Raw genomic sequence first — 68749 nt, 5'->3', positions numbered from 1 at the left:
TTCTCATGTTGGAATTGAAGAGACTAAGCTCATAAGAAAGAGTAAACAATCACTTGGTGATTGAATCTCAGTTTATCCACACAAAGGGAACTCATTCTCAAGAGGAAGAAACCATCAACTTGTGATGGAATCCACACCAATATAGCTTGATAGAACCGAAATCTCTATGGAGAGAATCGATCCTAGCAAGACAACTATCTCTAGTATAAAGCTAGATTCGTGAGAAGTAACACAACACTAAAGGTTTGTGTACTTAGAGAGAAACGAATCTATGAATCATTTAGCTAGAGTAAACAACATAAATAAGAGATTAAGAAGAGTTTAAGGTGTATTTAAGAGTAGTATGACAAGCAATAGGCTGCTTAGAGGCAGCCCTAAATCGTGTAACACTATCTCTCTACATTGTAACACTTTGGTTGAACACAAGTAAAGAAGAGAGAGCTACACGAAATTGATAAGAGCTTGTCTTTTCTTATTGATATGTTAACATTTACAATGAGATTACAAGGCTTTATATAGAAGGAGAACTAGGTTAAGATGTCTCACAATTCCCTTTAATCCTAGCCCTTCTTTTTTCTCTTTAAATCTCCACCATTGAATTCAAAATAGCTTCTAGAAGGTTGTGGTCCTCTTTTGTCTTCTAGAAGGTTGTGGTCCAACTTTGACCAAGACCAAGTTTGAATTTGAGTCTCCTTCCTTTGTCTCCAACGGCTCTTAGGTCTTCTAGAAGGTCTCTCATGGGCTTCTCTTATGTGACACCAATCTTGCACATTATTATCTTCACTAGGTGACACGAGTTTTGCACATTCTTGTATTCATGCATAGACTTCATTTTGCATCCTCGGTCTTGATACTTTTGACACCAATTATGCACATTAGGTCATGATAACTTTGACACTAATTTTGCACATTGGGTCTTGATAACTTTGACACCAATTTTGCACATTGGTGTCTCGTCTTCGGCCTTGCTTGAGATCTTCGGCCTTGACTCGTCTTATGTGTTTACACCAATTTTGCACTTCGGTGTCTTGATGACTTTACACCAATTTTGCACTTCCGACCTTCATACCTTGAAGTGACCCGAGCTTTGCACGGCTATCTTATGGAGATCTTTCTCTTCACTTGGTTCAATATCTCAAACGTAGCAATTGTAAAATAATTTAGTAGAATCTCCAAGATATATATCGAAAAAATATCAAAAAGTCTATCATACATTTTAAGGATTTGTGTATATCTTATTGTGAGATCATTAGTCAGGAATTTACGTTAACTGTCATAAGTATTGTAATTTTTTTTTTTTTAATCAACAAAAGTATTGTAGTTTGTAACCATTGTTTTTTATTATGAAAGTGGTCGAGTGGATATAGCTTTTTTGGGTTTTTTTTTTTTTTTTGGAAAGAAAGTGGATATAGTTCTTTCAAATACAAATCTCTCACCGATCACTCTATCAGCAATATATTTATTGTACTTGAAATCGGTCTCGATATTCCGACAAATTTAAAATACCTATATAATCTCTTGAACTAATTGTGTATTAGTAATATATGATTTTATAAATCTATGTTAGAAATATAGTTTTTTTCTTTATATATGTGGTTTGTATAGAGTCAAGTTCATGCGAAATCAATATCAATTATTAGTATAGATTTAGTTTAACCTAATCATATTAACAAGTAAAACGCAAATCGGATTCGATCTCAAGGAATCCTGATCCTACCTACATCCAAACTAGTAATATGTAGGACAGGAAGGTGCCACAACACACACACGTATTCGTACAATAATTAACGAGTTAGCCTAGCTTGGGCTCCTCCGTCTATAGTCTTATACCTTTTAAACAAAATTAATTAAGAAGATTCTCTGTGTGATCCGAACTCCAAGAACGTTGTTTAGTACTAATAATCTAAAAATCTTTTGGAACATCGTCTGTACACTGTTCCACAAGTAATTGAATATATGAACATATGCTTCCATCAATGTATAAGCATTAAAATAATACTATATGATTATTATTTTGTAAAATGGAAGAAAAAACAGAGATTGCGAGACAACACATGCCATGTTTTAAAATCTCGGGGATGGGTTGGTTTTATCGTTATATGTCTTTGACCGTCAACAATGTTTGGCTCCTCGATCGTTTTTTAACCTTTTAACCCATACTATGAAATGTCCGCAACTACTATTTACTTGTGACGTGATAAGCATCTTCTCATTAAAATCTTGATATTGGTCGGTCTAGGGTTTACCACAAACAGATAACAAATTTTTTAAAAAGCTACACTTGTTTTAAGAAACAATAATGTATAAAAAAACAAGTGTACTCTCTATAGCTGAGTACTAGCTAGCTAGTAGTAGTCAGTTAATTTAACTTCTATCAATTGATATTTATTAGAGGCATATTCTTTTTCGAAATATTATAACCAAAATTTGTGGGAGAAAACGGCATAAATTAAGAGATGGGGGGTTCCTAATTAATAGGAAAGCTACTGATCTCGGACTGCGTGTAAGGGTAGGTCTCATTAATAGCATATGCATGTTGTATTCACTCCGCCGGAATTAACCGCATTATTCTCTCAGCTTCCTATTCAAATTAAACCCTTCCAAGTCTCGTTTGAATTCTGACTTGGACGAATCAAATAGTCTAATTGGATATAGATATCCAATTCCTATAGTGTTTTTGTTGTTTATTGCTTTAAATGTGTGTTCATCAATGTATTTTCATGTTACATGTGTGTATCAAATATCAATGTATATCCGAATCTGAACTATAGTAGTCGCTTCCAATTGGATGATTCTTTTCATAGTAATCTAAGAGGTTGATTTAGTTTTTCGGTACAAGTCATCTGTCCTGTAGCTTTGGTGTTGTTTTCAAACAAAACATGTATACATATATACTAATTTCAAACTTTATTGATACCAAACCATGCAAAATAATATTATGTCTATACAAGTATTATAAAAAGAAATACATATTTTCATTATTTAGCTGAAAAGATTATGTTATGTAAAATTTGTTATTTTTATTTTGTTTTTTATGATAAATAGATCAAGACCTATATATATCTTGTTGACAACGAAAACAAAGAAAGAAGATTAATAGATCAAAACCGAATTAAAGCAAACATCTACCACATAATAAACGCAATGCAAAACCAACGAACTGAATCCAATCGACAATCGAATACCTATCTCTGCATCTAGCCATCTACCACATGATACTCAAAATCAGATTTTTATGGAAGGTATTTTTATAAAAAACCAGAGTTGTCAATTGTAACATCCAAAACATGATCCGTAATTTGGCTTCAACATTTTTTGGTCTTTTCTTGTACTATATGTCCTACACTCTTTTCATGAAATAGACCAGCACACTAAAGAAAACTAAGAAATATGACAGTAATTTTTTTTTCCCGTATTTTATATAAGAATAATTAACTATATATTTATTCTTCAAAGATTTGGATGTTGCATCAAACATGGATATGTGAAGAACTTTTTTATACAATTTCCAAAACCATTGAATGAACTCAATGTAAAAGTTTGAATGATAAAAATAAAAATGGTAAAAAAGAGAGGAGAATAGAAGAGAGAAGTGATTTAAAAAAGGGACAAGGAAGTAATACATATAACGTGGGGATGCAATGGTGAGACTGACAGAGAGAGAAGGCAAAGAGGGACAGTTTAGTTTGGCGATAAACACACATTTTGCCATTTTAAACCCCACTTGATCCCTCTTCTCCTTTCCATGGCCCTAGCTCCCCTCCTTTTCTACGTCACTTTCCCTATTCTTGTTTTAATTCTTTGATTTTTTCTACTTGGATGCGTTGAGCCAAAAATGTTGCAATGAGTTATTTCTACTTGGCCCGATTTTGGAAAGCTCTGTAGCTTTGTGGACTGACTTTGATTTGGTTTTGATTTCAGAGAGTGTGGATCAATCTATGGTTAAACGTTAAATGCAAAGTAAAATAAGGGTTGGATTTTATATTGAGGGTTCGATTATGTTTTTTTGGTCCCATACCTAGCTAGTCACTGGAAAACTCTATCATATCCCTTTAGATAGGTTTTGATCGTCGTATGGAAACGAACACTCTTTTGGTAACGAATATATTATCACAAGACATATATAAGATAAATTATTAGATTGAAAATTTGTAGTTTATTATAGACATACAGTAACACTAGTCGTCTGAAATAGACTTTGCACATTATATGGACTTACAGTTGTAAACTCCATCAACTCTTATCCATCTATTGTGAAGTTGAAGACTTGAAGTTGATACTACACCATGTGAATAGCTCGATAGAAAGAAGGTTAAGTGGAACAGGAATAGAAGAAAAAGAGTAAGAAAAAAAAACTTGACGTGGGTGAGTTTTACACATGTAACAATCAAGAAGTTGTTCTCGTGGGAAAGTAAGTTTAGAAGCTTACCAAAAATAAACAGTATCTTTTTGTACTAAGCGACTATGAAAAAAAACTGAGAACAAATAATAATAAATATTTAAAAGCTAAAGACGCCCTTATTAAAGAAACATAACCCACACCCTCCCTCCATGCACTTGTCTCTTCTCCTTCTTCTTCTTCTTCTTCTTCTCCTTCTTCTTCATCATCTTCTCTCTCTTCATAAATTTGCATTATAAAAACACATCCACTTTGCTCCTCCCTCTTCAACACCTTCTTCTCCACTCTCATTCTCTCTCTGACACATTAACTACTTATCCTTCTTGCATTCTTCTCTCTCTCTTTCTCTCTACACACACAAACAAACTTAATAATATATCAAGTAAGAAGATGTCTAGCAGAAGATCATCACGTTCAAGACAGTCAGGAAGCTCAAGAATCTCTGACGATCAGATTTCCGATCTTGTTTCTAAGCTCCAACACCTCATCCCTGAACTCCGCCGCCGCCGTTCTGACAAGGTATATATACACTTCAAAATAACAAAATTTAATCTATATATCTTTCTTGCATATACATACATACTTATTTTGTATACTTGTATAACTTAGCCTGCACATGGACTTAGAAAGTTACAATGAATTGGAACCATATATGCATGGTGAAATCCAACGGCGTGTAGTTTAAAGACATGTGGCTTACAATTAACTATACGTAGATAAAGTAACATTAATTCACAGCCTCATTTATGCATATATCTTGTTTGTTCTTTGAATGTTTTTTTGCAATTAAATTTTACAAGTTGGTGGTGTGGGACTCAGTTTGTTCCCTTCCTACTTCCACGTACCTTAACTACATGTCTCCTCATTACTCTTCTCTACCTATATTCTCACCATAATTCTATATATAGCTGAGGAATATGATTAATAAATAGTGGCCGTTTATACTGTTGTGCACATTGAAGTGGTAATCATGAGAAAAAAAACTAAAATTCTGTTGAAAAGTTTGAAGATATATGAAATTGTTACAAAGAAAGAAAGAAAGCAGAAGCACATGTTGTCACGTACTCTTTGTAAGGATCTAAATGATCGTTTTCTTGTACTTTAAACTAATGATTAAATGTTTAAATTATTGGACAGGTGTCAGCATCTAAAGTACTACAAGAGACTTGCAACTACATCAGGAACTTACACAGAGAGGTTGATGACCTCAGTGACCGTTTGTCGGAACTCTTGGCTTCGACGGATGACAACAGCGCCGAAGCAGCCATCATTAGGAGCTTGCTTAATTATTAAATCCACATTACTTAATCTGAGAGCTATTAATCATCCATTTCCGGCCACCAAATTTATCTTATTATATATGGGTATCTGTTTACTTCTACATCATATATTATGAGATATAGCTAGGGTTTCGGGTCATTGTTAGGCCAACTCATATATTTATATTTAATATATGGTTATGTATGTATTTATATATGCATGTTAATTGTATGTGAGGGTCCAGACCTGGCGTATAGTAGCCTGTATCATGAGATCCTCTAATATTTATGATTAATGACACAGTTCGTTTCCTTTTTTACCTACTCATCTACTGTTATAAGTTTCGTTTTATCATATTTTGCTATAGTTAAACATGCTGAGGAGATTATCGGTGTATGCCAAAATTTCTTAGTTTAAAGAAACTAAGAATAATATATGTATGCAAATAAATAAGTTCTGTTTGGAAGTATGTCCAATTTAAAAACGTGGAGAAGTTGTGTTTGAATTTAAATTGTTTAAAATATGATAGAAACAGACGAAGACCTCGATGTTTTCGAGGTCCTTTAGTTTGGATTATCTGTTTTTTAATGTTATCTACGGTGTATGGTCTGGTCGTGCCACTTTATTTAAACCCTCTTGCATGTGATCATTAATGTGTGACCTTCGTCGTGTATTATAAGTTTATAACACGTATTGACTCGATAATTACGGTAACAGCGTGGTGTATTTAATGGAGTAGATCATTATTATGTGTTGAAATAAATTAGATGAATTTCATATCTCGTGCAAATACGAAAAGCAGTTTCTCAAATTCATAAGGTAGAGATATTCATACATAAAAGGAAAATATATATAATGGAATGCAAGAAGGTCATATACTTTTTATTTGAACAGACATAAATTATTGCGCCTGAAAGTTAAATATAATCATGTATCAATTCTCTCTCTCTTTTTTTTTTTTTTTTTTTCTTTTGGGTCACTGGTTGTTTTTATTTATGACTATGAGCAGAAAAGACTAAGTGCTGGAGTGCATATTATTTTTTAGACGAATTCAAAAACATGATGAAAAGTTGTATGACTTGAAGACATGTCATAATGTGATACACGTTCAGGAGATGGTAACACGTTTTTAATGATAATCTCTCAATTTATTATTTGTTTATAACATTTTTTCCGACAAATCTAATAGTTTTGAGTTATCACAAATTCTACAAGAAACCCATCTAAATTTAAACATGGAGAATTACTTCGGAACGTCTACCTTTACTATCAACCCTAAAATCATTGACTAAATGAGCCTAGGCCCAATTATGTTAATAAAAGAGCCTTGGCACAATTCCTGGCTAGAGTTCCTTTCCTTTTCTGTTCTTGTAATTTGATTTTTCTTGTCCTCTCAAACATACCAACATTAAACTAATACTCAAGAGTCAAGACCATACAAGTATACAACTTGTTGTTCCCTTTCAACAATTGGCTTTAGCCATATACATTAAGAAGGAATAGGCTTGCAATGTGATTTTTTTTTTTTCCGGCAAATTAATTATATTATATCATAAGAATTTACATGATACACGCGACCATTCAAATAAGCAATGTGATTTTCCTATTAAGCAACAAATGCAAAGATATATATTTTGTCAATGCCTTTTGATATTAAATGAAAAAATTGTGTATCTTATATGTATATGCGTTGTTTGTATGTCGTTAAATTGCACTTCTCATTATCTCATTTCTCATGGTACATAAAAAATTCATAGAAAAAACAGTTTATTCTTTTAGATAAGTACGATTGAGGTTAAAACACACAAAAAAACTCGTGGTAATTTATAAAATAGTTTCAACACAATTTGTAAACTTTTAGAATAAACTGGTTGGTAACAAAATAATTTGGTAGGGGCGACCAATTTGTAAAGTAGTTGGGCCTAGGGCCTATAAAAAGTACATAATCATATAACCGACCAAAATGTATAAGAAATGGGCTTTGTGTCAAAGAAACACAATCTGCAGTGACGAGAACTCTTGTGGCCGTCCCCCGAAAGTATGTTTACCTTCTAAAGAGAAAAAGTCATGTTAAGTTGTAAAAGATTTTTAAAAGAAGAAGTCTAATCATATCATAGACTAGTGAGAATTACCATGTAGGACCTTAAGAGTTTGCTTTCATATCATTGAGACATAGACAAGTGATACCATGTAGGGCCTCTAAGAGTTTGCTTGCATATACTTCTTGACGACCAAATTCACAAGTTCTAATTCAAGATATAAATAAAATTCTATTGACTTGTGGCATTGTTCTTGTTCTTTTTTTTTGTGCAAAGGCATTATTCTTGTTCAACCATCCAAATTTAAACCTTATATAACGTCTGTTATTGAAAGAAAAATTTACTACACATTAATTCTAAAAATAATATAGGGAAAACATCAGTATTTTGACATCTTAAATTCAAATCCAATTTTTTCTAAAAGAGAAATTGGTAACAGTATTTATAAAATTCAAAAGTTATAAGTTTGTTAAAATTCACAAATTACCTGAACAAAATACTCATACGTATATCAACATGGAATATATTTCAAATTATTTAACAATGATGGTCTATGAGTTGAAAGAATTACTATGAGATTGAAGGATCATGATAATAAATTAATAATCATCATCATCTTTCTCTCATCGGCTTCGAGTCTTGTCTCCTATTTTATATACTCATATAATAAACAAAATAAAACCAAAAACCTAGACTAGCCTAGCCTAGCCTATAAGTGGTGTATAATCTAACACGATTCATTTCACCACCATCCTTCTTCTTCTTTATTTAGTTTTCTTTCTGTACTTTGAACCAAGACAAAGGTGGTGGAGAAGAAGAAAACAACTAACAAGAGACATGTCTTGTAATAATAATGGCTTAGCTTTCTTCCCTGAAAATTTCACTCTCCAAAACCATCACCAAGAAGAAGAAGATCATCCTCAACTTCTTCAAGACTTCCATGGTACATCATCGCATTAACAACACCTTTTTCAAAATTTCCAATCCCCCTTTTTATACTTCTGACGATCTTCTCTGTTTTTAGGGTTTCTAGGTAAGAGATCTCCAATGAACAACGTACAAGGGTTTTGTAATCTAGATATGAACGGAGATGAAGAATATTCAGACGATGGATCTAAGATGGGAGAGAAGAAGAGGAGATTGAACATGGAACAACTGAAGGCACTAGAGAAGAACTTTGAGCTTGGTAATAAACTTGAATCAGATCGAAAATTAGAGCTGGCTCGTGCCTTGGGATTGCAACCTAGACAAATTGCTATATGGTTCCAAAACAGAAGAGCTCGATCCAAAACCAAGCAGCTTGAGAAAGACTATGACATGCTTAAGCGTCAATTTGAGAGTCTCAGAAATGAGAACGAAGTTCTTCAAACTCAAAATCAAAAGCTTCAAGCTCAGGTAAAAAAAGAAACTTCATCACACAAAAAATACTCTGTTTTTTTCTTCTAAATACTCTGTTTTTAAAATCTTGAATTTCATAAAATATGAATCTTTTATAAAAAATGAATCTTTCTTTTATAGTTGAATTGAAACAACCTTCACATTGTAACAATGTTTTTTTTTCTTTCTTTTTATTGATCTTGTTCTTGTTCTTTAAGTTTCAAATTTTATTTGTAATCTTTTTTTTTTTTTTGTTCAAAACATAATTCATTTTGCAAATTTTACGTTCTCTCTTAGATGATTTTTGTGTAAATTATGCAGGTAATGGCATTGAAAAGCAGAGAAACAATAGAATCAATCAATCTGAACAAAGAAACAGAAGGATCATGTAGTGACAGAAGTGAGAACATTTCTGGTGACATCATACCACCGGAGATCGATAGCCAATTCGCAGTAGGCCATCCACCGACAACTACAACGATGCAGTTCTTTCATAATTCATCGTCAGAACAGAGAATGGTGAAAGAAGAGAACAGTATCAGTAACATGTTCTGTGGAATTGATGACCAGTCTGGGTTCTGGCCATGGCTTGACCAACAACAACATTACAATTAAATGTGGCCGATCTTTTTTTGTTTGTATTAAAATTTTCGTTTCTTTAAGTGGTCAGATGAACCAATTCATGTTTCAAGAATCTATATTTATTAGTCTAGATGCACCAACTAAGCTAAAAACCACACTAGTAGGGTCTGTTGGTTGATGTAAATAGAAGAAAATAATTGGAAAGAAAACTAAATATTCTCAATTCCTCTATCATTTCTCCAGTCAAGAATAATTTATTCTCCATCAAAATTAAACTTTTTTTTCTCAATTCCTCTACTTTTTAGTAAAACCAACTGAAAATTTCTTCTTATAAATACACGGTAAAAAACATTCTTCTAACTTTCAACATTTCTTTTCTTTTGTTTTCTTCTCTTTTATTTTCTTCCCTTTTCTTCTCTCTCTTTCCGGTCACAACCGTAGTTTTTTTTGGGTAACGTGATGTAAGATAATGGGGGAAATATTCATCATATTATATAATAATTAATCAATCATATGGGCCATATGATTAGACATTAAAATAAGTCTGAACCATGTGGTTTTGTATCGTACAACTAATATCCAGAAACGCTAAGAAATAAAGTTTTAAAAAACCACCCAAAAAGACTTTTCCATGTAACAAATTATGTTTATGTCATAAAGATGAACAAAAATCCACAAAAATAAAGGACACAATCTTAAAATAGATCATTAATTACGATAATTGGTACAATACTTTTTTTAGAAAACGCAGATCATGAATTTCCAATTAACAAATTATGCTTTTGTCATAAATTAGTCTATAAGATGAACAAAAATAAAGGACATAATCTTAAAATAGATCATTATTTACGATAAGTGGTATAGAAAACGCAGATCATGAATTTTCTTTACTTGACAAGTTATAAAATGTAGAAATCATATAGTTAAATTGTACGGTTGAAGTAAAATGTGAAAAGTGTGAAAGAAAGAGCATCAATTTACAGATTCCGAGGATAGGATGCAGACAAATAGGGTTGGAAAGTGGTCATTCTCTTTCTGAAAAAGGACCCAACACTTTTTACCCTTTCATCGACACTGACATTGCCCGACGACTCCAAATTTATTATTCAAATAAGCCATCTATTAGAGAAAGAAAAAAAAAAAACGCCATCTCTTACAAAAGCTTTGAACCACCAATACACCAATTTTGGAGTCGTCGGACAATGTCAGTAACGGTGCTCTTTACCAGGGTCAGCTCAATTAATTTTGAGTCCCGGTACAAATCTTAAAAATTGGCCCTTTTTCATACAAAAAAAAAAAAAATTGGATCTTTTTCATGTTAAAAAAACTTAAAAATTAACCATTTTCATACTAAATAAAATATTTAAGCTTTTTTTATAGTAAAGATATCTTAAAGTTTTCAAAATTACATTTTTTTCTATACGGAAAAAAAAATTTGGGCCCTTAAATTTATCCCAAAAAATTGGATCCGGAACAATTGCTCCACTTGCACACCCCAAACGCCGGCACTGCTCTTTACCTTATATCTTTACCGTTTAACTTAGGCCTTGAATGGAGCGGTGTTTTAGTAAGTGGTACATGTTGCATCGCACCGATACAATGTTAGCCATTACACCTATATAGATTTCTATGATTTTTGTTTTTTTGTTTTCAAATATGTGTAAAAAGACCTAATTGACAAGTAAATTAAAACCTAAAAGAGTATCAACAATGACTAGTCCTATATAAAAATACGAGTTAAATTGGAATTACATGGCATTAGATAAACTTGTGGAAAATGCAAAGGTGATAAAGTTTCCATTAATGATTAGTTAGTTTACGGCGGGATGGGTTAAAAAATTGATTGGGGAACAAGAAAGCGACAGAATCTGAAAGCGAAGAGGATTATCTTCGTATTCTAACGTTGACAACCAAACACCTAGGAATATTAAGCTTGTAAAATGCGCCATTTTGGACTAATTAATCCAAAAATCCTCATGGGATCATGTGCATTTCCTTAATCTAATGTTTTCTAAGGATATTTTCTTATACGCAAATTTAAAATCTTTGGCGGGTGACAGTTCTTCATATGCCAACACGCAATTCCACTCCTCTAAGAACAATTATTTTTAAAACGTATCACAATATATTTAATGACTCTAACCAAATTAATAATACCTGTAAAGAAGAACTAGGTATGTGGCCATGTGCATTGAGGTTTAGTTCCCTAATTAAGTATTCACTTCCAATGGACAAGCCGAACATACATTGACCAACAGGAACGTAATGCGGAAATTATTAATTTACTTCTTCGATGTAATTTTAAATTTCATTTGTTACATAACCTTGGTATTTTTCTCAAAACGGATTTTGAAATTGTATTAATGCCTTGAAAGATATGAACACGGTATATAATTTAGTGGCTCGAGATAGTTGTACACTTATACTCGGGATTTGCTTTATAGTTTATACTCGTATCATAATACTTTTTATTTAATAATCTTGGATTTCAGATTGAAAAATGAAAAAGATTATGTTTAAGATCTGCAATTCTAATAAAACTTTGGTAGTGTTTAAAAATGAGTCTGTGTTAAGTAAAAAGAAACGTAATATTTCACAACGACTAACAATGTTTAAAGAAAACGACTAACAAATTTTTTACCGCTAGATTGTAGTAGCGGATTTTGAAATGTTTAACAGAAAAGACTAGAACAAGATGATTATAGGAAAAATCAGATATGCAAGCAGTAAGTTACAAAATGATTAATATCAAAATTTATTTGAATTTAGTCTCATTTTCTTCCCAACAAGGATTATTTATTGTAAAATTTACCTAGTTTGCTGATAATTAACGTAGCATTTTAAGAAAAGAATTAAACAAGAAAGAGAAAGAAAAGAGAAAAAGAGATTGGGATTGAGATGCATGTGACTGGCAATGACATAAAGATAGCGGTTCGATGTTTTGGAATTTGTTAAAAGAGTTGGCAAAAGATCATTCATTGCCATTTTACCTTGCAACGCACTTTAATAGTATTTTCTTAGTGAACAACAAATTAGTACTTCCTCTGTTTCAAAATATATATAAAAAATTTAAGATAAATACACACATATTTAGATAATTTATTTTTCTTTTAAAAACATTATTTATATATAGTTTAAGAAAAAATTCAACCAATCATAATATGGACTGCAGAATATAAATAGTCACAAATTATCAAATGCATTTAAATTTACATTGAAACTAGCAAAACATCTTATAAAATGAAACAAAACAAAATCTTATATAATGAAACAGAGGAAGTATTTTTCATTTGTCAATGGTCGAAACTATTATAATTTTAGGCTATATATCCTATATATATTTGTCCAAAAAAAAAACCTATATATCAAAAAAATAAAAAAAAATATATGTAGTATACACACATGCCAGAAGTTGGACTTAACTCTTCTCATATAGCAAGTAAATACATAATCAATCCTTATAAAATATTCGTTCTTCACTGAGTAAAAATTGTACGAGAATGATGAAAAGTGAAACATGTAGGCAGAAAAAGCAGCATATCATCATTGAGATGGATCAATCGATATACATCGATCTTCTTCCGAAGGATGTCTAAACATATATGTCCTTTCTTGAAAGATTCCAGGATCTGATAGAAAGATGAAAATTATAAGAGAATGATGAAGAGTAAAACATTTCGCGAGAGAAATCAGCAGATCATCACTCAGATGTATCATTCCGAAAACATCAATCATTTCCCTCAGTATGTCTAAGCAAATGTGACCTTTTTTGTAGGAATCCACTATCTCATAGAAAGAATCAACAAGCTTCTGGTTTTGACCAAGAGAATCAAATTAAACCAAAGGAGGACGTAACTTCTCTCTGTTGCTTTGTCATCCTCCTCCGCCACTCCTTCCAATTGGTTCCAACGAGACCAATGCTTCATTTTGAATCGAGAAATTAGGGTTTAGAGAGAAATCAAGAAATCGAGAATTTAGGGTTTGAGAAATCTGAGAAATTAGGGTTCTTGAGAGAAAGAAAAGAGAAAGTTTTGAGAGCGTATTTTGAGATCTCGGTATACTAAAGGTAAAAATAGCCGTTGCATACGCCTCGTGGAAAATACGATACGAGATTTTACTTGCAAATATGATATCAAGATTCAAATGTATATTTGCTATTGTAAAACAGGTTTATAAAATTTATTTGACTTTATATTCACAAATTTTTATTTATTTTAAAAAGTTGAAATCAAGACATTATATGTGTAGGTGGGGCAGAGCCGATTCCGTGGAAAACAAGGATGAAAGTAGCGATTAGTGCGGCAAGAGGGCTTGCTTTCCTTCATGACGCTCAAGTCATATATCGAGACTTCAAGGCCTCCAATATTTTACTTGATTCGGTAGGATTGAATAACTAAATATACATCTCTTTAGATGTAAGAAAACTTGTCTCTCAAGTTAAGATCATGGAGAGCCTTGCAAATGTTATATCAAGATTCAAATGTATATTTGTTATTGTATAACAGTTTTGTACCGACCAGACCGGTCCGGACTTAAATTGCGGGCTTCGGGCCGGGGCGGACTAGCCCGATTGACATGCCTAACTACGATACATATTTTTGATTGTTTGTATATTATGTATTTTTTGTTTATATAAATTAAATCAGATTTTGTGGACATTTTGATTTGTGTTCTTCTTTATTAGTAAGTTTATCCAATTTTTTTATTTTGAACTAAGATTACAGAAATTTACTATATATATGAACACAAACATGTCTTTAGGGTTTGAGAAAAGAGTGGAAGAGTGGCATATGTATTTATAATGGAGTGAAGGGGGTAATAAGATGTGAGGAGAGTGCAGGGCCGGTCCTATGATTTAGGTGGCCTAAAGCATTTTTTAAATATGTGGCCTTTTATATAAACATTAATTTTAAAAAAAATTATATTTAAATATTAGAAAAGTATTAAAAATCTTTAAATGTTTTTAATAGTCTTCGAAATTATTTACACCATTTGATTTGTCGAGGGTTTTTTTTGTTTGAATAAGAAATAAATGTCTTATTTATAAAACCAAATATTAAAGGTTTTTTGTGAAAGAAAAAAAGAATTAAACTATCAAATAAAATAATAAGTGAACTGAAGAAAAAAAAAAGAGGGGAAAGTGCCCACGAAAAAAACAAAACTGCTCACGGAAAAAGAAAGAAGAAAAACGAGTGCCACAAAAAAAAACACATAAATGGCTAGGGGAGGATTTGAACCAGTACATCTGACATAAAATTGGACTATTTAACCAGCAGACCAAAGAGTTAATTTAGCAAATGTGGCCCTCTCGTTTACTCTTATATTATGTGGCCTAAAGCAAGTGCTTCACTTGCTTTATGGACGGGCCGGGCCTGGGAGAGTGTGGGAACTCTGAACCTGGACGTAAATTGGGGCTTAATTAGGGGGTTGAAGAAATATAGAATTGTATCGAAATGAGTTAAGGAATTTAAACTCTCTTTTTTTCTTCTTATTTTTCGCAAGATATGTACTTCTCGAATATTACGTGATTAAACGTTTTTATGTTATGACTTGCATCTTTGTACATGCTCGTTTACGTTGCTCTAATTAATATTACTTTCTTTTTCCTTATATGTTGGTTCAATTTGAAAGATATAACTTGGAGATTAAGGGGAATAAAAAAACTTGGAGAGTATATTATCAAATATTTTTCTCTGTTTTGATGTATTTTGTAGAACATTTTTGCATATTAACAAAAAGGGAATTAAGGAATTAAGTTGAGTACAGTAAAACCTCTATAAATTAATAATGTTGGGACTAGCAAATTTTATTAATTTAGAGAGGTATTAATTTATCAATAAATTAATAATTATTAATTTATAGAGAGATTTTACTAATTTTATAATTTCTTAAAAATATTTCTATCTAAAATAATTTTTTTTCTTTATAAGTAGTATCTTTTAAAAACTAATTACAAGTAGATAAGCAATTATTAAGTTTAAAAAAACAACACAAACTTTTTTTGAATAATAGAGTCATATTTTATTAAATTTTTTACATAGAATATTTTAAATATATATCATAATAATTCAAATATAATATATATAAATTTATATCATATATATATATATATTGATAAGTTTATACAATTATTAATTTATGATATCGATTGGACCATATGTTTATATGAGATTTTCAAAAAAATTATTCTTATTAATTTTACGATTTATGTTATATTTTACACTTGTCCCAACTTGGGACTGGAATAATTTATTAATTTAGAGAGGTTATTAATTTATAGAGGTTTTACTGTAGTAACATACTATATTTCGGAAATATGATTTTTTTTTAGTCAAAGATATTTTGGATATATGAAAGCAGACCAAATCAGAGAAGAGTATTGAGTGGTGCACACGTTTGTTTCTATTTGACCATCTCATTTGCTTTTCTTTTGTCTTCTATGTTCCTTTTGTTCTCCCCTGTTTCCTTTTACATTGCTATGTCTCTATCCTCTGTTTCTTCTTCCCATCTTCTCTCTGCTTTACTTTTAATCTTTTGTCTTGTATACAGATTCTCATCTTTGCTTCATCGGACATGATACTTTTCATTTCAGTTCTTGCATCCAAGTTTTTTTCTTTTTCTGCTTGTCTCTAATGGGCAATTGCTTTGATTCTTCCGCAAAAGTAGATAGCAGAGAAAGTCCTTGTCGTGGTATGCAACAAAACACCTCTCTTCTCTTAGATTTCTCTAGTTGTTGTTGTTGTCATATCTTACTTTTGATTATAAAGTCTTAAATTGAGTTGAGACATCTTTGATTAGATAAAGTGTTGATTCATCAGGTTTATCAAGAATCTCTGCCAAAAGAAGTCAATCGTCTCGGTTTTCAAGCTTAACCATACAATCACCATCTTACAACGATGACAGTAGTTTGGCGTCTCTTCAAATGCCGAGAAGTGAAGGAGAGCTCTTAGCATCTCCCACGCTAAAGGCGTTTACATTTAACGAGCTAAAGACAGCCACTAGGAATTTCAGACCCGATAGTGTTATTGGTGAAGGCGGTTTTGGTTATGTCTACAAAGGATGGATCGATGAACGCACTTTATCGCCTTCAAAACCGGGGTCAGGCATGGTCGTTGCTGTCAAAAAGCTTAATGAAGACGGGTTTCAAGGACACAGGCAGTGGTTGGTACGCTTATTTAATTATCCCCTCGATATGTATCAACTTTAGGCCTTTGATTAGCAATAGAAACCAAAATGGAAACCTAAAGAGGGAATTGTTGATTTTACAGGCGGAGGTTGATTGTCTTGGGAGGCTTCACCATATCAATCTTGTGAAACTAATTGGATACTGCTCAAAGGGTGATTTTATTCGGCTTTTGGTGTATGAGTACATGCCAAAGGGAAGCTTGGAGAATCATCTCTTTAGACGTAAGAAACTTGTCTCTCAAGTAAAGATCAATGAGATACTTTGCAAATGTTATATCAAGATTCAAATGTATATTTGCTATTGTGTAACAGATTTAGAAAATTAAGTTGGCTTTATATTCACATTTTTTTTTTTTCATTTTAAAATTTTGAAATCAAGACATATTATATGTGTAGGTGGGGCAGAGCCTATTCCGTGGAAAACAAGGATGAAAGTGGCGATTAGTGCGGCGAGAGGGCTTGCTTTTCTTCATGACGCTCAAGTCATATATAGAGACTTCAAGGCCTCCAATATTTTACTTGATTCGGTAAGATTGAATTACTAAATATAAATGTTTTTGTTCGTCAAATTTCAATCTTAAAAATGTTAGAGATTTATTACAAACCAAAACAAAAGTATTTGTTGAAGTTTTGATTGAAAAAATAAAACTTATCGGATCATAAACATATATTGGTTTTCGTTTTGACTCGAGCATTTCCGTTTGATTTATATGTCCATCTTTACGTAGGAATTCAATGCAAAGCTTTCAGATTTTGGATTGGCGAAAGTAGGACCAACCGGAGACAGAACACACGTATCAACCCAAGTGATGGGAACTCAAGGCTATGCAGCACCTGAATACGTTGCCACTGGTCGGATAACGGCCAAAAGCGACGTCTACAGCTTCGGTGTGGTCTTGCTCGAGTTACTGTCGGGACGTCCGTCCATAGACAAATCGAAAGTAGGAGTGGAACGAAATCTGGTTGATTGGTCAAGACCTTACTTAGGAGACAAAAGGAAAGTGTTTAGGATAATGGACACAAAACTTGGGGGACAGTATCCTCACAAAGGAGCTTGTTTGGCCGCTAATACTGCGTTGCAATGTCTTAATCAAGAACCTAAGTTGAGGCCAAAGATGTATGATGTGTTATCTACTCTTGAAGAGTTGGAGATGACGTTGAAGTCGGATTCTACTTCAAACTCGGTCATGACATTGACATCTTCTTCCTCTTCTTTGACGGCGAAACAGAGAGTTAGAGCTCCGGTTGCTGATGCGGTGTTGTCTACTAGAAGATGTCGTCGTGTTCAGTGAAGTAGCAACATAACTAGTTAGGCTTTATGAGTGTATGCATTTTTTGTTTTTGTTTTGGAAAAGGTGCTACTGTGTGCGTTTTTGACTTCCATATACTATTATTACAATACACACTTTTGTATATTATTCTTTTTATTTTATTCAAATCAGATTTTGTGGACATTTTCATGTGTTCTTCTTTATTCCTCTTTAGTTTTGATGATGAACAAGTTTGTTCTATACTTCTATATGAAGAAGGAGGAATGTTTGAAGAATTGTATGGATCCACATATCTAATTTTGACAAAACATTATTTATGAATGGTGAATATTTTGAAGAGCAAAGAAGTATTTCTCTTATTTTTCTAAACCAAAATGGTTACCACTTAAAGTCATTTTCTTATAATGTGTATCATAAATCCGCTCTAAACTCCTCCCCAATTAGGGACGGAATTATCATTGTCACCAAGTTTTAGCTGTTTGATTCTTGCAATGATAATTCTCATCTAATTTTGTTGTGATGCACATTCATCCCGAATAATTTTTGCAAACGAAATTACTAATATTTGCGACAGAAAATCCCATCCTAGAAATACAAATTCTTGTAACAGCCATGGCTATGTGTCAATGTGTGTGTTTTCAAATGACTAAATTCAAATATTGCAAATGACTAAAGTAATTATAACGAATTTGGAAAATAAATAGAATAAAAACGTTAATAACAACAAAAAATGCTAGTAAGTAGTGACAATAGAAAATTACCAGACGATGTTTGAATAGCTTGAAATTACCAAATATCATCTGGAGTTCCTCCAAACACTTCAGTAAAAAAAAATTACGAAAATGGAGAACCTTTTTTCAATGAAGTGTTCGGAGGAACTCTTGAGAATATTTGATCGAGGTGATACTTCATTGTAAGTTATCCAATTTTTCTTTTGGACTAAGATCACAGAAATTTACTATATGTATGAACTCAACAGGGTTTGAGAAAAGAGTGGAAGAGTGGCATATGTATTTATAATGGAGTAAAGTGGGTAATAAGATGTGAGGAGAGTGTGGGAACTCTGAACCTGGACGTAAATTGGGGCTTCGGGAGTTGAAGAAATATAGAATCGTATCGAAATGAGTTAAGGAATTTTAACTCTCTCTTTGTTTCTTCTTTTTCGCAAGATATGTACTTCTCGAATATTACGTGATTAAACGTTTTTATGTTATGACTTTCATCTTTGTACATGCTCGTTTACGTTGCTCTAATTAATATTACTTTCTTTTTCCTTATATGTTGGTTCAATTTGAAAGATATAACTTGGAGATTAAGGGGAATGAAAAAACTTGGAGAGTATATTATCAAATGCAGCCACGTTATCGTTCATATATAACCGTGTTTTACGAAAAATTACCAATGATTTCATCATAACCAATGCAACTAGATTGTGATGGTTTATTTTAATGGTTTCGTTGAAAAGCTTTTACGGTTATGTTTGTATATGTATCAACTTATGGTTTTATAGATATTTATCTAGTTCAAAAGAATATACTACATTTCAAAATATTATTTTTGTTTCATAAAGATGTGATTTTCATTTTCAATTTTAACTTTTACCTTTTGTATTCACTTTACCCTAGTAATTTTAAATCTATTACATAATTAGAGCAAAAGTTGTAGAGTAACTCCCAGTATAGATACTGTATGTTTAAGATTATGAACTTAAAAAGATGCTTAATTTTTTAAAATATAATATTTTTTTCGTAGGTTGAAATAACATGGGCCAACAACAATAACAACAGCAAGTAGAACGAAGCCCAATATACAAACCCAACAATTGGAATAACAGAAACAAAGACACACACGTGAGCTCAATCTCTCAGAAGAGTGTGAGAGAGGAAGAGACAATGAAGAACGTTTATGCAGAAAGAGAAGATCGTTCGTACAAAACTCGATTTTTATCCTCTAGAATCCCAATGTGATGACTGAGAAGGACAGGTGTCCACTGATAATCCTTCCCACTTTGTGTATAAAAGAGAGAGTATCGTGAAGATGGATTGTGTTGAGAAATTTGAGTAAAGGAGTAAACTTTACCTAAAACTTCTCTAGTTCTCGCTCGAAAAGTTGCTGAGATGAGGAATTACAGAGACCCCATGACTGATGAAGACGAAGATTATCCACTTAAGTTAACTAAGAAGCAGATAAATACCACAAGGTCTGTGATTTTCTCTGTAAAGTTTCCTCTTTTATCCATCAATCGTAGGTTAAAATGTGACCTGGTTCAGTAATTTGTATTTGTTTCGCGGATTTGTAGAAAAATGCTGAAACTTTCAAGTCCAAAATGTGCCACCAGTGTCAACGGAACGACAGAGGACGTGTCGTGGAATGTAAGAATTGCAGGAAAAAGCGTTATTGCATCGCATGCTTACGAATTGGGTATGCTCTTCTTTTTGGAATGGTTTAGTTCTTAAAAACTTGGTCTTGTTTTGGAAGAAGAAAGGCAAAGGCTTTAGCTTTTAAGCAGAAATTCTTGTTGATGCTAGTGATCTTAGCTTTAGAGACTCGCTTACTTAATTTTAAGCTGGATAAGTTTTACAGAAGTCTGAGAGATGTTTGTTTGACTGCTATTTATAGTTACCCGCGTATAGCAGAAGAAACTATTGCCAAGAAATGTCCATTCTGCTGTAATACTTGCAATTGCAGCCGATGCTTGGGCATGAATACTACATTAGATGTAAGCTTTCTCGTATCTACCATATCTCTCTCTCTTTGTAGTTTATTTAATGTTAGTCATTATTCCAAATAATATGTAGGGTGACCTCAAGGTCAGCAGGGATGAAAAAAATCAGTATTGTTCGGATGCTTTTTCCCACACGTGAAGGGGATAAATGATGAACAAACTGCTGAGAAGGAAATTGAGGAGGCAAAGATTTTAGGTACTTTCTCTGGTTTTTGTTGTGCTTGAAAGGGTGCAGTTTCTCTTGCTGGTAATTGATGGTTTGATTGGTTTTTGTATCAATCTCTTGCTATTATCTGTAACTAACTATTTTCATTATACTAGCAAAAGGATGTCTTATTGTTGTTTTAATTTCACAGGGATGGAGTTTGAAGAGGTGAAGCCCCAAGCCACTAATTGTTTACCTGATGAAAGACTACACTGGTAAATTACCTTGACAAGAATATGACAAGTTTTTAGATCATTATGTTGTTAGTAACTTGTTTCTTTCTTGTTTTGATTCCTTTGACTTACAGCAACATTTGCAAGACCCCAATCTTTGATATTCATAGGAGTTGCTCTAGCTGTTCATCTGATATTAGTCTTACTTGTTGCCTCGAGATCCGTAATGGAAAGCTTCAGGCATGTCAAGAGGATGTATCTTGGAATTATTATATTAACAGAGGTTTAGAGTATGCACATGGAGAAAAAGGAAAGGTTATTGAAATGACAAATGATAAGCCGAGTAATGAAGACCGTGTGAAGCTCCCATCTATGTGGAAAGCAAAGTAAACTGGAAGCATTAGTTGTTATTGTGGTGCTCGTGATTTGGAGTTAAGAAAATGCTGTTGAATCTAACAAGCTTTTGGATTTACCTGAAACGGTTATGGAGCGATGCCCTTGTTTTAACTCTCATGGTCATATTGATAAAGCCAACTATAAAAGGTTAAAGGCTGCTTGTCGAGAAGGTTCAGAAGACAATTATCTATATTGTCCAAGTGTAAGAGATGTTCAAAAAGATGATTTGAAGCATTTTCAGCATCACTGGGTAAAAGGTGAGCCTGTGGTTGTGAGGAATGCGCTCGAAGTTACACCTGGTTTAAGCTGAGAACCAACTGTAATGTGGCGTGTCCACCGTCAGATAAACTTCACCGAGCATGGAATACGTCCTGATGTTAATGTTGTTGATTGTCTAGACATCTCTGAGGTCAGTATATTCCTCAGTAATTGTATCGCATATAGATAAGGTCCATCTCCTTTCTTATATAAGTTTGTCAATGCCTAAACACTTCATAGCTGTAATTATAGTCTGCTTTTTAACACCTATCAAGAACTTTATTTTGATGATTTCGATACTTGAATAGCTATGTTAATCTAAATTGTATCGACGTCAATATTACACATCTAACCTAGTAAACTGTTTTTTTTTTTTGATACGGGTCATTTCGTTTTCTGGAAGATACATGTAGAATTAGTGGTTGGTTGGAAAGAAACTGCTGAAAACCTCACAAGAATACAAAATGGCACATCTAATGACATATATTTGGTGCAGGGAACAATTCATCCTCGCGAATTCTTTACTAGTTATACAGAAGGCCGTTATGATTGCAAGGATTGGCCACAAGTTCTGACACTGAAAGATCAGCTTCTTTCTAAGTCCTTCAAAGATAACTCGCCACGCCATTGGGAGGAGTTCTTATGCAGTTTGCCTTTGAAGCAGTATACTCACCCAGGTTATGGACCTTTGAATCTCGCTGTAAAATTTCCCGAAAGTTGCTTGGAGCCGGACATGGGGCCAAATACTCACCCAGGTTATGGACCTTATGGATTTGCTGAAGAATTTGGTCGTGGAGATTCTGTCACTAAGCTGCACTGCGACTTCTCTGTTGTGGTTAGTACCCACATGATTTGTCTTTTCTCTTGTTTGTTTTCTTTTTTTTTGTTATAGTTTTGTCAATTCTTCTGAATGTTTTTTCTTGGTATACCATAATGATTCCAGATCCTGTCAAAACAACATGTTCAGAAAGCAGTTCATTATATTTTCTTTATTACATTTAGGATTAGTTTGATCTTACTTCATTTCTGAATCAGTTCATTGACATATCATGATCATGTCTTTCTGTTTTTCGGGAAAATTATCTTTTCGAATTTGAGTTGAGCTATACCCAGCTCCTTTGGAGCTTTCTTTAGATTTGTTGAATCATATCTCCCGTTCTAAGGCTAAGAATCAAGTGAATCTCCACAATCTTCTGTTAGGATTTTGAGATCATGATATCTAACTAGAAGTTTTTGTGTTCCTCATAGGATTGGACCAACCATTGTCAAAGTTCCATTCAATATACTTTGATAAGCTTAGTTTTGTTGGTGGATCATTTCTCAGACCTTTGGAGGATGGTTCTTTTAATAAATCTGGAAGAGATGCAACGGTATGGGCTAGTGGATTCTTAATGCTGCATTTTGAGAAATCTGCTAGTGCTCTATAATTTTCAGAACACAACATGTCTGTTTGTTTTGTTGTCACAGCCGACAACGATGAAACTGAATTCATTTTGCCGTTGCTGGCTTAAATTTTCTAATATATTAATTGCTGTCTGGTTTTTTTCTGGTGAATGTTTTAATGCATATATGTGAAGTGCCCATCAAAAACAGGAACACAATGAAAAGAATAGAAAAACTGAAAGAGCAGCATGCTTAACAAGATCTCAGGGAGCTGTTTTGTTCAGAAGCTAACAATGAGGTTCTTGAACAAACTAGTGAAGAAGTGGAATATATTGAAACTGATGAAGGGGCTCTTTGGGACATTTTCCGTAGAGAAGATGTTCCAAAATTAGAAAAGTACCTCGAGAAACATCACAAGGAGTTCAGACATATGTACTGTTGCCCCGTAACTCAGGTACACATTTTTTTTCATGGGCTGTGTAATGTGTAGGCATTGAACCATGGACCTTTACTCAGAAGCTTTGAAAGTTAACTTTGTTTTACCTTTTTCTGCTTAGGACTCAGTGGATTTGAGCAATTGAGGTCATTGTAGCTCTCTTGTTTCTTGCAGTCTTGCATAAAGGTAGGGCATGACTTTGTCTCACCTGAAAATGTCAGCGAGTGTTTCCGATTATCAAATGAATATCGTCTACTTCCACCAAACCATGATTCAAAAAATGACAAGTTTGAGGTATGTTTTGTTGTTGTTGTACTCTCTCTATTTCTTTTTTTTTTTTTTTGTGAAAAAATCAGTTCATCTCTAAATGTTTATTTTATTTATTTTTGCATTGGTTTTAACAGATAAAGAAGATGATAGTGTTTGCAATGGACCATGCTCTCAAATACTTAAATCAAAGTTAAAAGGAGTGTGTTTGTACTTCCTCTCATTTGGTGTATCACCTCGTCAAAAAATGATCTATTTTGGTTTACAAATTTGTACTTTCTCCGCAACTAACGTTATTTTTAAGTCTATGAAATGCTACTAGTTATCTTTTGCCTAGTCGAAGAAAGTTTATTTCTATCTCATACAAATCAAAATTAAGTGCAATCGAACCATTAAAATTTTTTTAGAAAATAGAGAGAGAGTGGAAAAAAGAAAGTGTTCTTTCAAAACGTTACTTTTAAAACTCTAGCTTGAGACATTGTTGGAAATGACACTACAAAAAAAGGGGTGATTAACGTCAGTTTTATTGTGTCAAAAAATTAACTGACGCAAATTCGAATTAATTAATAATAAGTGACACTAATTTGGCTGTTCAACATCATTTCTAATAAGTGATGTAAATAGCACCTGATTTATGACGTTTGTTTGAAATTGATGCTAAATAATCTAAATTTGCATCACTTTTAACAAGCAACACTAATAATTCGTATTTATAACAGTAATATAACTGATGCTTTTGCAAATTTTTTCGTATTTTTAATAAAAAAAAATTTGCATCAATAACAAGTAATACTAATTTAACCTCAATTATAAAACAGATGCATGTATGTGACTTAATTATTATTGTTTGGTCATGTTAATATAATATAATAAAACATTAACTAAATAAGAATAATGTTCTACCCATGTGAATAGAGTAGACTCAAATTAACAAAAATACAAAATGACTCTTGCAAAGCCCATCTAAGTAAAGCCCATATATGTTCATCTTCTCTTTCGCCGTTGGCCATTACACATCTGCTCTTCTTCGATTTTGCTTCAGTTTTGTTTCCAAAAGAATATTAAAGTAGATGCAAATCAATTTTCTTTGTTTCCTTTGTTTGTAATCCATTGTTGGATTGAGAGTACGGTGATTTCCGATGATTCCAAGCTCCGCCGCTTTTATCACGATGCCTTCGATAGAGCAAGAAGCCGTCTTCGATTTGATTAACTATCTATGGATGATTTTGATTTGTGCTTTGGAAATTTCATGAAGAGCAAAGAGAAGTCTCTTAGAGCATGATTATTGGTAGTATCTTAGAAATAAATCTTAGAAATATTTAAGTAATATATTTGTAAAAGTGATAGTTAAGAGATGGTATTTTTGGGTTAACATTTTTGTGTGATTAATGGTAGGTTCTTAACATGTAGTTCTTAGAAGAAAAAAATATTAATATAAAAATAAAATTTATAATTATAGAAAATTTAATAATTGTTGCAAATTAAAAAAATTAAAACATGAGATACAATTTATAATGAGAAGATGATGCCATTTACAATGTAGAATTGTTTTGGATTTTTTTTTGTGTAAAAATAGAAGCCTTGGCGTAGATAAGAAATTGGAGATTTTAGTTCTAGGAAAGAAAAAGAAGCCTTGGAGATTTTTGTTGCAAGTAACTGTTTTTACTTTTTAGAGTAGAAAAGAAATAGAGGCGTTGGTGTTTTTTTTGTTTGAAGTTTGTAAGAAGAAAAGAGTCTAAAACTTATTGATATTACAAAGCGATATTACATGGTCATATTTATAGTGGACTACACAAAACATATACATGGTTAAGAAGCAAAGTTACTTGTGGTACAAAGCAAAGTGAAACATGTGGTTACAATGAATACTTGTCATGTCCGTGAACAAAGTCTCATGTTCTTATCTTCCCCACCAAAAACAAGCACTCGGGATCCAACCAGTGTAATGGAATGTCCACCACGTGAAGCCTAGAAAACATATAAGGTATATAACTAACTATCCAAAACAGCTACATATGGAGCGAGCAATAACTTAGATAACAGTTTTCTTACCAGAACATTCCCAGACACATCAATGACTCCACATAAATGTGTTTCCAAATCAATGAACCGCACTGTAAGAAAAGAATTAAACAAACAAATAAGAATTTGAAAGAGCATCCAATCAGAAGCAAAGCTGGATATGGCTAACCTGACATGTTATCTGATGACTTCTTGGAGTGTCCCCCAATCAAAAGAAGCTTGTTTCCCCACTTAATCTGCCAAAATGCTTCAAGTTTAAACATTTTTTAAGTATTGATTACAAAATTCTTCTTCATGTAAAGGACTTACCATGCGGTGGTCTGAAATAGCAGGAAAAGCTTCCCGTAAACTGCTACCATCATCCTCTTGAATGTTCTCAGTACTTGATGATTCAGTTTTCAGTTTCAAACTCGACCAAGTCAAACTTCTAAGATCAAACACCTGATGAGTTGAGTTTTTCAAATTACCACAGATTCATGAAAACAAAAGGAAGATACAGACCCAAAGAAGAAAACACAGAATTTACCTGGACATCAGATAAGTATCGGCCATTACGGCTTCCACCAACAATGTAGAGCTTCTCATCAACAACCACTACCGCATGCTGCAAATTCCAGAGAACACACGAAAAGGTTTAGGGAGAAATTATCTCCAATTTAATCAAATGCTTAACCACAGACAAAGATATAATCAGTGACCTTGTAGCGAATTACCCTTTTTCCCCAATTCGACGAACCCTAATTTCCCAAATCCGAGGAACCCTAATTTTAAAACAGAAAATCACATCAATTCACACAATTAGAGAGACATTCCTACCTTTACAAACCGATTGTCACCGATTTCGAATCGAAACTCGAAGATCTGTTGAATTTATCCCCGATTTCGTAAGCCACGATTCACCGATTTGGTGAGCTATTGACGCCCTCGACAACCAGCGTCGGTGGGGATGATAATCTATAGCAGGAACGATCGCTGGAGGTAAATAACGTCGGTTGTTCCTCCGATTTGCTTGAAATCGACTTCAGTTTCCATTTCATCTTTGAAATCGCGAAAGAAACAGAGAGAGAAGAGAGAAATAGAAGAGAGAGAGAAGGGAGAAAAAAAATTAAATTTGCTCTGAAACACAGAGACGTGTATGGTTCTTAACTATTTTCTTGTGTCTTACCTAAGAAACGATCTTAGCATTAAAGCTTGTTTGAGATTTAATTATAATCATTTAATAGCTAAGATTTCCTTAAGAAAACATTAAGCAACTGCCGATAATGGTGGTCTTATTGCTGGCAGATGAGTTACTCTCTCTCTCTCTCACTTATACTAAATATTTATAATCACAGATCTGAACAAACTACGAAGAAAATATATATGTAATTATCTTCTTTTATGTAATTCATGACCTATCTTTGATATATTTGATGTTGGGTTGGTGAATCTACAACTGATTTTATTTTTGATTAAATTGAATATATAATTTTCTGATCGTGGCTAAGAATTCTCCCAGCACCGTTCATGTAACACTTAATAAATATATATATATGTGTGTGAAAACCTAAAATATTCATTTAGATTCCCGCAAATTTCTAACCTTAAGCGGGAGTGGTATCATAATTCTTAGGTATCTCAAGCGTCAGTTACTCGTCCATATATATATTCACCTCAAAATTATTTTGATATAGCGTTTTTAAAGAGCAACAGAGAGGATCACCAAGTTTCAGAAATCTGAGTACAACTCTAAATAAGGTAATTCTAGTATTTCATCTCTTTAATTTTCAGATTTATTGATATTTGATTGTCGTTTTATGATTGATCTCTTAAACAAATCACACCTAGCTTAGTTTTCATTTTCTAATTTGTAATTCAAAAGCATGATTATCTCCTCTTTGTGTTGTTTGACTTGATTGTTTGTGAAACTTTAAATTATCTGTGTACGACTTTAAATTCTCCCGGACCCATTCAAAGATATAAACTAAGAAAATGATAAATTTTCCAAGTCGACTTTAAATTCTCCCGGACCCATTACTGTCTATTAGAGAGAGATAGAGAGAGAAAGAGAGAGATCATGCATAGATGATGACCAAGGAAAGCATTTTGAATATAGACGCAAATTTGGGTTAAAGGAAAGAGTAAAAAAGAATACGAATTTTGATGAAAGTCCATATGGCTTTTCACATGATAGAAAGGATGCAAACACGTAGAGATTCTGTTTTACAATTTATATGCTTTTAGTACCCCATAACGGTTCTTTTTCACAACATTCTCCTGCTCTTCAATCTTTTAGTATTTTTAATTTCTAACTATGGAGAAAAGCTTATTGATGTTGATATCTTTTCATTACAAAAAAATCCATGAGTTTTGATAATATATTTGACATTTTGTCCCGCTCTGATTAAAGAAATTAAATGATGGAAAACGAAAACTAGCTTCCCAAATATGTGGCGCATCGTATGAAATGTTGTACGAAATACATATTGCATGGAAAGTTGAAAGTCAAATAAATAATGATAATACATTAGAAAGAAAAAAGTATTTTACACAATTGTAAACGCAATTTTTATTGTTTATTGTTTTTTTTTTTGATAAAGCAACGCAAATAAAATTTGTAATTTTGATATATCAAATTTCTCTTAAGAAAATAATAATCTTACAACAAATTCAATTCATATGCATTTCGCATTTGCATATTCATATGCATTTCACATTTGCATCTTTTTTTTTATTAGATGCTTAATATACATTTTTTAGCTTTTAGATTTTTTTTTAACATAAACACACAATATTTCAAATACGTGTAAGAGCATCTCCATTGGTGGTTTGTGGGAGAATATCTCATTAAAAAAAAAATAATAATAAGAGCGGGAGTGAAGGAACGGTTCTCGTTTGAAACCAAAATACCCATGTGCACAAGTGTATGTTCTAATTGTTAAATCTTAAATAGAGAAAAAAATTTAATTATAAAATTAAATTACAATAAAATATTACTAATATGTTTATCTTGAGATACTCTTTTTGGGTATGCGACTATGCGAGAATGGAGATACTCTAAGCATACAATCAAGTCTATATATACGTTACAATACCACTTTCTTTAATCTATACAAGATTGTACGTACCATATTTTTTTCAAAGTAAAATTCTAACAATCCCGCATCCTATATATATTGCTTACCTTTGCATGGTAGATTATATTAAATGGTCTGATCATCTTTCATCGGAGAATACGTAGTTGGGAATATGATTAGTGGCAATTAAAAAAAGACATATCAGAGGAAGAGCCCATGTAAAGAATTTTCTGTCGTTTCAAAATATTTCAAACACATCGAAGGACACAAGATAAATATTCGGTCCAATATCTAACTAAGAACGAGGCCCAAAATTTCGACTCGATTCAACTTTCAAATTCCCACACGTTCTTTGATTATGATTCGAATATGTGATTATTGGTCCCATTATGAAAATTCTCATTGGAAAAGAAGGAAGAATTGGAGACCCTTTGCAATGATATATATAAATAGGCGTGCAGTGTTAGTGTTGTTTATAACATGACAGAGCTACAAGAAGAAAGTCAAATGTCTTCATGAGTTCCCTTTAACGCTTCATTGTTAATATTCAAACTACATTTATTTCCATAAATGTTTGATCGATTTGTATATAACACTGAAGTGTTTGGGGGGACTTTTGGTGTCATTCTGGCGTAGTTACGATTATTTGCAGCAGAATTATGCATGGTTTCTTTTAAATTAGTAAGCTCTTAGTATTCTTCTTTTGTTCATGAGTACGTTTAAGTCTCTTTCAGATTGTGTGGTTTTACCATATTGTGTTTTTTTTTTTAATATGTTTTATCTTTTTACCATTCAATTATATTGCTCTACATTTTAGCAAAAATAAATAAATTAATATATTGCTCTACGTTACATTGTTAAAATACAAGCAAGTACACTAGCTCGCATATATCTTGAAGTGTATGTTTATATATATTTTATTTCTTTCCAAAGGTTTTTGTTGATCTCCTACTAGCTGCAACATCTTAACATGAAGTAAGTTGGTCATTTAGTGTGGATATAATTGTAAAGTTTTGAAATCGAAATTTTACTAGAAGACAGACGATGCCAATTGCCCATAATTAACTAGAAGATGTAACAAAAAAGGTCACCATGCATACACATTTTTTAGACTCCGGAGTATCCAAAAGGAGAGAAGAAAATTAGTAAAATATCTAAGGATCTGCATAGCAGCATATGTCATAGGCTCATGGCATATGAGAAACGTAATTAAGAAGATGTAATATGTGATACAATGAAGACACTAATCTAAACCACTTAACTACAAGTTTTGGTCATATATATACATATAATATACGTACTATTCTATTATTATTCAGCTGAAGGTGTTTTTCTGACAAATTGTTGTAACTTTTATTTTTTGCACACGTGGAAATATGAATACAAGAGGTTGACATATATAAAAGGTCGATTTAGAATTGACAAAAAAAAAGAAGGTCGATTTAGTTTCTGTATATAGTTAAAGGCATAGAGGATAATCCCCATATCATTTGAGATAGAGATACAGAGAGCGATCAAAGATAATGGTCACCAAGGAGAGCACTTTGGAGTTTGAATATAGACGGAAATTGGGGTTAAAGGAAAGAGTAAAAGAGAATACGAATTCTGAAGAAAAGTACTAACGGCTTTTCACAAGATAGAAAGGAGATTCTTTTTCTAGTGCCCATACCGGTTCTTGATTGTCCTCACTAAATTCTATTACATTATAGAGAAAAGCTTAGTGATGTTGATATCAATTCTCTACAAAAAAATCCAAGAATTTTCTAACATGCATATTGATATTTTGTTCGTGCGCTGATTAAAGAAATTTTTTGTTTATTTATTAAAGATCGATTGTTCTTTATAAAGTAACTAGCTAACAAACAAAGAAAACTAAGTAAGCCACATATGTGGCGCATCGTATGATATGTATGTACAAATGAATTGCACTGAATAGATAAAAAGTCAAATAGATGATGTCGGAATCGATTAACTGAATTATATATATGCATGACGTAGGAACATAAATTCCATATTATTGTAATTTGTACAGGTTAACAGATTTATTTCTCAAAACTTTTTTCTAAAAGGTTCCCTGATAATGACTAGCGTTATATATATGATTCTTAATATAATTCTTTTGCTTTCAATTATCGAAGGAAAACACAAAATTTTAAGACTATTTTTTTAATCAAAAAACTAAAATTTAATATGTGACTAATAGTTAAAACTGAAAAGAAAATTAATTTTTTTTTCCGAATGATTCTTATCTCATGTTTAAAACGGATTTTTCTTTGTCAAAAGACATATATATATATATATATATATTTATATTTTGCATTTGCATCTACAATTTTCAATGATATTTACAAAGGAAAATATCAAATTTTGCTTACTTTTAGGCATAAAGTATATAATATTTTCACATATATCATATATGTAAACAAAAACAAAAACACAAAAAAAAATCAGACCAATATGATATAATGCCTCTTTTATTATCAATAAATGTGAAATCATCTAATACTCCATCCGTTTCAATTTAGTTGTCGTTTTAGGATTTAAATTTTGTTTCATAATAGTTGTCGTTTTAGGTTTTCAATGCAAATATTTGGTGAAAATTCCAGTTTTATTTCTACTGTTTTAATGTTTTGGCCAATGAAATTTTTTATAAAATATATTAATAAAGGGTAAAACAGAAAATTTAATGCTTTTCTTAATTTGTGTGAAAAAATCTTAAACGACAACTAAAACGAAACGGAAGGAGTATAATTAAAGAGTTTTCTCTCCTCCTAGGTTGGGAACCTAAGCTAAACAAAAACATTTTACATTAAGATCTAATGAAAACAACACTCAATTTACAAATATCTATTTATGTTTATTATTATTTTATTACTTATAATTCACAGAAATTTAAGTTAATAAAAACAAAAACAAGTAAGTAAAATTATGAAAATTAAATTAGTAAATATAATCTTCCTCAAAACTTTTTTTTTTGTTTTTCTTAGTATGATTTACATTCATCCATCACTACAGTAATCCTCCAAAATTTATTACTACTTGCTAAAAGTGAGTACTACACACAAAAAAGTCTTTATTATTTTATTTTTCCAACTATACGTTTCTTTTAAGTTTTAACAATCCCACACTCTATAATTGTTTAACCGCATTGCATGGAAGATTAAAAAGAATGGCGTGATCATCTTTCAATGGAGCTTATGTAATTATGTTACATGGCTTATATATATGTAATTCACTGTTGTGATTGTGGACATGATTGAATGGGGAATGTATGGTAAGAGCATTGATGTGGTGAGTCATGAGTGGCAATTAAAAAATGAAGGAGAAAAGACATTTCGGAGGAAAGAGTCCATGCAGAGAATACTTCTGTCGTTTCAAAACATTTCAAGCAAACTTAGGGACACAAGATAAATATTCGGTCAAATATCTAATTAGAACGAGGCCCAAAATTTCGACTCGATTCAACATTCAAATTCCCACACGTTCTTTGATTGTATGATTCGAATATATGATTTATTGGTCCCAGTATGAAAATTCTCATTGAAAAAGAAGGAAGAATTAGAGACTCCTAGCAAAAATATATAAATAGGCATGCCGTGTTAGTGTTGTTTATATCATGACAGAGCTACAAGAAGAAAGCCAAATGTCCCCATGAGTTCCCTTTAACGCTTCATTGTTAAATACTCAAAGCCACATTGGTTTGTATATAACACTGAAGTGTTTGGGGGGACTCTTGGTGCCATTTTGGCGTTGAACTGACCACTATTGCATTGTATCGGTTTTATATTATTCCTTACATATTTATTAAGTTCTTTTTAGTTACAATTCCAAATGTTTTCATGAATTTTGTATTTCTTATGGTGTCAGTGTGGTTTAACTCAACATTTTGATGATAGATAGATATATCATAGATGTAATGTAGGAGAGGACAAAATAAACTAATCCGAAAATATCAAACCAAACCGTTATGTGATTCGGGTTGATTAGTTTCAGTAACCCATTAAAATTTACTCGGTTACCATTACTAAAATTATTTTGGTTTTGGTTTGGTTAGAAATAGTAAAACTGGTTTAAGTATGGTTAGTTGATTCTGCTTTTAAATTAAGAAATCAAAAACCCTAAAAAAAAACAAGTCCATTGTGTCAGGATCCGGTTCGGTTATACTAATCGCGGAAATCAAAAAGTCCATTGAGTTACTTGTCCAATTTTGATCCACGATTTGAATGAACAAAAATGCCGTAGTCTCTTTGAGTTAAGAGAAATTAGTGTAACCGAACCGGATTCAACCGGTTATCTACCGGTCTGATTGACCTAATTTGGTAATGAATTTTAAAACATTTGTTAATAAGTAAAATCTCGCTAAAACCCAACACCTACCTTACCTATATATATATACTCTTCTCCTTCTCTGCGCGGCACTGTCTCTCACATCTCTCTCGACTCTCGCAGAATCATCTCAAACAAGCGAGATTCTTCAAACCCATTTCGATTTCGCATCTCTCTGTGTTGATTTCGTTTCCAAGTTTGGATTTTTTTTTGTCTTTTCCAAAAGGTTTGTGCAGCAGCGTCTTAGCCTAAAATCAAGCAAATTGTGTACTCTGGATCTAAATTGTCAAGTTTTGGAATTGAAATTTTACATTTTTCGATATTGGTGTTTTAGGAAAAACGGAGACCTCGCTGTCGAAATCGTCGAAACCCAAATCATGGGAAGGAACAGACATAAGGTGCGTGTTCTCTATCTGACAAGTGTTTTGGGTTTATCTCTTTTGGCTTAGTTTATGTTTTCTAAATATGGTTTCTTTGACTTCTGGATGCAGTTTAAGAGCTTGAAAGAGAGAATCAATAATATTGAAGTCAATGTATTTAGGAGTTTGGATACGGTGAAGTCTGAGCCTTCAAAAGGTTCCACATTTTTTAAGGATTGCCTCGTAGAATGGAGGGTATGTTTGATTTTGTTGCCTTAAGAGTTTTCTTTTTCTAAAGTTTCAATTTTTGTGTTCTTCTGGTCTTGTACTGTTGTATCCTACTTACTACTATGCTGGTTTTAAGTTAAGATTCTTAAGATAATCACTTATGGTCTTTAGTTTTAACTTTGATTCGTTATCTGCTATAAGTTATATGGTTGACTCATGAAAAATGAATGGCAACTTAAGGTACAAAGAGATTGCGAACTGGCTAATTTCCCACTTCCATGAAAATACTCTGTTTTCTCTTTACTTGGTTCTATAAGCTTTAAGGGTCAGAGAAGCATTATCTTTAGTGGGAGTTTTCTGCATTTCTTTTTTCAATAGAGATTAATTTTGAGTCATTTGGTTGGTTAAATGCAGGAACTAAATACAGCAGCAGACTTTATTTTGTTTTATGAAGAGATGTTGCCGTTTGTTCAGAATCTGGAGTTGATTCTCTTGCAAAAGGAATTTATCTTCTCAAAACTTGTCTCTGGATTACATATGAAAGCAAGATTTTCTCTGGATGCCTTTCTCAGGTTTGCAATTTCCCATTCATTCTTGAATCGCGGAACCATCCGACAGACTGACAGTTGATTAGTGTCATGGTTCTATTTCTTTTTCCTTAAGGACATAATTTGTCTCATGCTTATCTGTATGCCACAGAGTTCCCACTTTCAGGCTGTGTAGTAAACTTTTTAAGATCTAAGAGCTTGGTCACTAAGTTTCTTCACTTATTCTATGTCTGAGAGTGCACTTTTGTTATCTTCTTCTGTATAGAAGTATAAATGTATATTTTTTCCTTGCAGTTTGATTGCAGCTTTATCGAGAGATCTCTTGGAGGACTTTATTCCGTGAGTATTTTTCTAACTCTTTTTTTCTTTTCAGCTGCACAGTAACACAATTAGGATTCGAACTCTTAGTCATAGTCGATTCTGCCGCACTCTTCTAATGTTAGAATATTCCAACCATTGTATGTAGCATACTCTGAAAACAGAGTAATGTGATGATATCTTTGTATAGCTTAGTGGATGTAGTCATGTAGCTGATTTAGTTTCTGGCCGCTATGCATAGCTCACAAATTGTTGCAGACAAGTTTTCCCACTTCCTTCTCTTGCATTTGCATAAACTGATCATATAGCTAGAAGAGTCACTAGTACAGATTGTTTTGACTTTCATTTTAGGGTCAAGTAATCGAGCTTCACTTGCAGTTTCTTTGTTCAGTTAATTCTTGTGTATGTTCTAACCAATTTCCTTTGTTTATGTGTCTAGCTTCCTTTCACGCCTTGCTAACTCCTTACTGTCTCTTCTGAAAAATGGTGGTCAGGAAGATCCAGAGATTATTGAGCAGGTTGTTGCTGTTTCTATAACATATTTTACACTCTGGACAACGTAACTTATATATTATTTTTGCTGAATTTTTGGTCTTTTTCTTTGAAGATATTTGAATCATGGTCTTACATAATGAGAGACCTGCAGAAGTATCTCATATGCGACATCAAAAGTATTCTGAAGTACGTATAAAATTCCAATCTAATCAAGAATATATATTTTCTTGCGGTAAATCTGAACAAAAGTTTATAACTAAGTCATTAGCGAAACCTGTTAGAGTTTATGCCATTTTGCTCTCTTTTTTAAGTATTTGAATTGATACTGCTCAAATATTCGGTTTGTGGTAGAGAAGTTTCTTGTATTATCTTGGTTTCTTTTAGATATTCTGGATAGAGCGAAAATGTTATCTGTTACTATCAGCTTGACTTAGCTCAATAATGTGTTGATTGATTCTTGTGGCCAGTTTTAAGATTTCACATAATTTTTCTTTTACTTATTGGGTCATATACATTTCTGCTATGGTTTATATTGTAGTTTTATTCTGTTAAGGAACAAGGACTAAGACACTAATATTATTGGGTTTTCTTCATCTTGTTAATTTTTCTCTGATGAAGGGTTACATTGGAGCTGAGGTATTACCCCAAAGACTATATCATCGAGTTGATGTCACCCTCGATGTCATTTTTGTTGAGGACTGCACCGGATAAGCAACTTGAAAAAGGTGATGAATTGCTTGTCATTTCTTTTTGTCATGTCTATGTTAGGGACAATCCAGTTGATTCTTCTCTCCTGAACGTTTCAGGGATCAAGAGGATCCTTTCTGAAGTTGCAGATCCACCGAAAAGAACTGGAGGAGTTACTTTACTATATTATGTTATGAGAAATACTGATGCGAAACTCCATTCAAAAGCTGGCAGGGTTTTGAGGTTCTTGCTGAAAGATTCTACGTTATCTTTTTGTGATAATTTTCCTCAAGGCAAGTCCTATTTCTAAAAGATGTTAGAATTTTAAATTTAAAAGACTACTGTTTGGTGGATATTTTTAAAGCCAATGCACTTCTTTCTTCCGAATAATGATGCTAAATTATAGTGGGGCAGTGAGAATCTTTGTTAACTGTTTTTATATTTTGCTGGAGTGAAAATTTTATTTTAATTCTTAATGGTTGTTAATCAACTAACTAGAATAGTGAATTTTTATCCTGAAGCTGCGTTACATGGTTTATATTCTTGTTTTCTTCTGATCTCGTATTTTGTTGCAGGTTCTGGTAGTACAGTGGAAGTTGTGAGTTCAACTTTGGAGAGAATATGCAAGGATTATAAAGTAGAAGAATTAAGTGTTATCTGGAATTGCTTGTATCAGGAAGTAAACAAGTCAATCTTGAACAAACAATCAGTTCATTTAACCCGACTGTTGACTGTGATTACTTCAGCTGTTAGGATTAAGAAAGGTCTCAAGGTTCATGGTAAGTTATTATATTGTTGAATATCTTTTCCCTCTCTCTTCCCCTCCTCAAATCGCTCTCTTATGATTGTATTGCCAATTTAAGTTACTGTCATTGTGTAACAGATTACCCATCTTTGATTGAAATCGTGAGCCAAATTGTGTCAACTTTTATGGCTTCCTCTGAGATCGTTGTAGAAGGGGATAACTTATCTGCTGTCCTCGATGAAGTTTTGCGGCTGATATTATGCACCATCGACAAACCCATTTCTGTCCGTGAAATGGAATCCATTGCTTTAAAATGGGCTCCTATTTTTTTCTTGAAGAATTCAAGGTATTTATATATGGTTTGTAATTTACAATGTTCATTCTACATTTTTTTCTCAACACTGATGATGTTATTTTCAGTTTCCTGAATTTTCTGGGGGAGTTGCTAAAGAAGGATCAATTAGTAGTGAAAGCCTTTACAAATAATATATTAAGGCAAGTCTCATGTCATAGTTCTTTCTCATTACCTTCTTCTTGAATCTACCTATTTTTCATGTCTTAGAGACTAAATTTATATTGCAGTGCAATCAACAATATGATTTGGGGGTCGCCTGAGGATGTTATTCCTCAGTTACTATCATTGTGTAATATACAACAAACAAGTCACGACACGGTGAACATCATTGTTGAAACGTTTGAGAGCAGATACAAGAGAATCCATGAGTTCTTGGAAGAGAATATTAAGAAGATTCAAAAGAGTTTAGAGAATACTGGATTAGCTCAAATTGATGAGGCCGAGTTAGCTACCGTTCGGGGAGTTGTCAACTGTTATCCCTACTTTAAAGTGGATTCATCATTACTGATTTGCCTTAAGAATACGCTCAGACAGCATCTGGCAGTCTCAGTTGGTAAGTCTTGCTTAATTACATGATTTACACTTTTTTGCATGTTACTTTATCTTAGTTTTATGCTTCCACTACACAGATCCTAATTAATTGTCAGTGTCTTTGCTTTGAAATTTCCTTCATTGGAATGTTGTACAGTAGAAATTGCGTTGTTCTTGATTGTGTGATCCTATTTCGTGAAATTATCATAACTTTTTGCTACATTCTATTTCAGTAAACACTTTTAGTGGTCCAGAGTTGATGTGGCAAAGCTTACTTGGTACTTCTTTGAGGTCATGTCACAAACTCTGTTCTCCTGAAGGAATCAACCACAATGATCTAGAGGAAGCTTTGAGTCTTGCTAAATATCACAAGTCATGTGCAGAAGTTCTATCTCCTGTGGCCGACTATTTGGATTTTGTGCACAGGTGAGATTGCATGTTTTGGTGGTTAGTCTGTTATTTATCCATGTTAGATGACAGACTCTGTGATGCTGATCCATTTGAAATTGCAGGCCTCTATTAGCTAATGATGATAGCTCTAAGGCATATCCAGAACTTCAAGCAAATAAGGCGGAAGATGCTTTTGACATATTTTCTGAAAATCTGCGTCACTCAAACAAAGAGATCCGTCTTTTGACTCTAAGGATTTTGTGCCATTTTGAAACCTTTTCTTCTTTTGAAGAGCATCCTCCTAAGAAGAAAATGAAATCTGAAGAGACTCTAAAGTCTCTTCCAAAAGAAAATGTGAGTACCTATCCTATCCTTTGATCTGTACTCTAAAACTTTTTTTCTTTCACAGCATTTTTAAATAGCTGTAGCAACTATATAATAATTACCTCTACACTCTATTATGTCATAACTAATATATTAAATAAATAATTCAAATTATCAGGTTCTTCAGTTATTGCATAAAGTCGAAGAGTCCCCTCTCACAGTATCAACTGACGTGAAGTTGGTCAATTTGATAAAAAAAATCCGGGATCTCTCTGCTGGCAGGATACATGAGGCATATGTGCAGCTTGTATTCAATGGAATGATAGGACTATTTCATAATCGCTTTTCTAAATTACCGAAGCCAGCATTTGAGTGCCTTGCGATTCTCTTGGAGAAGCACACGGCCGCGGTGTGGACTGGTTTTGTTCGCTATTTCCGCCAGTGCCAACTAACATTCCAAACCCTCCACAATCATAGTGAGAATGAAAATTACAGCACTTCAGAGAAGTATACTGGTATGTTTTTAGCCATTTCAATAAAAATCTATTTGCCAATCTTTTGCATCTCTATATTTTTCTCTCATCGTACTGTATTCTCTTCCTTACAATTATGATGCATATATGCTCTTATTCTTTTCAATCTACAGATCGGATGGACCGTTTTAATTCATTTCTATCTCCGCCATCTGATAGCACACCTACTGCAGAAGTGGTATCTTTGTTGCTCCAGACCTTACAAAATGTTCCCACTGTTGCTCAGTCTCGGGCTTCTGACATTCTCCCTTTGTTATTGGAATTTTTGGGATACAACAGCGAACATCCCATGAGGTAGTCATGTGTCTCTATCTTTTATTCTTAAAAGTACAATTTAATTCAGCTGTTGTCATCGAATTTTTCTTTTTCTCTCTATGTTGCAGGGTCGGATTATTTAATGGCGGAGCTTGTAAAGGAAAGGAGTGGAAGAAGTTACTTGTACAATGGTTGACGTTGCTGAAGTTGATGAAGAATCCAAGGTCGTCTCGTTTTAGTCAGTTTGTTAACGACGTTCTCCAGAATAGGTTGGCGCCAAACTAGTGATTTGATCACTTTTGGAGTAACTGGTACCGAATCAAATAGTTTCATTGACCTCTCTCTGCATGTGATTTGTGTTCCAGGTTCCTGGACGATGATGATGCTGAAATACAAATGAATGTCCTAGAGTGTCTTATGTTGTGGAATGACTACTTACTCCCATACCACAAGCATTTGGAGAATTTGATCAAAGAAAATGAATTGAGGGAAGAGCTCACGACCTGGAACTTTTCCAAAGAAATTGAAGAAGCTCACAGATCTCATTTTTTTTCTCTTGTAATTCGCATTCTTATGCCAAAAGTTAGGAAATTAAAGAATTCGGCTTCGCATAAGGTGTGCATATACGTACTTCTTTTTAGTTTACTTCACTGTGCCAGTTCATTTTTTCACTTTGGTCCTAACAATTTTCTCTTTCTTTTTCTTGTCAGCATAAAAGAAGTATCCGTCACCGAAAAGCGGTTCTTTGCTTTATATCTCAGCTGGATGTTAATGAACTTTCCCTGTTCTTTGCATTGTTGATTAAGTCTTTGAAAATCATATCAGAGGAAATGATGGACTTTTTTGGGAGCTCCGTGAAAAGTTCTCTGGATTGTTTCCAAAGGTCGAATTTCCTGAAATATTTCACTGGTAAAACTATATCAACGTTATCCAGGGAGAAGAAATATGGGTTTCTTCATGTCATCGAACATATCCTGGAAGAATTTAATGTGTCCCATGTCCAACCATTTCTAGACTTCTTGATGGGATGTGTTGTTCGGTTATTGGCAAACTACGCTCCAAATCTCGATGAAGAAGTGAACATTGATAAAGAGACTGTTTCAACAAATCACGACCAGGTAAAATGGTTGTTGGTGTTGTTTGCTCTCTTTCCCTATAGTTTCTGTGTAGGCTATATCCATCATCCATGCAAACAAAACATTATTTTTTCGCTCTTTCCTTTATCGAGAATCCTCATATTATCTGGCATTTTTTTCCCCTTTTTTTTTTGTAGGCTGGCACTTCTTTGAAGCAGTTTAAAGAGTTTAGATCCTTATGTCTGAAGATTTTTGCTCTTGTTCTTGATAAGTATAAGGATTTTGATTTTGGCTCTGAGTTCTGGGACCTCTTCTTTTCAGCAGTGAACCCCTTAATTAAGAGTTTTAAGCAGGAGGGTTCTAGTAGTCAAAAACCAAGCTCATTGTTCAAATGCTTCTTGTCAATGAGTAAAAGTCGCAATCTCGTGACCTTCTTATGCCGGGAAGAGTTTCTTATTCCAGAGATTTTTTCAATTCTAACAGTCACCACAGCTTCAAAAGATATAAAGTCTTCTACCTTGAAGTTCATAGAGAATCTACTCAGTCTTGACAATGAGTTGGATGAGGATGACCATATGATCAAAGGATTCTTAGATCCATATATCGAGGCACTGATTAACAGCTTGCATTCTCTTTTCCTTGGGGATATTTTGAAAAGGTAAGGATTTTTGTAAAGTGACAGACTTTTGGTTATGTTCGTCTTGTTTCATTTTTTTTTTCTAAGAAAAAGTGTTGATTATGATCAGGAAATCAATCAAGTATCATGGAAAAAGAGAGATTAAGATTCTTAAACTATTGTCTAAGCACATCCGAGATGGTTCTTCTGTTATGAAGTATTTGGATGTCTTGCTGTCTTTTTTGGATGACAGTGTGAAAGATTCTGGTATTACTCATTGCTTTGTTTGGTATTTCTTATATAATATCACGTCTCTTGTGTGTGACTGTCTTATTGTTGTTGCAGATATTCATCGTGAGGCTTTGCAAGCCATTCATTCATTGCTTGGGACTGAGAGTACCACATCATCGCTTGGGACTGAGAGTACCAGCAGAATTATTAAGATAGTGTCTCCTCTTCTTGTTGATGCTGAAAGTAATGTTAGATTATGCATTTGTGATCTTCTTGAATCTCTTGCAAAATTCGACCTTTCTCTGGATCTTGTGGTAAGTATTCACATCTCTTGAAACTGAGTCAGTTCCTTCTCACTCTTTTTTGTGATTGTAATTGGTTGCGGCATCCTACAGGCCAAATGCGTCCGCGATATGAATTCCAGGTCACCCATGGAAGTTGATGATCTTGACTATGAAAAGATAATTGATGCTTATGGAAAGATTGATGTAGATTTCTTTAATAAATCCTCGGAGCAGCACGTGATGATCATACTCTCACAGAGTATATACAACATATCATCAGAAGAGCTTACGTTAAAGGATAGCGCACGTAATCTCTTGTGTTTATTCATTGAATTTTCAGCCTCAATACTTTGCCAAGAGGTTGTAAAATCTGATGCAAGATGGACAGGAGATCGCATATTGTGGATTATGAATAAGTTTATACTGAAACACATTGGAGATGCGATAAACAGAGGAATTTCTTGTGGAAAGGTACAGTAACCCTTCTAAGTCTGGAATAAAGTATATGTATTGGAAAAGTGAAAATGAAAATCCTATTGGACGCTAGTTGTAACCCAGGTTTCTGCTAACTAACAAAATTTATGCTTCTACTTTATAGCTTAGTCTTTTGACCAGGAATATTGAATTTTTGTTCTAATTGTAAGATTAAAACTCATAGCTCTCTTCTTTGAACTAAATATCCTCAGAAACGAATTATTCTGCTGCAGGGGGGGATTCTTTTGATACACAAAATGGTGGCTACACTTCCAGATGCCGGAAATCTTTCTGCATTCAGACCTTTATGCTCAGAAGACGACGAAGTGGATTTCTTTAAAAACATTTTCAGCATTCAGGTAAGTCATTTTATCATCTAACTCCTTGAGTCCACAGTTTTTATTCTGTGTTGTGATGAGAATCAGAGTCGATATTTTATAACCACACAGAAACCATTGCCACTTCTGATTTTTTTTTGTTAGACCTTACTTTACCTTTAGAAGAGGAAGCAGCATACAACTTGTGAAAGATAATAGAAACGTTACGATGATATATCTCGTTTGAATGTCTTGTAGGCACATCGTAGAGCAAATGCAATTAAACGTTTCACAAAGGTGATCAAAGATAGCAGTCTGCCTGAGGTGATGATCTCTTTGAGTTTCTTAGATTTTTAAATACAATTTTTGTGCTTTCATAGACTTATGTCCAAATTGCTGTTGCGATTGCAGGGAGTAGTGAGAAAAGTTTTGGTCTCAGTCTTTTTCAACATGTTGCTTGATGGAAAAGATGAAAAAGGGAAAAATGTCCAAGATGCATGCAAAGAAGCCCTTGCATCTATATCTGCTCATATGAGTTGGACGTCGTACTATGCTCTATTGAATCGGTGTTTCCATGAGATGAACAAGCATACCGATAAGAAAAAACTTCTGCTGCAGCTTATCAGCTTGATTTTAAATAACTTTCACTTTTCAAAAGATGGTTACACGCAGGAGGCTATGGAGATTAGGACTCGCATTGAGAAAAACGTTTTCCCGAAGATACAGAAGCAGATGGATTCTGACGATGATAGTGTTAATGTTGACAGCTACGTGGCTGCGGTGAAGGTTCTAAAGCTTCTCCCTAAAGAAATAATGGACCCACAGCTAGACTCTATAGTTCCTAAAATTTGCAGTTATTTGACGAATGGGTTGGAGAGCACACGTGATAAATCCAGAAAGGCTCTTGCTGCTTGTGTGGAGGAACTTGGGCTAGAGTACCTGCAATTTGTTGTAAAAATTTTACGTGCTAGGTTAACACGAGGATATGAGGTGCATGTTCTAGGATTCACTGTCAATTTTATCTTATCAAAATGCGTGTCCAATTCTACGGGTGGGAAGTTGGATCATTGTTTGGGAGATCTCCTTGCTGTGGTAAAAGCCGATATCCTTGAAGATGTTGATGACCAGAAAGAGGAGTTAAAAACCGCATTCAAGAAGAAGAAAGAAACTGTAAAACGCAAGTCACCTGAGACTCTGAAATTGATTGCTGAAAATGTAACGTTCAGGAAAAGTCATGTGTTAGAGTTACTTTCTCCGGTCACAGCTCAGCTGCAGAGGCCTCTGACTCCAAAGTTAAAATCAAAACTGGAGGAGATGTTAAGGTATATTGCAGCTGGTATTGAAGGCAATCCAACTGTTGATCAAGAAGATCTTTTTTGTTTTATTTATGATGGTATTAACAACAAGATTGGTCTTGGGGATCAAGTGTCTTCCCCACCATCCAAAAAGAAAAGGAAATCAAGAGATCTGCAAAATACTGCTGGTGCTAAGTCATGTCCACATCTCATAACCGTCTTTGCTCTGGACTTATTGCACAACAGACTGAAGAAAATGAATCTTAACAATAATAAGACTGAAGAAGTGTTGTTGTCGATGTTGGATCCTTTTGTCAAAATACTTGTTGGGTGCTTGAGCTCTAAGTATGAAGATGTTGTATCTTTATCTGTTAGATGTTTCACTCAATTGTCAAGGTTACAACTACCTTCCTTCAAATCTGAAGCAGATAAAGTGAAGACAACAATGCTAAATATTATTGTTCAGTCTGCAATGAGTTCCAGTAGTCCTCTTGTGGAGTCATGCCTTAAGCTGTTAACAGTTCTTATCACATCAGGAAATTTCACTTTATCATCCTGGGAGTTGAAAATGTTGCTTCAACTTCCCATGTTTGTTGATCTAGAATCGGATTTATTTGATACTTCTCTGTCATTTATCAAGGCCATTGTGGTAGGGAAGCTTGCAGTCCCAAACATACATGATATAGCAGGTCAGGTATTAAAGTTGATGATAAAGACTCACTCAGACCATACCCGCAAGAATTGTGCAGAATTACATTTGGAAATTTTGGTACATCATACACTTTCTGAGAAATGCCTACAAAGACATGTTAACATTTTGCTGAAACATCTGAGGTACGTATGTATATATGCTTTTTGAAATCTGGCTTGGCTTTTCAAATAATAACTGATTTTTTCCTCCCCCAGCTATGTACATTCAAATGGAAGAGAAGCTGTTCTTGACATGCTTCAAGCGCTTATCAAGAAACTCCCAAAAGCTTCTCCCGGCAAGACGTCGTTTCTTGACCAGCAGTCTCAAAACTTCTTTCTTCAGCTTGTTTGTTGTTTGGCAACTGATGATGCTAAAGAAGTGCTACCCAAGATTGGTGATGTGATTAAACTTCTTTTAGGTCGCATCAGTAAAGATCAAGTTTATTCCAGCCTTGAGTACTGTCTAGTTTGGTATAAGCCGGAGAACTCACCGGCTATAGCAGCACAGGTAAATGCTCTTCATGTTCTTATTGACAATGGTTAGATATCAGATCAGTTGGGAGTAGGAACTTATAACTTCACATGAGTCTTATAGAATTTATGGCTTGCAACATTGTCATGAAGCTTGGTTTCTTGGGACAGTTGATTACTCTTACTCATTTGTTGGATGCCGTGCAGGTACTGGGGTTATTCATTGAAGCCATGAAGGCATCGGGATCATCCATTAAAGCCATGAAGGAAATATTTCGGAAGCATATCTGCAATGTATTGCACGAGGCTAAAATAATTTTGGAGTCTACTGAACAGTTGCAAGATACGGTTCAGGAAGGCAGTATTCCTTTCTGGAAGGAAGCTTATCGTTCACTGGTTATGATAGAGAAGATGCTCCAGCAGTTTCCTGATTTAACTTTTGGAAAAGATTTTGAGGTAATGCTCTCAGCTGTATGATGTTATGACTGTAGGTTGTTGTTGTAGTTGACGTCTGAGAAGTAGCTTGTTAATCATTGCATCTTGAAGCTCTGATACATATTTATATTTATTTTCTTGTTGACAATTTGATGTCTAATCATGTTGCCTTCTCTCCTTTGATAGAACGAACATAATTGTATTCTTATTATGTCTCATTTATTTTTCAGGATATTTGGAAAATGGTGTTTAAGTTGTTGTTGCACCAACATGAATGGTTGCGTACTATATCTTGCCGGCTCCTGAATTACTATTTCAAAGCATTAGCTGGGAGTGAAAGAGGAGAATCTAAGAAACTAGTAGCTGATTCTCTTCTCGGGAAGCCAAGTAGCCTGTTCATGGTAGCTGTTTCTCTTTGCGTCCAATTAGAGGATCAACGCAGCACAGGAAACGAAAACTATGGTGACATTACAGAAAATATTGTTTTTGCAGTCTCTGGTCTTCATTCTATGATTGGACAATCTTCTGATCATGAGTTCTGGTCCAGTCTTGACAATGATGAGCAAGTGGTCTTCCTCAATGCCTTTAAAGAGCTTGATTCAGGGAAAGGAATGTCTAATATTCTGGCTATTACCTCAGGAAAACGTATTGAAAACGATGTGAGAAATGTATTGATTGGAAGTTTGCTCAAGAGAATGGGGAAGATTGCTCTTGATATGGACTCTCTTCAGATGAGACTTGTGTTCAACGTCTACAAAGCATTTGCCTCACAATTGAATCAAGAAGAGTGTGGCCTATACGCCTTCAGAATTCTGCTCCCGTTGTACAAAGTTTGCCAAGGATATACCGGAAAAGTCATCACAGATGAGTTGAAACAGCTAGCGGAAGAGGTAAGAGACAGTATAAGAGACAAGAGCTTAGGCAGCCAAATGTTTGTGCAAGTTTACAGCGAAATCAAAAAGAGTATGGAAGCGAAAAGGGAGAAGAGGAAACGAGAAGAGAAGCTAATGGCGGTGATAAACCCCGAGAGAAACGCAAAGAGGAAACTCAAGTTAGCTGCAAAAAACAAGGCTAACAAGAAAAGAAGGATTACGAGCAATAAAATGGATAGATGGGCTCGCTCTTAAGCTCCCATAACCACACTTAAACCATTTTTGTTTATGTTTTAATCATAGAAATTATCTGAGATCAGACTTTTTCAGGTCTTTTTGATCCATTTTTTGTGTGACACATTCCAAACCATTGCTTTTAACTTTGTTTCTTAACAGAAAAAAATTTGCGACATCTATTTCATTACAAAAAGAGATAAACTTTATTAAATTCTGATTACTAAAATAAATAGTTAACAAAAATATCAACATTATTATGTCTATAGTAATAAAAAGAATTATAACACAAAATTGCCACGTGTCGAGTGGCTACGTTAAAGATTCCAGATTTTTACGTAATGTTCAAGGCAACCACCGGCGATGTGGCTTATCTCGCCGCGAGTTGAGGCGGCTGAAATTGAGTTTGATACGACATCGTTTCTAAGTAAATAGCACCAGCACGTTTAAAAAACAAAAAAAAGAATCAGTTCCTCTTCTTAATACCTAAATTAAATTCGATTTTTGAGACAAAAGCTCGACAAGTCGTCGGCGGCGGTGTAAAAATCAGTCGGAGCTATGGCGATGCATGCCGGAGTTGGCTTATCCAGGATCTTTCTCTTAGCCGGAGCAGGTACTTCACTGCTCAATCTAACTAGCTCATTTACTTACTGCTAATTGGGATCTGCAAATCCTCCTGATACGTTTTCCGATTTGTTGGATTCAAGGTTATACCGGTACGATCATGATGAAGAACGGCAAATTGTCAGATTTGTTGGGTGAATTGCAGGTACTAATTGATTTTTTCTGTTTGTCTCCTTGAATTTTTTTTTTGACTAATGATTTGTGCTTTCGATAGGGTCTGGTGAAGGGAATGGAGAAATCTGGAGAAGGATCTGAAGGAGATTCTGATGTTTCTGATGCTATAGCTGCCCAGGTACTTACTCAATTGGATTTAGGTATATTGGTGAGAAATGGTATTGATTTTTATTCTATTTGGGAATGATTTAAAGGTTCGCCGGTTGGCTATGGAGGTTCGACAGCTAGCTTCGCAGCAGCACATAACGGTCATGAATGGGGTTTCTGGTGGTATGTGAAGATTAGGGAATTGTAATTCTACTCAAATAGTTTTGCTAAGTGTTGTTTTCTCTGTGTGTGTGTTCATCAGACTCTCTTTTTTTTTTTGTTGTTGTTGTTGTTGTCAGCAAACCTACAAGCTCTTGCTGTTCCTGCTGCGGCATTGGGAGCTCTCGGATATAGTTATATGTGGTGGAAGGTGAGATTAAGTTTTCAATATTTTTTTCATGGTGATTTCTGTTGTTTGTTCACACTGTTTCGGTCAAAGGAGGTTTCAATGTTGTAAGGGAACTAAAAACTGGTTGTGATTGTTCACTGATTAGGGACTCTCATTCACTGACCTTATGTATGTGACAAAAGCCAACATGGCTGCTGCTGTGGCTAACTTGACAAAGAATCTGGAGCAAGTTTCTGAGACCCTTGCGGTGAGTTTTTTTTTTTTTTTGCTTTATGTATGGTGTTTCTGGTGATATATTAAGCTGCAGGGTTAATATTGGATCTTAATTTCGTTTGATTGTCAGGCTGCGAAAAGGCATCTAACACAAAGGATTCAGAATGTGGATGATAAGGTAGAAAAGCAGATTGATCTCTCCAAGGAAATCAATAGCCAGGTATGAATTATGATGATGTTTTACCTTTTCTTTAGTTCCTATGATTAGAACGATTAGCTTTCATTGTTAATTTGTTATGCATGTGTACTGTGTTGAACAGTTTTTGACCAACGTGATGTGGTTTTGCTACACAGGTCATTGCTGCTCGTGAGAATATCAACTCACTTGAGATGGATTTGGAATCATTACATAATTTGATTACTGGACTGGTGAGTCTTAGTTTTATTTGTAAAGAGATTGCAGCTGTGAATCATTCAGTCTTTAAGATTAGATAAGAAATCAGAATTCTCCTCTAGGGCATTTCACTCCTTTTAGTATCTCTCCTAAATATTTTGGCATATAACATTGTTTTGCAGGATGGGAAGTTGGACACGCTAGAATACAAGCAGGTACATTAATCTTTTATGTTACCCTATTAGTATATCTTATTAGCAAGCATCATTACCCTGAGAATCACCAAAAATTGGTAACTCAGTACTGATTCTATTCTGTTTCTGGTGCAGGATGTCACAAATGTTTTCATGCTACACTTGTATAACTATTTTGGAGGCAAGAGCACAAAACTGCCTGAAATGGTAATGCAGATAGAGGAGAACTTCAAACGAATTGATCTCCCTTTTTCTCTGCATAATTGTGTCTATTTTTGGTATAATTATGTCTATTTTTGGTGTTAAAACTTAAAAGTATTCTACTCCCTAGTTCTTTAATTTCTAACTTTGGAGTGCAAATATATTGTACGATTGTTAATCTCACAAAGTAATTAACTTCATCTTACAGGAACAGCTTCAGCTTCCTGTAAACCAGAGGGCTCGTAATTTGCTTGCAGATGTTGAAACCAAGGTGTCTTTTCTTATTTGAGAAGTCTGGTCAGCTTGTATATAATAACGTCTTATTTCCAATGAATCAAAAAGTAAACTTATTTTCTTGCTGATAACAATATTTCCTCCAATCTGTTTCAGGGTCTGAAAAACTTGACTGACGAGCTGTTTGAAAGCAATGGCACACAGGTGACAACCACAGTGAAACAAATCAGTTTGAGTAAGGTCAATGTGAAGTCGAGGCCATTGTTATCAAGGTTTGATCACTTTGCTTCACTGTCTGTCTTGTGAGTTTGATATGTTGATATAATAGAGGTGTGATAAAGGAAATATGAATGCAGCAGGGCTGCTTCAGCTAGGTGTTGATATGGAAGTTTTCCTGATGGCGGTTTGGCTTGCGGGATGTATATAACAAAACTCTTACTTATACAAATGGTCTCGTGAGCCGTACAAAGCTCTCTTATATTTATTCGTTGGCTTGGCTATTCCCCCCCCCCTCCCCCCCCCAAAACTTGGATCTTATGATATTTTGGTTTGCACTTTGGAGGTTTTTCCTTGAACTCGAGTTTGTTTATTGACATGGACATGTGATGTGTCCACTTTTGAACTTTGGAGCAATTTTAAAATAAAGTTGATGTGGGGGTTATATTATATACATTGACATGTTTAACAAACGTATGTACAAAGTTAAATAAACAAAACATATTATTCATGGATCAATACATTTAAAAGTGGGTGATAAATAACCGGGATGCTACGGCAAGGACAAGTGACCCTAACTGAAACCACTTGTCGATGCAAAAAGCGTGGAACTCATGTCCACAATGTGGCAACACTCTCACAATGTCACCAACCACGTAATCCTCAAGACATATCACACATCTACTACTGCATAACCTCACACCACATTCCGGTGAGAATGTCAATTTCGGGAGAGACTTCAAAATCTCCTTCTTCAAGGGTTTTGTTTTCTTCTTAAACCTGCAGTTGCAGTAGCGGAGTTGGATGATGTAAACGATCATTGCGATTAAGAGATAGAGTGGTAACGAATCTGGTGACTTCAAGAAACCAACGATGGTTAGGTCAGGGTCATCAGACAAATTTGCTGCTGCGGCGGCTGGGGAAACAGCGAAGAGAGAAGGAGGGGAAGTCATGAGTGTAAGAGTCCTCGAAGAGATTTGATCAAAGAAGCTTCCGATCAAGAGAAGATTACGATGTTATTAAGGCGTACGTATGTATGTGTGTTTGATATTTTCTTGTTACAGTCCAAAATACCATAAGACTATTGAGATTTATCTATATTGTGTATTTCTTTTCTTTGTTTATGGATTTTTTATAGGAGTTTAATTCCAATACCAATTTGAAGTAGGAATTGTATATACTATTCTTATTTATTTAGAGGAAAACAATGATTTTTTCATCCATATTCTGATCATGCATAAAACAAATCTATGTATTTAAATTCCGTAAACTCTCTCTTTATTTGTTTTTGTCAATATATTTACGTAAACTCTCTCTATTGTAGAGTAGAGAGAGGCCAATAGAGAATTAAAAAAAAAAAAAAAAAAAAAAACTCTCTCCTTAATCTTACATCTACTTTTGAGTCTTCTTTTTCTTAAACAAATTATAATTTTTTTTCTTTTATTAGAAAAGAGACGTCTATTAAACCAACGCAAGTTTATAAATGTGTTGTTTTTATGCAGAAAAATGTTAGATTACAGTTTTATACTGTTTTATTATAAAAAGTAAGTAGAGTATATTTGAAGAATGTTTCTTTCTAATATATAGGTATCATCACATAGATTACCAAAAATTACGATTAATAATATGTGCTCAGAAACTTAATTCCGTCATATTTGCTACAAAATTTTAGATAGCATTGCCTAGAAATTTGTTTTTACGATAAGTTTATGAGATTTTTCGAAAATTTAACACCAAAGTTGACCAAGATGGCAAAAAGGCAAGAAACAAAAAAAAAATGAAAGACAAGTATCGTCGTGGTACAAAATTGACCAGAATGAATAAATGACTATCGTGTTTTCAAATTTCTAGATGTTGATAATTAGCTCAATTATTTGATTCGATTGTTCACCCACTAGAATTATTTAATTATTGTCCGCAAGTCATTAGTGATACACTGACACTGTAACCCTTGGCATTATTTCATTACGAATTTACGATAAGAAGACAAGAAAAATCAAGCACAAGTTGTGTTTCTCATACAGAACTCAAGGATCTTCTCGCATGGGTTCTCTTGATTTGCCTTACGCTTCATCGTTCAAGGTTCTTTCTCTTCGCTTTTATTTATAAAAAATCAAATCAATTACTCATCACTATAATACACTAATTCTGTTATCATCAGGGAGGAAGTGAAACATTTCTCCAGAATGTGTTTGAAAGTATACTGAAAACGTATTTGAGGAAGAACCCGATGGCGAAGACGATATGGGAACTAGTTAAGTCGGTGGACAACGAAAAGATCTCTTACGACCACTTCTTTTTCAGGACATTTAAGGTATGAATTTACTCTTCAAGATTTGGTGAAACTAGTGGTGTGCATTAGGGGCTGTGCAAAATATTCGTTCGATCCGCTTCGACTCTGTATTCGATTCAAAAAATCCGAATATCCGTAAGATTTTGGATCAAAGCAAATAGGAAAATGTAGTATTCGTAAAAACCGAAGCAAATAACAAATATTGTTTTTTAAAAATTCGAATATCCGCTTCGATCCGTATCTTTTGATATATATTAGAATATATAGTTATGTCTATATATATATAACATAAATAGTTTGTGTATTGTTGCTACGTACCTTATGTTTTTATGTTAAGATGTTTGTTTGATCATTTTTCTATTATGTTATGTTTTGATCAATGACATCTTAATCTATCGGGTTTTGGTTTTTGGAATTAGTTGGATAACATTTTGTTGACCGGTGATAACAACAACGGTTATGTTTGATATTTGGAACTTATTTTGAAAGCATGTTAAATAAAAACTTTAAATATCTGATATGGTTATATAGTTTACAGATTTTTTTCATATTTATATTTATCAAAGCGGATATCCGCAAATATCACAAAAAAACTGGATATTCGAATTTCCGGATATCCGAAAATTTTCGAATCAAAGCAAATCACAAAATCAGGTATTCGGTTAAAACGAATCGAATAACAAATATCACAATTTTTCTGGATATCCGCTTCGTACCCAAACCTAAATTACTGTGCATCAGAGCATGATCTAAAAGCTTAACAAGTTGGTGCTTTAGACATCACAATTAATATTTTAAGAATTGAAAGGAATATCAATTCTGAGTAATTTGTTATGGTGGGTGGCAGATTTTGAGATTTTTTATTTTATTTTACCGTTGTGTTTGTTAGTGGGCTCAAGAAAAAATTATTTTGTTCCAGGTCCGAAATACTCCGGGCTGGCCTGATTGTGTGAATTGATATTTTTCTTTTTTGGGGTATGCGTTTAGGTTGATGGTTACGGAATTGATTCCTTGTCAAGTTTTTTCATGGATTATGGATATAAAGTTGGAGGCAGACTTGATTTTCCAAAGAAGAAAGTACAAGTTCTCTGGCTTTCTCCTCCAGATATTCACGTCCCCGATAATGGTTATGGTATAGGCAATGGCCCTTTGCCACGACTTGTTATAGCTGAGCTTCTTGTGGATGAACTAAGCCATGAATCACAGGTCTTATAATGATCACAAACATAATGTTGTTAATTATAATGACTTTAATATATCTAATATCTTTTTTGTTGGTCCTGATTTATGGTTAACTAGGAGATAATAAGGAAGTATTTGAAACCGGAAGGTGGTAAGCAAGCGGTTCTTTCAAGTACTTTGGGCTCTATAATTTGGGAGAAGCCAACATCCACCGATTTCAATCAACTTGCTAAGTATATGTTATTTTGTTTCTAATCAATAATCATATAGTAGTATCTTTAATCAAATATCTTTGATGATTAAAGCTAATCTAATTTTTGAGTTTTGTAAATTTTGTATAAATGATGAAGAGAAAGCGAATTTGCGGCATGGACACTTGTCCACGGCTACACAATGAACCATCTTGCTTTCGCGGTTCATCGTCTTAAACACCGTTTCAGCGACATCAAATGTGTCAAAGAGTATTTTGAAGAAAATGGATTCGAACTCAACAAGGATGGAGGAGTTCTCAAAGGTTTTCTTTACTTATTCTTCTCATGAGTAATGTTTTCGTTTTGAATGGTTCTTTTATATAACCATTATTTAATTGGAATAAAATATATATTTCAGTGAGTCAAGATGGTCTACTGTTACAAGTGTCGGCTATGTCAGAGAAGCTTGTGGTTGAATTTGCAGACGGAGTAACTCAAACCGTCCCCGCTTCATACATTGAGTTCGTTGAACGTCTAGTTCTCCCACAGTTCAAAGATATGCCGCGTGATGAGGTAAGAAGCGATTGACATTAATCGCATTATTTTATTATCCGACATTTTTTCATTTCCGTTGTAATGCAGATCAAAGAGCTTCATAGACGCGAGGGTTTAGAGCAAGCTAGCGCCTACCACATAATGGAAAGCACCCGTTTCACAGCATAAGTGTAGAACCAGCTTGTCTTGTTCAGCTCAATATGTCAAGTATGTGTACTATTTAAATGTTTGTATGTTATTTTGGACAATTTGAGTGTGAGATCTTTATGTTCTTCTCTTGTGAAGTGACGGTAACTTAATATTAACCGTTACCGACGAATAATGGAAAACAAAGTGTCATGTCATTCATGTAAAATCTTTTGATACTGACGTGACACTTGATTTTGGTGACTCAACACCTCTTGGTGTTGAAGACCCACGTGCCCTTTATGTTCCTTTACTTAGTGTCTTCTTTCTTTTGGCTTTATTGGATCGTTTCAGTGTTCACGTAGATAAATTTGACATCACATGCTTTTTCCTTAATTTTTAGGGTTCTTTTTTTATGTTGTTGTTTTAAGTCTTAAATATTTTTACGCAGTTAATATATATCTTAGAAGCCTTTTCTATTTAGCTATTATTCGTTTATAGTTATAGTTTGGGTCTAAATTAGTTTACAAGTAATATTATGACCGGTCGCATTCCTCGATTCTAAGCGATTACTAGCTAGTAGCTAAGCAATTTCTAAAGTTTGTTTAAGGATCAACTTTTTGTATCCTATATTTAAATATTAATGATCAAAATAGTTGAATGCCAAAATCCCTGTATATAGTTTTTATCCCACTAGCTCTGGAGATCCAATATTCTATTCTTTTCTTTTTTTAATCCAATTCTAATCTTGTCGTTAGCAATCATAGATTCTTAGCTTTTTCCCACACTCTTTCTAGTTATTAAAATACGAATTTACGATAAGAGATGAGAAAAATCAACCAAAGTTGTTAAATAGGTATAACAAGATAAATAAGAAGAAGCAAGCAAGGCTCAGTTTCTCAGAAACAACTCCAAGATGGGTTCCTTTGACTTGCCTCACAGTTCATCGTTCAAGGTTCTTTCTCAAATTTGATTTTTCTAAGGAGAAATATTTTTTTTGTTACGATAATACATAATTTGTACGTAACAGGGAGGAAGTGAAACATTTCTTCGGAATGTGTTCGAGAATATACTGAAAACGTATCTAAGGAAGAACCCGACGGCGAAGACGATATGGGAACTGGTTCAGTCGTTGGACAACGAAAAGATCTGCTACGACCACTTCACTTTCAGGACATTAAAGGTAAGAATTTTACTCTTCAAGATTTGGTGAAACTAATTGTGTAAATTATTATTTTATTTTTTTTGGGGGGGGGGGGGGGGGTATGAGTTAGGTCGATGGCTATGGAATAGACTCCTTGTCGAGTTTTTTCATGGATTATGGATATAAAATTGGAGGTGGACTTGATTTTCCAAAGAAGAAACTACGAGTTCTTTGGTTTTCTCCACCCGATGTTCACGTCCCTAATGACGGTCACGGTCTAGGCAACGGCCCTTTCCCACGACTTGTTATAGCTGAGGTTCTTGTGGACGAACTAACCCCTGAATCACAGGTATGATTGATCGCAAACAGAAATTTTTTGTTATTTGTGTTTAACGTATCTAATTTAGCCTTTGTTGGTTTTAGGGGATAATAAGGAAGTATTTGAAACCAGGTGGTGGCAAGCAAGCGGTTCTTTCTAGTACTTTGGGGTCTTTAATATGGGAGAAGCCCACATGGACCGACTTCAAGCAACTTGCCAAGTATATATTTACTTTCCAATTTATAATCGTATATTTTTTTTTAATTTTTTTTTTTTGACATCTTTGGATCGACAAGGCCCGATCCTATAGCCAATCTCTACTACGCGGAGTAACACGATTTACTGGAGTCGAACTCTGGTGGAGAAGGCGGAGTCAAGTGGATTTAACCACTTGACTAAAGGCACATCCCCAATCGTATATCTTTAATTGATAAATTTTAGTAAAAAGTTAATGTGTAGAGCTAATTTAGTATTTATGAACGATGAAGAGAAAGCGAAATTGCGGCATGGACGCTTATCCACGGCTACACAATGAATCATCTTGCTTTTGCGGTTCATCGATTCAAACATCGTTTCAGTGATATCAAATTCGTCAAACAGCATCTTGAGGAAAAGGGATACAAACTCAACAGTGACGGAGAAATCCTCAAAGGTTTTTTTTACATATTCCCTTCATGAGATATTTCATTGAAATGGTTCTATTTTATATACATTGTTTAATAGAAATGTATGTGGACATACATATTTCAGTGAGTCAAGATGGTCTACTATTTCAAGTTTCATCAATCTCGGAAAGGCTTCCGGTAACATTTGCAGATGGAGTAACTGAAACAATCCCAGCTTCATACATTGAGTTCACTCAACGTCAAGTTCTTCCAGAGTTCAAAGATGTGCCGCATGATGAGGTAATGTAAAGAAAGAAAGAATGAAACGATTCGCATTTTCTTGCATTACTTTGTTATTCAGCATTGTTTTTCATTGCCACTGTGATGCAGATCAAAGAATTTCATAGACGTGAAGCTTTTGAACTCGATAATGCCAACCACGTAATGGAAAGCACCCGTTTCACAACCAAATTCTAGAACCAGACTTGTCTTGCTCGGCTTAGTATATGTCAAATCTGTGTGTAACTATATATGTGTTTGTGTGCAATCTTATATTTATATATATATATATATATATATGCGTGATGTGTCTTTGCGATATCTTGTCATTTTAGTGTGAAGTGACAATAACTTAAGCATATATAATTATATATTATCTCTCAATCTCTCATGATGGATCTGACGAATCATGGGAAATAAAATGTATTGGTGTGTGTATGATATGTGATATTTGTGAGCTTTTTCGTTTTTCCCCTAGAATATTTTAATGGATGTTATTTTCGTTTTTCCCCTAGAATATTCTTCTCACTAATTTTTATTTTTCAATATTGACGTTTACAACTTCACAAATCCAAAATCACCTCTGATCTCGCTTAACATGACAAGTATCACCGACCGTGAAGTGTTTCTTGTATAAAGGCAAAAAAAATTGATCTAAATGACAGAATAATGTTATTTTTGGTTAGCTAAATGAAACAAGTAGTATTGGTTAACTTGACTGTTCCTCAGTTGAAGTGATCCGTTCCGTTAGATGAATTTTGGCCATAAGAATTTTTTTAACTCTGGTGGTAGTAATAATGCTTGGGGTAATTGAATAAGTCTGCAAGATTCTAGAAAAACAGAGTTAGGTAGTAGTAAGTAAGATATCGTGTATCATGTGCTTTTTGTTTTGTTTGTTTGTTAATAAATAAATAAAAGAAGTTTATTATCTGATAATAGGGAAAATTCGCGAAAAAAATCTCAACTATTTAATATTTCCTGAAAAAAAAATCTAAATTTCTTTTTGTTGTCGAAAAAAAAACTCAAACTAATTTACTGCTGACAAAACAAACACGAACTATTTTTTTTCAATTTTCTCTCTTCTGCGTTACGGACGTTAACGCTGTCGTCGACGCCGTTACTATTTTTTGGGAATATTCTTGAAAAAAACCAAGTTATTTAATTTTGCCAGAAAACTACCCGAATTATTTGTTCGTTGCCAAAAAAATATACAGATCAATATTTTTCTTCTCTTTTTGTCTTCCATCAACAATGTAAGGGGGTGAGAGCTAATAACTTTATGTGTTCTATTAAACCTCATATAACTAACAAGTTTTTAGTTTTCACTATTATTTAGAACAATTAAATTTAAGAACAAAAATATACAATTAGATTAGTCGATTTTCAAATTTCTCAATTAGATTTGTTTTCGACTCTATTTAGACTTTACAAATTTTGGGACATCATCAACAATAGAACTCTAAATTTCATAAGAGCTCCAAAAACTTTAGTAGATTTTCAAAAATTCTCTACATAAATCGACAAAAATACTCAAATGAAAAAATCGATTAATCTAATAGTAGTGAGAACTTGTATGAGTTCAAGAGAACACATAAAATTATGAGGTCTAACCACCTTACATCGTTAATGAAATAAAAGAGGAGGAGAAAAATATTGATATATGTATTTTTCTGGCAACAAAAAAATAATTCTGGTATTTTTCTGGCAAAATTAAATAACTTAAATTTTCTTAAGAAATTTTTCAAAAATAGTAGCGGCGTTAACGGTTGTAACGGAGACAAGAGAAAATTAGAATAAAAAAATAGTCTGTGTTTGTTTTATCAGGCTTAAATTAGTTTAGGTATTTTTCCGGCAACGAAAAAAATTCAGGTTTTTTTCTAGCAAATCTATATATATATATAATGGGAGAGTTATCTCTCCATCTAGGGTGTCCACATCATCATCCTATTTTAATTTTGTGTGGGCTTCACATATTTTATTGGGAGATTGACAAAAATAGCACTAAATAAAGTTTTTCTTCCAAAAATAGCACTACATATGAAAAGTTCCACAAATAGCACTATAAAATTTAAATAAATATTAAATATGAATAAATTGTTGAATTAAAATAAATAAATAAAATTAGAAATTTCCCGCCAAAAATTTTCTGTAAAGTAAATATATTTTCCCGCCAAAAATTTTTTATCAAAATTTTCCCGCTAAATTTTTTTCAACATTTTCCAGTAAAAAAAAATTCCGTCAAAATTTTCCCGCCAAAAAAAAATTCACAAAATTCAGGAAGGATTTCACGAAATTCAGGAAGGATTCTTTGAATTTCAGGAAAGGATTCCTAAAAGGATTACACGAAATTTAGGAAGGATTCAACGAAATTAAGGAAGGATTCCACGTAATTCAGGAAGGCTTTCATGAATTCATAAATTTTAGGAAAGATTCCACGTAATTCAGGAAGGGTTTCCCGATTCGTGAAATCCTTCCTATATTACGCGAAATCCTTCCTAAATTTCTTGGATTTTTTTTGGCTGGAAAAGTCGGACGGAATTTTTTTTGGCGGGAAAATTTTGACGATATTTTTTTTTTCCGGAACGGAAAATATTTGGGCGGGAAATTTTGACAAAAAATTTTTGGCGGGAAAATTTTGACGGGATTTTATTTTGGCGGGAAAATATTAACGATGAATTTGTGATTTTTTGTATTTATTTATAATTATTTATTCATTTAAAAAATCAAAAATAAGGTGCTATTTTTGTCCAATAAACTTTTAAGTGCTATTCTTGTCCCAAAAACTTGATTTGGGGCTATTTTTATTAAAACAAAAAACATTAAAACTATAATTAATTCACATATTTTATAATTTATATTAAATAGAGATTGGATAAATATAAAATTAGATAATCGTATCTTAACATATAATGAGTAAATATTCTAAATGACAAGAGATATGAAAAACTAACTTATCATATATTTCTCAATATTTTAGTGATAAAACAATCATTTTTGAAAGTTACAATTATTTAGTACAATAAAGAAAAATAAAACTTAAAAAATATTAAATTTAAAGGTTTTTACTGAAAATAAAAAATAATTTATTTCAGAAAACTACACTTTTAAAAAAATATATTTTTAATGTTAAAGTATCAATTCCTGATACTGATTAAAAATAAGTAGGATTGAGTACATATTATTATTTATAATGATAATATAATATAAATAGTTACATTAATAAATTTTTTACTATGATCAGTATTTTCTAAATTAAAAAGTGGTGAGTTTTTTTGAAAAATCAAATGAATACCTAAAAAGAAAAACTAAATATTAGTCAGTGTTTATGAAATTTTAAAATAGATCGAAAACGTTTAAGGTGATTCGAAATAAAACAAAAACTATCCTAAAAATCACAAACAAGAATAAAATAATCCAATCGAATAAGAAACTGTGTAGTAATAATATTTGCAAATGCTATTTGGAAAATAGAATAATTATGGTCTATTGAAGAGTTTCTAATTAGAAGTAAAAGTTAAGGATTAAAAGAATGTATTATAAAATTAGAATGATTTATATGAATTCGTAAGTTACAAATTTTACGAAAATCAACATTAATAATACTATATAGAATCATAATATACGTCAAATTATATACGTGAACTTATTTTTGTATTTTTCAAATGGTCAAGATAAAGTGCAAAATTTGATGTTGAAATCCGATGTTTGTAAATAGGAATGAGTCCATATATGAGATTTATTGTCTATAAAGCAATTTTACATGCACCAATAAAGAAGAGCATAATCGGATAAAAGAGAATTTCTTTCATATAATTTGATCGCATTCTGTCCAATAAAATATAATTATCATGTCAGAGATCGTAGTGGTGGAGTAGTGGACAACGTGCCTCCCTGAATATACTTTAGTACGAAATGCCTTCGTAAATAAGAACAATTAAGCAATTGCTAGCTAGTAGCGGAGAAATTTCTACAGTTTTTTTTAATTTAAAAAAAAAAAATTCTAAAGTTTGTTTAAGGATCAACTTTTTGTATCCTATGTTTAATCTATCTATATATATAATGGGAGAGTCTTCTCTCCATCTAGACTATCCACATCATCATCCACATAAGCATGCATTTAATTAAAAATTAAAAATTATAATTTATTTAAAATATTCATTCAATACATATTTATTTTTATTTATTGTTATTTATGATTAAAAATATTTAAGTTAAATAAAAATTAATTAAAAATATAAGTAAAAAAACAGAGAAATATAAATTTATACATAATAATATAATTTGAATTTTGGAGAGAAAATGTTTAAGATTAATCATATTTAAAAATTTATAAACATTTTCTTTTTAAATTGATATATTAAAAATCAATATGATGGATATTTCAGTTTTAAAATTGATATATTCAAAATCAATATGATGGATATTTCTAAAACTGTATGAAATTTGAAAGATCATACATTTATTAGCTTTCAGAAAAAATATAGTAATGAATCATGACATACTTAAAAATCAATATGTTGGGTAATTCTAAAATTGTATGAAAGTTGAAAAGACATACATTTTTTAGTTTTCAAAAATCTATATAGTGAATTAGTGATGAATCTTATGACATATTACTAATTAAAATAATAGTTGATTAGTTTTTTAATTACAGTAAACCAAATGTTAAAATATAGCTAAATAGTATCGTGTATAATAATTTAAAAAAAAACTAAAATATAATTATGTATACTTTTAGTTTTTAGCTTATCATAAATATAATATAAAATTATATTTGATAGTAATACAAACATTATGCACTTATTAAAAATTTAAAAGTTTATTTTAAGAATATCAAAATAGGTGGAAAGAGCACAATTTCAACATTAATTTTAATAAGATAGAAACAAAAAAATATATATATATATATAATATGAAAATATCGGAACTGAGTGACAAAATTATTCTTAGAAAGCTAAATTCCTAAAGAGAAAGTCAATATATAAAATGAGATATATATATATATATATATACACATATTTTTTCTTTTCTTTTTTGCTTCTAAATACAATAGATATAAATTGGAAAAAACTAAACTACATTTAAAATATCAGACTTGAGTTTCGAAAATTATAAAAGAAAATGTTATTCATAAGAATTCATGCACTAAAAGAGAAAATAGATAATGAACGGTTATAAGATACTAACTCAATACCAAAGAAAAAAACGTTTAATATATGTAGCATATTATAAATAGACGTGTAAATCTATATAATTATCACTTCTAACATTTATATTATATTTATATAACCGTTTTTATCGATATAATTACATATAGTTTTCAAATAGTATTGTAATAAAAAATATTTAAAATAATATAATTTACAAAACTATAAAAAATGAGTATATATTATTAAACGCGTGGGTCCATTTCTAGTATTAATAATCAAAATAGTTGAATGCCAAAATCCATGTATATAGTTTTACCCCACTAGCTCTGGAAATCCAATTCTATTCTTTTTTTTTTTTTTTTTTTTTAATCCAATTCTATTCTTGTCGTTAGCAATCTTTTTTTTTTTTTTTTTTTGTCGTTAGCAATCATAGATTCTTGGCTTTTTCCCACACTCTTTCTAGTCACTAAAATACGAGTTTACGATAATTAAGAGATAAGAAAAAAATCAAGCAAAGTTGTTGTATAACAAGATAAATAAGAAGAAGCAAGCAAGGCTCAGTTCCTCAGAAACAACTCCAAGATGGGTTCCTTTGACTTGCCTCACAGTTCATCGTTCAAGGTTCTTTCTCAAATTTGATTTTTCTAAGGAGAAATGTTTTTTGTTACGATAATACATAATTTGTATGTAACAGGGAGGAAGTGAAACATTTCTTCGGAATGTGTTCGAGAATATACTGAAAACGTATCTAAGGAAGAACCCAACGGCGAAGACGATATGGGAACTGGTTCAGTCGTTGGACAACGAAAAGATATGCTACGACCACTTCACTTTCAGGACACTAAAGGTAAGAACTTTACTCTTCAAGATTTGGTGAAACTAATTGTGTAAATAATTTTTTGTTTTGTCTTTTTTCTTTGTGGCTATGAGTTTAGGTCGATGGTTATGGAATAGACTCCTTGTCGAGTTTTTTCATGGATTATGGATATAAAATTGGAGGTGGACTTGATTTTCCAAAGAAGAAACTACGAGTTCTTTGGTTTTCTCCTCCCGATGTCCACGTCCCTAAAGATGGTCACGGTCTAGGCAATGGCCCTTTGCCGCGAATTGTTATAGCTGAGGTTCTTGTGGACGAACTAAGCCCTGAATCACAGGTATGCATGATTGATCACAAACACAAAATTGTCATTAATTATGAGTTTTTAACATATCTAATTTCGCTTCTGTTGGTCCTATATAATTAGGGGATAATAAGGAAGTATTTGAAACCAGAAGGTGGCAAGCAAGCGGTTCTTTCTAGTACTTTGGAGTCTTTAATATGGGAGAAGCCTACATGGATTGACTTCAAGCAACTTGCCAAGTATATATTTACTTTCCAATATAATCGTATATCTTTAATTGATAAACTGAAAAATAATTCATTCTTTTCGTTTTAGTAAAATGTTATGTGGATCTACACTTTTTGCCAACCGGTACTAGAAACTATTAACTTTTTCAAAATTTGTTCGTAATATGTTTTAGTCTATGGGAAATTATCCATCAAAAGCTAACACCTAATTGTAAATACATTAATTTATTTGTAAGTAAAAAAAAAAAAAAAAAACTCTTACACGAACTATACTATATACTATACAATACTGGTACATATATTTTACAAACAAATTATTATTAAATAAGATTTTGGGTGATAGGTTTGATGGTATTAAGGACAAGTACAAAAAATGGTAGTTTCTAAATTCTAACAATGCTTTGAGAAAATGATAGATCAACTTTTAAACAAAAAAAAGTGATAGATGAACAATAGTTTTTCTAAAAAATATTATAATAAGAAGAAGAAGTAAGAATTGAGTTTGAATTGTTTTTTTTTTAACTAATTATTTTAATGGTTAGAGCTAATTTAGTTTGGAATTGTATGTATGAACGATGAAGAGAAAGCGAAATTGCGGCATGGACGCTTATCCACGGCTACACACTGAATCATCTTGCTTTTGCGGTTCATCGATTCAAACATCGTTTCAGTGATATCAAATTCGTCAAACAACATCTTGAAGAAAAGGGATTCAAACTCAACAGTGACGGAGAAATCCTCAAAGGTTTTTTTACGTATTCCCTTCATGAGATATTTCATTGAAATGGTTCTTTTTTATATACATTGTTTAATGGAAATGAATGTGGAAATACATATTTCAGTGAGTCAAGATGGTCTACTGCTTCAAGTTTCATCGATCTCGGAAAGGCTTCCGGTAACATTTGCAGATGGAGTAACTGAAACAATCCCAGCTTCGTACATTGAGTTCACTCAACGTCAAGTTCTTCCAGAGTTCAAAGATGTGCCGCATGATGAGGTAACGTAAAGAAAGAAAGAAAGAAACGATTCGCATTTTCTTGCATTACTTTATTATTCAGCAATTTTTCATTGTTACTGTGATGCAGATCAAAGAATTTCATAGACGTGAAGCTTTTGAACTCGATAACGCCAGCAACATAATGGAAAGCACCCGTTTCACAACCAAATTCTAGAGCCAGACTTGTCTTGCTCGACTAAATATGTCAAATTTGTGTCACTATTTATGTGTCTGTGTGCAATCTTATATATATATGCGTGATGTGTCTTTGCGATATCTTTATGTTGTTATGTTACTGTGAAGTGACAATTACTTAAAACATTTATATTATCTCTCATGATGGTTATTGTTGATTAGAGTGACCAACTTGTCAAATGGATCACATTATTGACGAATCATGGGAAATAAAATGTATTGGTGAGTATGATATGTGATATTTGTGAAGTTTTTCGGTTTTCTCCTAAAATAATTTTTATGAGTGTGATTTGATCGTGTATGTTGCTATAAATAGGGGATTTACTTGAACAATTTCTAATCATTTAACATAAAATTGTTAGTATAAATATTTCGTATCTTGTAAAGATATGAAATAGTATTTTTTATTTTTTTTGTGCAGCTATATGATTATTTCACATTATCTCTTACGGAATATCTTATTTGTATCATGTTTGTATTCCACTTGTTTTTCTTTCTAAAAAATGTAAAATTGTATTCAAAAAAAAAAAAACAATTCTACAATGAATGCTTCATATAGCGCTTAGTTTTTGAGAGGAGAGAATATTGAATTCAACCAAAAAAGTTATGGATGAGTTTGGACCAGAATTGGATCTTTCCTTCATACCCACCATGGTTCCAGAGAAGAATGAGCTTGAGCTTGTTCCGGATGTTTTCGTCAATAAGACGGGTTAGAAGTTGAGCCGAGATTGCGAATATCCCATGACGCCGACATTGTATTGGTGCTATTTTCCAAAATCGACATCTCTTTTATTTTTACTAGGTTACTAGATATTAACCCGCGGTACACCGCGGGTCTATAATTTTATTAAATAATAATAATTTTTTTTTTTTAAGATGATCTATACATATATGCTATTGTTTTATTTGATTTAAATGTATGGTACACTGTATGACGATATTTATAACAAAAGATTTAAAATTTGAAGTTTTATTTGTTTTGTTAATATTATTTGTTTAGTTTTGTTTAGTGTTTAAAATTGTATAGTTATATTTTGATTGTTAATTATAGGATTTTACCCGTAGTATATCATATTGTATTAATATCGACCACAAACTCCTCCACGACCATATAACTCTGTCCCGTCCAATCTACATCATTTTGTCATTTTCCAATAAAATTCAAAGATTTCTAATATTTGAAACTTCATTTAATATCGACCCAAAATTCATAATAGTATTTTGATTGTTATATCTAGGATTTCACCCGTAATATATCGTCCCGTATCTTTTGTAAATATTTATAATGTTTAAATTTCTTATAAATTATTATTAAATTCAACTATTTAATATTTGAAACTTTATAAAATTCCTAATATTATAAATATTTACAACGTTTTATAAAATTAAACTTTTTAAAAAGTTTAAATAAATATAATATTTTACTTTTAATAAAGTTTAATAGATTAAATTAAGAACTTATATTTAAAATGTTTTCTTTGGAAACTTTAATAGATTAAATTAAGAACTTATATATAAAATTAGTCAAAACCAAAATATACATAAAAAAAGTATTAGAAAACATTAAACATGAAATACATTGGATAAGAAAATAAAATATATATGATGTGATTTTTAACCATATAAAACATGTAATTGTTATAAAAGGTTTTAAAAGATTAGAAAAATTACACTTACCAACCAAAACACGGATCCACAGGTTTTTGTAAAAGTATATATCATAAAAACAATTAAAATACATAACATTAGAATAATGAAAATTAAGAATAAGAACTTTATTTTATTAACAAATTCGTTTCCTTTTTTCGTTAAAGAAAATGAATTAATAGAATGGACTTGTTATGTTAGCCTATAAAAGAAAATCATTTACAATCATTATGAGGAAACATGAAATTCTGAAAATGTAAAAAAATACTGGACATTAAAAAATTTGTATCTGAAGATAAGAAGAAGGACTAACTAACCTTTTAATGCATACCTTATTTGATAGTTTCTTTGGAGACGGAGATGATGATGTTCATAGTTTCCAAGATCTTAAAATCGAAAGCTGCAACATAAGAAAAGTAGGTGACAATTAATTTTTTAAAAGAAAACAAACGTGAAATATAAAATATACTAAGAAATTGTTTAAAAGAAGCCATATAAATCTCTATTACGAAAACGTTTAGTATTGTGGATGTTTAGTATTGTGGATCAGTGGTTGAAAAGATCTTCTTTATATAGATGAATGAAAAGTACTCGAGAAGTTTAGGTTTGACCTACAAATTAAAACAATTTTGCAAATATTCGAAAATTATATATTTGATTCCTAATATATTCGATTTTGTATTATCAACTGAATAACGTCTATATGCATGGTGAGATTTATGAATGAGGAAAGCTAATTAAAGATATTTCCATTTGTTTTAGGAAGTTTGTTGAATAATATCTAAACGAAACAAAAAAATCTTTTAAAGATATTTTATGAGAAATAATATATTCGCCAATTTGGGTTGGGGATCAAGTATATGAAAATCTCGTAAATATTATATGTTATATTTATTACATATACTAATTTTCACATTGTAGTTATTTAAATCAAAGATTTTAATGAGTTAATTATGGAATACAAAATATCTATGTAAATCAAAAAGTTTAAAGAACCAATAGCGCTGGAATTGATTTTTTTGCTATAACGATTACTAAAACATTTAAGTAAATAAAGATATTTCGTTATGATTTTTCAGCATATTCGAATTGTTGATTATTTCGAAATTTAAGGATGTTTAAGAAATCATGATTGATTTCCGATTTCATAAATTTTGATTAGAATTAAAAATAAAAGATTTAGTATTTAGATAAGGAATATACTATAATAATGATTATTAGTACTCGAATATATTAGGAATATTCGTATTGTTAGTTTATTTAATTCAAAAATTATAATTTGCGGATTTAAAGGAAGATCTTCTCGAGATTTTAGGAATATAATCGAGATTTTAGTAACAAATGTGATCACATTAAATTTTCGAAAGATTTGAAATATTTGTATCCAAATTGTTAGAAACAAATTAGGATAGATAATTTTTGGTTAGTATCTTTTTTAATATTTTCAAATCTTAAGAATTAAACCCATTGACATTATATTGTTGAATTTATTTTTTTAAAATTACGTAATATTAAATAAAAAAAATTAAATAACTAACTATTTTCATTTGATGGTGTAGACAAATTATTATTATTATTTATGTAATTTAATTACAAATAACAAATATTAATTTTTATAACAAAACAAATTATTTTTGTAAGAACAATTTTTTCCCAAATCAATATTTTACAAAATATTTATTTTAATCACATATTCTTTCTATATAGAAATAAATAGTTAAATAATTATTGTTAGAAGTAGTTAAGGTAATTAACAAATATGGTTAGTTTAGATATATTATATATATTTCCAATTTAGGTGTTAATTAAGAATTAATGTGGTTTTAAGACAACATTCCTAAAAATCCTTATCCTAGATCCGAATATAGTTAATCCCGGATAAAACCCGGATCCAAAAGACTTTTTGCAAAAATCCCCTGTAAAAATGTATATGTAGATGAACCCCGCGATATCGCGGGGAACTCATTTTCAACAAATATATTTTATTACGTTTATGTATTAAATTATTATTATAATATATTCAAAAAATTGAATTATTGTATAAAATGAACTATGTCTTAAAGTTATATCGTAAATATTTTCTAAAGATATTAAAAAAAATTTATGAATAAAAATGTAAAAAAAAAAAAAAAAATTATGATTAAAAAACACTTTTGAAACATTTTTTGTGAATATAAAATTATTTATAAGTGACAAAATAACTAACGAAGAGTTATAATATAGAGAAGTTCTAGCGGGTCAAAACCAAAAAGATATAAAAACACAACCAGAAAAATAACCGTCAACACAAAAAATAACCGTCAATATTTTAACGAAGAGTTGCGATAAAAAGACATAACCGAGAAAAAATAACTGTTGATATTTTAACAGAAAGTTGCGATAAAAAACACAACCGAGAAAAAATAACCGTCAATATTTTAACGAAAAGTTGCAATAAAAAGACACAAAAAAAAAGTAAATGTCAACATTTTTACGGAATGTTATGATAAAAAGACACATCAGAAAAAATAACTGTCAACGAAAATGTAACCGTAAATATTTTAACGAAGAGTTGCGATAAAAAACACAACCGAGAAAAAATAACAGTCAATATTTAAACGAAAAATTTCGATAAAAAGACACAAACGGAAAAAAATAACCGTCAATATTTTAACGGAAAGCTGCGATAGAAAGACACAACTGAGAAAAAGAAACCTGTCGATATTTTAACGGAAAAATACGATAAAAAGACAAAAACAAAAAAAGAAACCGTCAATATTTTAACTGAAAGTTACGATAAAAGACACAACCGAAAAAATAACCATCAATGAAAAATTGTAACCGAAAATATTTTAACAAAGAGCTAGGACAAAAAGATACAACCGAGAAAAAATAACCGTTAATATTTTAACGAAAAGTTGCGATAAAAAGACACAAACGAGAAAAGTAATGTTAATATTTTAACGAAAAGTTGCGATAAAAATAAACAACCAAAAGAATAATCGTCAACGAAAAAAAGAACCGTCAATATTTTAACGAAGAGTTGCGATAAAAAGACACAACCGAGAAAAAATAACCGACAAACTTTTAACGGAAAGTTGCGATAGAAAGACACAAACAAACAAAAATGACCGTCAATATTTTAACGGAAAGTTACGATAAAAAGACACAACCGAAAAAATAACTGTCAACGAAAAAAGTAACCGTCAATATTTTAACGAAGAGTTGCGATAAAAAGATAAAACCGAGAAAAAATAACTGTCAATATTTTAGCAAAAAATTGCGATAAAAAGACAACCGAGAAAAAAATAACCGTCAATATTTTAACAGACAAAAAAAGACACAATCGAGAAAAAAATATCGTCAATATTTTAACAAAAAGTTATGATAAAAACAGATACGAAAAAGTAACCGTCAATATTTTAACGGAAAGTTTCGAGAAAAAAACACAACAAAAAAAATAACCGTCAACGAAAAAAGTAACCGTTAATATTTTAACGAAAAGTTGCGAGAAAAAGACACAACCGAAAAATAACCGTCAACTAAAAAATTAACCGTCAATATTTTAACGAAGAGTTGCGATAAAAAGATACAACCGAGAAAAAATAACCGTCAACATTTTAACGGAAAGTTGCGATAAAAAGACACAACCGAGAAAAAATAACCGTCAATATTTTAACAGAAAATTGCGATAAAAAGACACAAACGAATAAAGTAACAACCAATATTTTAACAAAAAGTTGCAATGAAAAGACACAACCGAAAAAAACCCGTCAATATTTTAATGAAGAGTTGCGATAAAAAACACACCCGAAAATATAACCGTTAATTTTTTAATGGAAATTACGGTAAAGAGACACAACCGTTCAGAAGTGCAAAATGCATTTATTGAGGTTGTTATTTTGGTTAATAAAACCAATTTGATATGTA

The 68749-nt window shown here is 32.4% G+C and overlaps 10 protein-coding genes and 1 pseudogene across 12 annotated transcripts; 9 read left to right on the top strand and 2 right to left on the bottom strand.

The window, feature by feature from the left end:
* Nucleotides 1-4344: 4344 nt before the first annotated feature.
* LOC9329430 (transcription factor PRE6) lies at nt 4345-5979 on the top strand. The gene is made up of 2 exons (XM_021015059.1): nt 4345-4918; nt 5537-5979. Exons 1-2 carry the CDS (start codon nt 4790-4792, stop codon nt 5690-5692), a joined length of 285 nt encoding a protein of 94 aa, XP_020870718.1. The 5' UTR covers nt 4345-4789; the 3' UTR covers nt 5693-5979.
* Nucleotides 5980-8342: 2363 nt separating this feature from the next.
* Nucleotides 8343-9787, top strand: LOC9329429 (homeobox-leucine zipper protein ATHB-23). 2 transcript variants are annotated; one of them, XM_021015293.1, is made up of 3 exons: nt 8343-8641; nt 8723-9093; nt 9397-9787. In XM_021015293.1, exons 1-3 carry the CDS (start codon nt 8536-8538, stop codon nt 9688-9690), a joined length of 771 nt encoding a protein of 256 aa, XP_020870952.1. In that variant the 5' UTR covers nt 8343-8535; the 3' UTR covers nt 9691-9787. The 2 variants fall into 2 exon arrangements, with proteins under 2 accessions (XP_020870952.1, XP_020870953.1); XM_021015294.1 differs by having other exon boundaries at nt 8382-8641; nt 8732-9093.
* Nucleotides 9788-16037: 6250 nt separating this feature from the next.
* Nucleotides 16038-18459, top strand: LOC9329428 (probable serine/threonine-protein kinase PBL4). The gene is made up of 5 exons (XM_002893321.2): nt 16038-16347; nt 16476-16822; nt 16926-17064; nt 17239-17369; nt 17571-18459. Exons 1-5 carry the CDS (start codon nt 16290-16292, stop codon nt 18132-18134), a joined length of 1239 nt encoding a protein of 412 aa, XP_002893367.1. The 5' UTR covers nt 16038-16289; the 3' UTR covers nt 18135-18459.
* A 2478-nt stretch (nt 18460-20937) lies between these two features.
* On the top strand, nt 20938-24292 carry LOC9326686 (annotated as a pseudogene).
* A 1536-nt stretch (nt 24293-25828) lies between these two features.
* LOC9329427 (acyl-CoA-binding domain-containing protein 4) lies at nt 25829-27581 on the bottom strand. The gene is made up of 6 exons (XM_021014595.1): nt 27561-27581; nt 26505-26582; nt 26288-26419; nt 26148-26214; nt 26009-26070; nt 25829-25924 (listed from the first exon to the last, which is right to left on the bottom strand). The coding sequence occupies exons 1-6, from the start codon at nt 27579-27581 to the stop codon at nt 25829-25831; spliced, it is 456 nt and encodes a 151-aa protein (XP_020870254.1).
* A 5463-nt stretch (nt 27582-33044) lies between these two features.
* Nucleotides 33045-46231, top strand: LOC9329426 (small subunit processome component 20 homolog). The gene is made up of 30 exons (XM_021011916.1): nt 33045-33586; nt 33695-33758; nt 33852-33974; nt 34362-34519; nt 34790-34834; nt 35253-35331; nt 35421-35494; nt 35927-36033; nt 36115-36288; nt 36571-36774; nt 36879-37086; nt 37161-37235; nt 37323-37648; nt 37860-38052; nt 38139-38370; nt 38519-38855; nt 38987-39167; nt 39257-39397; nt 39494-39743; nt 39839-40246; nt 40402-40862; nt 40951-41087; nt 41166-41365; nt 41447-41806; nt 42043-42168; nt 42385-42450; nt 42538-44255; nt 44328-44619; nt 44790-45038; nt 45248-46231. Exons 2-30 carry the CDS (start codon nt 33738-33740, stop codon nt 46142-46144), a joined length of 7842 nt encoding a protein of 2613 aa, XP_020867575.1. The 5' UTR covers nt 33045-33586; nt 33695-33737; the 3' UTR covers nt 46145-46231.
* A 324-nt stretch (nt 46232-46555) lies between these two features.
* On the top strand, nt 46556-49263 carry LOC9326685. 2 transcript variants are annotated; one of them, XM_002893318.2, is made up of 13 exons: nt 46556-46736; nt 46831-46892; nt 46962-47039; nt 47116-47191; nt 47308-47378; nt 47503-47604; nt 47701-47790; nt 47925-47999; nt 48147-48179; nt 48294-48365; nt 48568-48630; nt 48750-48865; nt 48953-49263. In XM_002893318.2, the coding sequence occupies exons 1-13, from the start codon at nt 46682-46684 to the stop codon at nt 48972-48974; spliced, it is 915 nt and encodes a 304-aa protein (XP_002893364.1). In that variant the 5' UTR covers nt 46556-46681; the 3' UTR covers nt 48975-49263. The 2 variants fall into 2 exon arrangements, with proteins under 2 accessions (XP_002893364.1, XP_020867576.1); XM_021011917.1 differs by having other exon boundaries at nt 46591-46736; nt 48950-49259.
* Nucleotides 49264-49313: 50 nt separating this feature from the next.
* On the bottom strand, nt 49314-50078 carry LOC9329425 (RING-H2 finger protein ATL80). The gene is given in 2 exon segments (XM_002890576.2): nt 49314-49384; nt 49387-50078. Coding segments are annotated over 2 exon segments (447 nt in total). The 5' UTR covers nt 49763-50078.
* Nucleotides 50079-50648: 570 nt separating this feature from the next.
* Nucleotides 50649-53480, top strand: LOC9329424. The gene is made up of 7 exons (XM_021011798.1): nt 50649-50891; nt 50971-51123; nt 52090-52308; nt 52402-52517; nt 52635-52798; nt 52894-53048; nt 53118-53480. Exons 1-7 carry the CDS (start codon nt 50853-50855, stop codon nt 53196-53198), a joined length of 927 nt encoding a protein of 308 aa, XP_020867457.1. The 5' UTR covers nt 50649-50852; the 3' UTR covers nt 53199-53480.
* Nucleotides 53481-53993: 513 nt separating this feature from the next.
* LOC9329423 lies at nt 53994-55971 on the top strand. The gene is made up of 7 exons (XM_002893316.2): nt 53994-54111; nt 54187-54339; nt 54431-54649; nt 54724-54839; nt 55108-55271; nt 55370-55524; nt 55615-55971. The coding sequence occupies exons 1-7, from the start codon at nt 54073-54075 to the stop codon at nt 55699-55701; spliced, it is 933 nt and encodes a 310-aa protein (XP_002893362.1). The 5' UTR covers nt 53994-54072; the 3' UTR covers nt 55702-55971.
* Nucleotides 55972-61160: 5189 nt separating this feature from the next.
* On the top strand, nt 61161-63453 carry LOC9329422. Its single transcript, XM_002893315.2, has 7 exons — nt 61161-61274; nt 61348-61500; nt 61589-61807; nt 61898-62013; nt 62583-62746; nt 62844-62998; nt 63087-63453. Exons 1-7 carry the CDS (start codon nt 61236-61238, stop codon nt 63171-63173), a joined length of 933 nt encoding a protein of 310 aa, XP_002893361.1. The 5' UTR covers nt 61161-61235; the 3' UTR covers nt 63174-63453.
* Nucleotides 63454-68749: the final 5296 nt, after the last annotated feature.

The sequence above is a fragment of the Arabidopsis lyrata genome (genome assembly GCF_000004255.2).
Source record: "Arabidopsis lyrata subsp. lyrata unplaced genomic scaffold ARALYscaffold_1, whole genome shotgun sequence".
Lineage (NCBI taxonomy): Eukaryota > Viridiplantae > Streptophyta > Magnoliopsida > Brassicales > Brassicaceae > Arabidopsis > Arabidopsis lyrata.
This window is presented reverse-complemented; position numbering and strand designations above follow the sequence as displayed.

What these genes read in the sequence shown, in the direction of transcription:
- LOC9329430 (XM_021015059.1), top strand. Translation starts at nt 4,790, where the DNA reads ATGTCTAGCAGAAGATCATCACGTTCAAGACAGTCAGGAAGCTCAAGA. An exon ending in GCCGCCGCCGTTCTGACAAG is followed by an intron (nt 4,919 to 5,536) that starts GTATATATACAC and finishes ATTATTGGACAG; the next exon opens with GTGTCAGCATCTAAAGTACT.
- LOC9329429 (XM_021015293.1), top strand. Translation starts at nt 8,536, where the DNA reads ATGTCTTGTAATAATAATGGCTTAGCTTTCTTCCCTGAAAATTTCACT. An exon ending in ACTTCTTCAAGACTTCCATG is followed by an intron (nt 8,642 to 8,722) that starts GTACATCATCGC and finishes CTCTGTTTTTAG; the next exon opens with GGTTTCTAGGTAAGAGATCT. An exon ending in ATCAAAAGCTTCAAGCTCAG is followed by an intron (nt 9,094 to 9,396) that starts GTAAAAAAAGAA and finishes TAAATTATGCAG; the next exon opens with GTAATGGCATTGAAAAGCAG.
- LOC9329428 (XM_002893321.2), top strand. Translation starts at nt 16,290, where the DNA reads ATGGGCAATTGCTTTGATTCTTCCGCAAAAGTAGATAGCAGAGAAAGT. An exon ending in CAGAGAAAGTCCTTGTCGTG is followed by an intron (nt 16,348 to 16,475) that starts GTATGCAACAAA and finishes TTGATTCATCAG; the next exon opens with GTTTATCAAGAATCTCTGCC. An exon ending in GGAGAATCATCTCTTTAGAC is followed by an intron (nt 17,065 to 17,238) that starts GTAAGAAACTTG and finishes TTATATGTGTAG; the next exon opens with GTGGGGCAGAGCCTATTCCG.
- LOC9329427 (XM_021014595.1), bottom strand. Translation starts at nt 27,581, where the DNA reads ATGATACCACTCCCGCTTAAG. An exon ending in TGATACCACTCCCGCTTAAG is followed by an intron (nt 26,583 to 27,560) that starts GTTAGAAATTTG and finishes TGGAATTTGCAG; the next exon opens with CATGCGGTAGTGGTTGTTGA. An exon ending in ATGTGTCTGGGAATGTTCTG is followed by an intron (nt 25,925 to 26,008) that starts GTAAGAAAACTG and finishes TATGTTTTCTAG; the next exon opens with GCTTCACGTGGTGGACATTC.
- LOC9329426 (XM_021011916.1), top strand. Translation starts at nt 33,738, where the DNA reads ATGGGAAGGAACAGACATAAG. An exon ending in AACAGCGAACATCCCATGAG is followed by an intron (nt 39,168 to 39,256) that starts GTAGTCATGTGT and finishes TCTATGTTGCAG; the next exon opens with GGTCGGATTATTTAATGGCG. An exon ending in CACCGGCTATAGCAGCACAG is followed by an intron (nt 44,620 to 44,789) that starts GTAAATGCTCTT and finishes GATGCCGTGCAG; the next exon opens with GTACTGGGGTTATTCATTGA.
- LOC9326685 (XM_021011917.1), top strand. Translation starts at nt 46,682, where the DNA reads ATGGCGATGCATGCCGGAGTTGGCTTATCCAGGATCTTTCTCTTAGCC. An exon ending in CTTTCTCTTAGCCGGAGCAG is followed by an intron (nt 46,737 to 46,830) that starts GTACTTCACTGC and finishes GTTGGATTCAAG; the next exon opens with GTTATACCGGTACGATCATG. An exon ending in CCAAGGAAATCAATAGCCAG is followed by an intron (nt 47,791 to 47,924) that starts GTATGAATTATG and finishes TTTGCTACACAG; the next exon opens with GTCATTGCTGCTCGTGAGAA.
- LOC9329424 (XM_021011798.1), top strand. Translation starts at nt 50,853, where the DNA reads ATGGGTTCTCTTGATTTGCCTTACGCTTCATCGTTCAAG. An exon ending in GATTTCAATCAACTTGCTAA is followed by an intron (nt 52,518 to 52,634) that starts GTATATGTTATT and finishes TAAATGATGAAG; the next exon opens with AGAAAGCGAATTTGCGGCAT. An exon ending in AAGATATGCCGCGTGATGAG is followed by an intron (nt 53,049 to 53,117) that starts GTAAGAAGCGAT and finishes GTTGTAATGCAG; the next exon opens with ATCAAAGAGCTTCATAGACG.
- LOC9329423 (XM_002893316.2), top strand. Translation starts at nt 54,073, where the DNA reads ATGGGTTCCTTTGACTTGCCTCACAGTTCATCGTTCAAG. An exon ending in GACTTCAAGCAACTTGCCAA is followed by an intron (nt 54,840 to 55,107) that starts GTATATATTTAC and finishes TGAACGATGAAG; the next exon opens with AGAAAGCGAAATTGCGGCAT. An exon ending in TGACGGAGAAATCCTCAAAG is followed by an intron (nt 55,272 to 55,369) that starts GTTTTTTTTACA and finishes TACATATTTCAG; the next exon opens with TGAGTCAAGATGGTCTACTA.
- LOC9329422 (XM_002893315.2), top strand. Translation starts at nt 61,236, where the DNA reads ATGGGTTCCTTTGACTTGCCTCACAGTTCATCGTTCAAG. An exon ending in TCACTTTCAGGACACTAAAG is followed by an intron (nt 61,501 to 61,588) that starts GTAAGAACTTTA and finishes CTATGAGTTTAG; the next exon opens with GTCGATGGTTATGGAATAGA. An exon ending in GACTTCAAGCAACTTGCCAA is followed by an intron (nt 62,014 to 62,582) that starts GTATATATTTAC and finishes TGAACGATGAAG; the next exon opens with AGAAAGCGAAATTGCGGCAT.